Consider the following 55,840-nt stretch of genomic DNA (forward strand, 5'->3'; position numbering starts at 1 on the left):
GGTGGGCTCCGCTCCGGGATTGGATTCGGTGTGGCGAGCGCAGCATTGGGCTGCCTTTTCGTTGTGGGTTTTTTCTTTTTTCTTTTTTCTTTTATAAATAGGCTGTTGAGGAATCTGGGGAGGAGGAGCGGGGCTGAACCCCCCCCCCCCCCCCCCCCCCGGAGGGGGGGGCAGGAAGGTGGGGGGTTTGGTGTTGGGGGGGCACCGGGCTGCCCAGCGCTGAGCCGGGGGCCGGTGTGTGTGTGTGTGACGGGGGGAGGGGGGCGGCGGCTCCGGCCTTCCAAAGCCTCGAAAACGGCGTTTTTTTTGCCCCAAAGCAGGTGTGCGGGGCTCGGGCGGTGCCGTGCCCCCTCCTGTGTTCCCCCCGGGCGTTGCAGGGGGTGCGGCGTGGGGAGGTTGGGGGGGAATCTGTCCGCCCTGTAACGTGGGCACCGCGGGGAAACCGAGTCCCAACCCCTCCCCGGCTGCGCCCGTGGTTTCGGGACGCGAACAATGCGCGTGGCTTCGCTCCCTCAATGGAGAGCGGCGAAGGAACCTGAAAAGATCTTCCAGCGCTCGGCGCGGTCACTAATGAGCCGTCGATGTTTTGGGACTGATTGTATCGGGATGTTTTTGGTAGCCCTCTCGCTGGGCTTTATCTTGTAAATCGCGGACTGTTTGTTTATCTTCCCCCTTCTCCGCTTTGAGGGAAGAAATAATCTGGTTTTTATCTCGGTTCCCCCCCCTCGCCGCCTTCCATATTTCTCAAAAGAGAAAATCCGTCGCGTTCTCGAGGTTTGCAGGGATCTGAGCCCACGTGAAGCCCTTCCCGGTCGGACATTCGCTTCTACCCGAACGTTTGTGTTGTGTCCCGAAGGGGCTGCGGGGAGCGCCGTGCAAAGTCTTGAATTCTAATTCAGCGTGTTGGAAAAGCTGGAGGAGGTCTCTGGAGGCTGTAGGAACTCCAATAAGTTAATTCTCTTATTTGTTTTGGTTTTTTTCCTCCCCTTCCTTTTGAAGATCCGTCTGTTAGCTCGGAGCAAAAAGGGGAACTTTTCCCCTTAGGAACTGATCTTTGGTGTTTCTAAGTCTGCTCAGTCAGCACGGAGGGGTGGGAGGGTGAGGAAAAAGCAAATTGGTTCCAGAAACCGCCACCACCTGATACGAAAAAGGGGCTCCGTTGGAGTTGGGGGGGTTTGCCGGGCAGGGCGGGGCGGTGCGGGTGGGCCGGGGGGGTTCAGCGCTCCGTGCGGGGCTTTTGGCGATGTCCGCAGCCGTGGCCGAGCCCGGGCCGCGCCGAGCCGTGCGGTGGAGCTCGGGGCCGCGCAGCTGAGCTGCGGGATGGAGCGAACCCGGAGGGAGCGGTGCGGGTCCGGCAGCAGCGGGGGCTGAGCGCCGGGCGGTGCCGCACACGCGAAGGGCCGCCGTGCCGCGGCTGCACGCTGCCGTCTGTGGGTTTGTGTCCATCGCTGTGCGCGTCCCCAGCCCTGTGTGCGGGGATCCATCCTGCTGTTCTCGGGGCCGGCTGCGTCCCTTCCCTGTGCGTATGGATTTGGGGGCACGGCTCACTGCTGTCACAGCCGCGCCGTGCGGTGATGCTGCAGGAGGAGGTGCTGGAAAGGCAGCGCCGAGCCCGGAGTGGTGTGGGCTCACACTGCGTGGCTTCCCACCTCGCCACCCCTCCAGCTTCTCTTTCGCTTCTTTTCTTCTTTTTCTTCCCTTTTTTTTAACGCCTTTGTGCTCCACCTCAGCTGGTGTGGATTTGGGCACAGCCCCTCACGGCCGCTCCTGCCAGCCTGGTGAACGGCGCGTTTCCAAGGAAGGCCTCGCGCAGTGAAAAGCCCCAAAGTGCCCCAATCCTGTGTGCCTTGGGTCTGCTGCCATCCCTGGGGCCACCGAACCACGTGGGTGCTGGGCTCCCATTTCCGATCCCAGGGCTCCTTTGGCTCTGAATGCAGCGCAGTGAGCTCTCGTGTTTATTTCTAGAGGAAAGAAAGCAGAAACCTTAAAGAAATAACATAATGAAGCGGAACTTTCCAGCAGATAGGAGCAAAACGTGTCGTGCGTCGGACCCTTGGCTTTGGTGTGGCTCTGTGACTGATGGAAATATCCTCCTGCCCTCTGTTATTGCTGGGCAGCCCACGGTGTGCATGGGCATGGTGCACGGGTGGCTCTCATCTGAGAAACATTGTCATCAGAGGGGCGCCGATAACATGGCTGATAGCAGGATGATTTCCTCACCTTCCTACACGGGTTGGGACCAGCTCAGTCCTCAGCTGGGGAAGCTCCCGGTGCGAGCTCTGAGCTCCTGACTTGTTGCTATAATTGCACCGTGAAGAATTCCGTGTCCTTAAAGGAAGGAAAAAGGCAGGCGTGCAGTGGCTGTGCTGGGTTGAAGGGCTGCCGTTTGGCCACGCTGTGCTTGGGACGAGTTTGGGCTCCACGTGGTGCCTCTCGTGGATGTGAGCAGAGCCCCTTTAAGGGGTCTTGGCGAACCGATCTGGTTTTAATTTTATCCCGTCGTGTCTGATGGGACTCTGTGCAAAGCGTTCCCTGCGTTTATGGGAGGGGGAGCTGGAGTGTGGTTCCAGGGATGGAATCGGCCCTTTCGCTACTTAGCAGTTGGTGCTTGGGGTTTGCTGCTATTGTTAAGCAGCCCGGAATGGCACGAGGAATTCTGGCGAAATGCGCTCTGCGATCCCTGGGCTGTAATTCAGGAGAAATATTGACCCTGGTGGGCTCCTGCGCCAAGCGTTAAAAGGAAGCGTTCCTAATAAAATATGGGTTGGAAAATTCATTTCGGCCTGGAATTCGGCTCTCCAGAAAGCATTTTAATAAGGAGGTGGGGGAAATGGGACACATCATCCGCACAGCTTTTAGGGATCTCTCGTTCCCGTGCAGCTTTTCTCTCTCCCTCCTATAAATCCTCCCCGATTTTGCTCTCGCTGTGGCTCTGCAGGGCCGCGAGCGACTTGCTAAAAACAAAACTGAGAGAAAGAAGTGGGGTGGGGAGGGAAGGACAGGCAGAGCGACCAGACGCAGCCCGGCGTCTGATCCTTGGTGGTATTTTTGTTCTGGCTTTGAAGGCTCGGTGGTGCCCTGTGGAGTTCTGTGAGCGTGGTGCTGGGGGCCCGGCGTTGTGCCTTTGTTTCTGTGCTGCTTACTGGGGGCGCTCAGGATGCCGTGCCATCGGGTCTTCATCCACGTAGCCACATCCTGAGCTCATGGCCATGCCTGGGGGCTTTGCCTGGCCTCCTGAGGCTGCTTTGGGTGAGGTGAGACCCAGCAGTCCGAGCCCAGCCCTAAGTTTCCCCTCAGAGCCTCTCGCAGTGGTTGGGGTGTTGGGATGGCTGAGTGCTTTGGGAGCAGGTCTGCTCCCTGCCTGCACTGTGCTGGGGGGACCTGGGGCTCTGTGCGTGTCTCCTGGGAATGACTTCATTAAGTTCCATAAAGAAAAACAACAGCCAGTGAGCGCCGAGCTGCGGCTCTTGCAGTAGCTGGGTAAATACCATGGATTCTATAAAATGGATTTAACTGCTTCCTTTAAAAGAGGGGGAAAAAGGGGGGGGGGGGGAAAAAAAAGCCCAACACAAAAAGCGCTGTGATGGGGTGGCTGATTGGTTGTAAAAGTGCTGGAGCTTTCTCCAGAGCAAAACGGCTGCCGGGTTCCTTGGGGCTGTGTTGGGACAGCACCGTTTGTGGGATGGTTTGTGGGGCTTTGCTGGTGGTGGGCTCCCCTGTGTGTGAGCACCCAGTGTGTGTGCGCAGCGTTGCACTGTGCGTCGTGGCAGGGCTCCTCCCAGGGCATGCAGGTTGTGCTGGAGCTGCACAGCCCTCTGCGTGGCACACGGCGAGGTGTCCCTGCGCTGCCGTTCCCTTCCCCATGCAGGTTCCTGCCATGCACCCTGCCTGTCCCCTGCACTCAGCAGCCAAAGAACGCTGAGCCCGGTGGGAAAACATCTTGTAGCGATCAGTAGCACATGCTACTTGGAGTCTGGCAGCCGAAACAGGGTGGGGAGAAACAAAGCTGAAATCCATTCTGTGTCTAATTAATGATGGCTTGTATCGGGAGCGCAGGAGGACCGCGGGCCCGGCACTATCGCGGCGTCACATCTGGGCAGGAATGCGGTGCTGGCGTGGGGCTTTGTTGTGCTCTCGGCTGCGGAGAGCAGGGTCCATGCTGCTGCCTTCTGCTGAGGTTTCTTTTCCATTTCCCTTCCCGTTCCCTGCTTTGCCAGAGGAGGGAACGACTCCCATCCAGCATCCCGGAAAGCGCTCTGTTCTGCTAAACCTGGGCAGCACCCGAGCATCCCTCGGGGAGGCTCCTCGTGCCGTGTGTGCGCTGCCTACAGGTTGGCACCGGAGCCATGACAGCGGCTGGGCTCAGGGCAGTGCTGTGCATGGTACCAGGGCAGCGTGGTGCCAGCAGCTGCAGGTGCCCAGTTCCAGCACCCTGCTGATGGGCCTTACTGTGCGGGATAAGTCCGGGCTGACGCTGCTGTGCTGGGCCGACTGTGTGTGGTGCAGGTCAGGGGCACTGCAGGCACTGGGGCCACACCCAAGGAGCGCTTTGGGGTTGTTTCCCCTTCTTTGAGCCTGCAGCAGCTGCTGTGTGAGCTCTCCCCACCGGTGCCCCACGTGGAATCTGGCATTGCTCAGTGCTGCCGTGGCGGAGCCGCTCCAGCCGTGTCATCTGGGTGCTTGTTTCCCAAATTTAAGCTGGTCCTCCTTGTTTTGCTCGGTTCTGAGATCCAACCTCAATGATCTCGTTTCCGTTGTGACCTTTGGGTGTAAGCAGCGGCCCTGAGGAGCGGGTCAGAAGTTGGATGTGTATCTCCATGGGTGTGCTGGTGCTGGGGAGAGGGCAGGGTGCTGTGCAATGTGCCGTCCAGGGCAGTGCTGCCTGGGGGATGCTGTGCCAGCTCTGTGCGTCCCATCTCCGGCTCTCAGCGTGCACCAGCATTGGGTGGCTGCTGCAAGAAGCCCACAGTATTCTTCTGCTGCTTGTTGGCTATGAATATGCTTACCGTGCTCACATCAATCATGGAATATTTGCGTGCATTCCCTCTCATTAAGGCTGAGCAATGGTTGCATGCTCCCCAGCCGAGGGCTCGGTGCTTTCCTCCTGCTGCTGCCACGCTGGTTTTGGACAGACGGACAGACGGAGCGGTGCGTGTTGGAGCACGGGGCCGGCACTCCTTTGTCTGTCCTCATGTAGTAATGCAGCCCAACACGAGGGGGAGGCTTGAGGGCCCCCCCAGATCTGGGCCCCTTCCCCACCTGGCTCCGAGGGGCAGCCCAGAGGGTTGTAGGCTGGGAAGGGGCGGCGCGTGCGGAGTGCTGTGCTGTGCGGGGCTGGACCAGGTGCCAGGGGGCTGTGTGTGCGTAAGGGGGGGGGGAGGCTGCAGCGCATGGGCAGCATATGGAAAGGATCTGGGTGTAATATCCCAGGCTGCAGAACAGCTTTGCTGAAGAGGCCACTTCAGCAGGGGACGCGGCGCGGTTAGTCCTCCGGCTGACACATCCCAGGCCTTCCTCCGACTTGAAAGAGCTCGAGCTCGCCTTTGAATCGGAGGATTTATGGCCCTTTTAGGCCTCTCCAATAAAAGCAGCTCTCCCTCCTCAGACAGAGCCCACCGTCTCCCTCCTCCGGGCTCATTATCCTGGGGATTTGTGCCGTTCGCTCCCGCTGCGCTCCTCAGATGTGCGGCCGAGGGCGCAGGAGCGCAGAAGTAGAGTGGGGGGGAGCGCAGGTCCTGCCCCCATCCTGGGATGCAGAACATCCTCAGATCCCAGCTGTGGGGTGCAGGAGAGCATCGTCCCGCGGCGCGTGGTCCTCGAGCATCCTTAGCCCCACAGATCATGTCTGTTTTATACAGGCACGTCAAGCCTCAAACTGTTTAAAGAGAGGCTTAGGAAAGAGTCCAGAGAAACGACATAATAATTATTGTATTACAAATTGTTTCCTTTAATGGGCCCTGTCGGATCGCTCAGTCTGTGAAACGCATTGCATGCCCTCCCCCAGCCCCCACCGCCCTGCGCTGCGCAGCCTTTTTCCACTCGCGCTGCGTTGCTTACAAACGGAGCCCCTATGGAAAATTCCTGCAGCTCTGGAGTGTGGGGCAGGGCTGGGGGCTGCCCTGCGGGGTGGAGGGAGTGGGGGTGAGGGGTCCCCTTCCTGCAGGGCTGGCAGTGTTCCCTGCCCCTCCTTCGAGTGGCTTTGGGTCCCTGCTGTGCTCGGGGGGGTGCTTTGTGCCAGGGGTGCTCCCTGGTTCCGTGCGGATGCTCCCATTGGGGATGCAGGAGGACCCAGCTGAGTTTTGGTACTGCAGCATGTAAGGAGAGGAGCACGGATTTTTTTCCTTGCCCCCAAAGAATCGATGTGCTGGAATTGAGCAGCAGGTTACATTTCTTCAGCGCGGAGCAGCAAATATGTTTTAAATTTGGCAGCCGGCAGCGGAGAGCGGGTGGGAGAAATTTTCCAGGTATTGCGTTACACTTTCCCCTAAAAGGGCTCTGCTTTGGTGCTGGGGATTGAGGGGAGGGGGAATGGTCCCTCGTGGGGACAGCTGAACGTGGGGCTGCGCTTTGGGCACCCCTGGCTGAGTTGTGCCTCGAGGCAGGGGAGTGCTGGGGGCCGGGATGAATGCTGGGCTTCCTCCCTCTGGGTGCGATGGGAAATTTCCACCTGGCACCGCCCGGTTTCTCTGGCTTGCCTGGTGTTGTGATTTATCCTAATCTCCTGCTCTGATGTATTTAATAAACGCTTCATGCAAGAGTGAGCCAGGAATTCACTGCGAGCACGGAACTGGGACTGGGCCAATTAGCCAATTATTTTTAGGATCTTTTCTTTTTTTTTTCTTTAAGAGAAAAACCTTATGAAAAAAAAAGCCATCTCCAGGTGGCAGGGATGTGCATTGCCTTCTGCTGCACCGAGCAGGAGCGGGGGCTGCCCACACTGCAGCCCTGAGCAATCAGTGAGGGGCACTGGTGGCTGTCCCCAGCATCCCTGTGCATCACAGTGGCACTCGCTGTCTGCTCTGCAGCTGGCAGCACTGCACTCCGTTGTTCTCAGATTCACACAGTATTGGATCTCCCCAGTCAGTAGGGATCCCTGCAGGTCACTGAGTCCAAGCCCTTTGCAGCAGGATGAGGAATGGAGATGTGGAGCTCGGTGCCCCGTTGCTGCACTGGCTGGGCAGAGCTGGGCCACTCAGGTTAGGGTTTCAGGAAGCCGTGTGGAGGTGCGAAGAGCCGAAGGCGGCTGGAATTTCCCCTTCAGCTGTGTTTGTTTTTCAATCCATGTTATTCTTACTTGGTGTAAACTCGGCAGGGATGCGTCCTTGGTGCGCCCGCCCCGCTGACGGCACAGGCTGCGGTGGCTGCGTTGGGTCTCGGGGACTTTTCCCCCCTGGATGAAGCAGGGGAGCAGCCTCAGCGCTGCTCCTTTGTGTTGTGAGACTTTGGTCCCACAAGGGTTGGGGAGGACGCCTGGTGGTGTGGGCAGGAGGTGCCCCTCACAGCTCGCTCAGGGCCAGTCCCAAGCGGTGGGGATGGCCCTGTGCTGCTCCCCATAGGGGCTGTGGGGCATGGCGGTGCCATGCGTGTCCCTTGCAGAGGAGCAGCTCCGGGTACTGGGGGCTTTAATGTAGGATGGTTCTTTTTGATCTCTGCCCTGACTTGGTGAGCGATGGAGCTGCTTCTCTAATTATCCCCTTACGCAGGGCTGCTGGGGCTGTTTGTGCTTATACCATCTCTCTCAGGAAAAAAAATAAAATTAATAAAAGCCCTCCTGCCAGGGCGTGTGCAGGGTGGGGAGCGCAGCGTGCTTTCCCATACAGCGCCGAAATCCTGGAGCACTGTTCATATAGCCCTGGGTGCTCCCACCCACGGCAGGCAGTTTCATGCTCCTTCCCCAGTTTCATAACATCATAACATCCAGGAGAGGCACGAAAGTTTTCCAGAACCTCCTCCCTTTGTGGTGTGTGAGCAGAGCTGGGAGCTGGGCGTCCATCTGAGCACTGCTCCCGCTGTGCCCTGCTCCTTGCTCTGTTCCTCCAGCACTCGGATGGTGCTGGTGCTCAGGGTGCTGCTGTGCACCGGGTTTGTTTGGTGCCAGTACAGGAGAAGCACTTGGCCTCTTTTTCAGCTCTCTTTTCGGGCACAGTTTGGGTTGGAGGTGCATGGGCTCTGCTGCAGAGTCCATAGCTGCGTGCACAGCAGCTGCTGGTTCATGGGATGTCAGGCTGGCACGTGGAACGTGAATGTACTGTGGCTTCATAGCACAGAGGAACTGCTGTTTTCCCATCTGAGGATGCGTCCTCCCAGCTCCCCCTGTGTCTCTGCACCCTGTGTTTGCAAAGCAGCCGTTCTGCAGGGAGCAGCAGGAGCATCTCCTCCTTCCTGCTTTATTACAGATAAGGAGCTTTGTGGGTAGAACGAATGGTTTCCTTGCACCGGGATGGAGAAGGGGTGACAGGCGGCGAGGCGGTGGGCTGATTGCTTCCAGGAGCTCTCCCTGCGATGCTGTGGGTGTTCCCAGTGCTGGGCTCAGGGTATCACTGCGTCTTTGGGCACTGGTGGGGCTGGGAGCCCAGTGTGGGGCTGGGGGAGCTGCGGGGCGCCGGGGGCTGTGTTCTGCCCACCCCCCATCTGCTCCTGCGCCGTCCGCGCTGCGTTTCTTGGCCTCCGCGCCTTTGTGCAGAGAGCAGCATCGCCAGCAACGGTATTAATGATTATTTATTGGTTCTTAATGCCAAGTAATGTAAACATCTGGCTAATGCAGCGCAAATGTGCGGTGTGGTGGGACGTGGGCTTATCTCCAGTGCTCAGCTGGGCTGGAAGCACTTCATGAATTAGGCCGGGAAGGGAGCGCTGCCGAACAAATGGGGTTGTTTGGATAAACTTTCCTCAAGGTAGAGATTCCCAGACTCCTCCGCCGCTGCCCTCCTCGTTAATTACTGCTTTGCAGCTCCAGCAGTATCACAGGGGCAGGAACACCGCTGTTCCCCACTGCGCTCAGCTGGCTGCTGGGAGAACTCCTGCTTGTGTGTGATGGAGCTCTGCTGTGCTGCTGCTCCCCACGCTCAGCTTCAGGGCTGCGACTCTGGCCCTGCTTTGCTGCCTATTGATGTGGGGTGTTTTTTATTTATTTATTTATTTATGTTTTGATTTTTTTTCAGTGCAGCGGGGATAAATGCAGCCTGTTGGTAAGGGTGCTGGGGGAGGAACGGGAGCAGAATGGCTCGGCTCGTGTTGCAGGCTGATGGACAATTTCCCCTGCTTTCAGCCCCGGACAAAGCTCGGTAGGAAGGAGAAAGGAAAGTGTGAGCGGAGAGAAATTTACTACTCCTGTGCTTTCTGTAGTGCTTGTGAAGGTGAGAGTGGAGTCACTTTGCCTTGTACAAGCTCAGCAATTCCAGATCATCCCCGGAGAGCTTCTGAAGCCGTGCAGGGAGGAATAATGCTCGGGGTTAAAAATAGGCACTTGACAATAGGAAGGAAGGACTGAAAAAGCTCCGTGCTATGGGAAGTGGACAGGAGCTGGGCGAGAGGCTGCTGGATTACACTGCGCTGCTGGAGCTGGGCTTTAATGGCTGCAGACCGGAATTAAAGCTCATTTGTGCTCGTCATAACCTGGAGCGGGTTGTACTCAGGTTTGGGTGTCAGTCAGCCTGGGAATAGTGCCTCATTTAATGCAGGTCTCCCAAAAGTTTCTTTTCCCACTGCTTGGAGGCAGCGCCTTGGGACGTGCGGCCTGCAGGGACCTGGGCTGGAAGGAGGTAATTTGTTAAACCCCATTGGAAATGGCTTCTCCTCCCAAACAGCACAGAGGAACCCAGCGCCGGGAGGAAACGGCCCGTCTCCTCCACCGCACTCCTGGGGAGGAGAGGGAGGACCTGAATCCGTCACCCTGGGCGCTGCATTGGGTTTGGTGGCACCAGGTCACGGCGGCCCCCTGCGGGGTGTGGGACCACTCATCCCAAACCCATCGCTCTGGGGCTTTTGTTAAAGCTCATTAAAACCATCTGTGGTTACCGGAGCCTGACCAGAAAGCCAGAGAGAGCCGGGACCCGTGGCTGGGGCCGTGGCCAGCGCCGTGCCCCGGGGCGGCCGCCAAGCAGCGGGCTGCCTCCTGCCTGCCCCGCGCGGATGCTGGAGCGCGACCAGCAGCGATTCCGGCTTCTTGCTTAGTTGAAAGCTCCATTCTTCCTGTCCTGTTTCTTTAACTTTGGCAGCTTTCTTGCAGCGCGAGGTGCCGCGAATGCCTCGCCGACAATGGGGCCGCGAGGTGGGGTGGGAGGGTGGAAGGAGATGAAAGGGGAAAAGTAAAATCGAAGCATGTCTGGAAGTGCATTTTGATGTAAATGGGACTTTTTGATGGACTTTGAGAGACACCAGCAGAAAGGGCACCGGCCTCCTTCAGTGCGCAGAGCTCCGGGCTCTTTATGCGATCAGGAAAGGGCACTTTTTGATCACTGTGACGCTTTGTTGGGTGCACCTACAATTAGCTGGAGCACCTACAATCAGCCAGTGTTCCCACTGACCCCGTCGCTGCCCGTGTCCCTGTGAGGGGCAGCACCACGTGCCCGGCGGGTGGGCAGCAATGTGATGGGGATGGTCACGTTTCACAGGGACAAACCATGGCCGTCTTCATCCTCCTCTGCTTCTGGGAACAGAGCAGGATTTAGGACTTGGTTTGAGGAAGAGTTTTGTAAGAGAGGGGCTGGGTGCTGGGTGCAGCATCTTCCCCCACTGCTTCTCAGAGGGAGCAGAGAGCTGGCGAGTCTCATTCCAGAGGAAACCAGCTGCTGCTGCCCTGGGGAAGGCTGCATGCAGCGGGGGGCATGGCTGAGTCCTGGGTGCTCTGAGCGGTCCTCCAGCCCTTCCCTGCTCCCAGGGCTGTCTCCAGCTCTGTCCTTTTGATCCTGCCTCGTCCCAGCCCTTGTCCTTGGCACCATCTCAGTACCTCTCAGTGCTGGTGGAGATGCAGCGTTGTCTGTCGTGAGTCATCTGACATCCTTTCTGTTGCTTTTTTTCTTGTCGTTCTTTTCCTTCTCTATTAAATGGGAGCATCAGTTCATCAATGAGCCTCACGCCATAGAAGCCCATGGTGTCGGCTGCATGAGAAGCACCTCCGTTTCTCCTGACTCACTGCAGCTGCTGGTGATGGGCTGTCCCCTCCTGTCACCTCTCCATGTGCACCTGTTTGGCACAGCCGACCTTGTGAAGGTGAGATGAGGAGAAACGAGGACAGGGCTGCTCCTGGGGAGGAGGGAAGGGGCAGGCAGGGAGAGACACAGGAAGGTCGGGCAGCTCTGGTGGCTGCATTCGTGCTGTGAAAGCGAGCTCGAAGGGAGGGGAATGTGCATCACATCTCTGCTGTGCTGGTGGAGCCGAGCACCATGGATTTTGGCCACGTGTGGTGCTGTCCCTTGTTGTGATGCTTTGCCACCCCATGGCTTCAACAAGACCGAGTGCCGGGTTCTGCACTTTGGTCGCAGAAAACCTGTGCATTGCTGCAGGCTTGGGGCAGAGTGGCTGGAAAGCTGTTCAGAGGAAAAGGGCCAGTGATAGGATGAGGCGTGATTGCCTCAAGCTGTGGCAGTGAAGGGTCACTTTGAGTATTAAGAACAGTCTTTTCTGCAAAAGAGCAGTGGTGCACAGCACAGCTGCCCAGGGAGCAGTGGGGTCACCATCCCTGGAGGTGTTCCTGAACTGTGGGCATGTGGCACTGAGGTGGTGGGCATGGTGGGGTGGGCTGGGGTTGGGTTGGGGATCTGTGAGGGCTCTTCCAACCCCAGTGATTGCACGATTCTGTGTCATAGAAGGGCTCGGAGCTGGGCTCCTTCCCGTGCCTGCTGTGTCCCCGCACATGTCGTCATTGTGCACGGAGCTGTCGGCAGCCTGGAGACGTACTGCTGGTGTAAAACCATCAGAAATGACCTACCTACCTGTTGGTAACAGAACAGCAGGCCAACTGCAGGCGAGCTTGTTTCTTCTTCTGACAAGCTTCTGAGGCAGTCCTTTAATCTCTAATCTAGGTTTACGGTCATTTTTATTGAAATGCCGGGCTCTGTGAAAAGTTGACATGTATGACCATCATAAAACGGGAGTTATGGGAGCCCAGAATTGCCTTGATGGTCCAAGTGTCTGCAGGAAGCGTTTTTAAAATCTGTAATCAGGATTTATTGGCCTTCGTGGCTGAAACTGTCAGTAGAAAATAAAATAATCAGCCCGGGAGGTTTCTTCCCCTCTCCCTTTGCTGCGTGGCCGTGCTCTGCTGTGCGCGGTGCTGCGGGCTGGGGCTGATGTGGATGAGCTGCAGGGCCAGGCAGGATCTGTGCCACCCAGGGCAGCTGGTTTCAGCAGCACAGGGATGGTGCCTGAGGCCAGCGGTGCATTCTTGCTAAAAGACAAGTGATTTGTGTCAGAGCTCTGGGGTGGGAGCACACCGCCGTGCTTCGCTGTGCTCCCTGCTGATGTGGGCTGCTAATGGCACGAGTGCCTGCTGCTGGTGCACTGCTGTGCTGTGAGGGGAGGCTGCAGTGCCCTGATGGTTCTTCATGGGAAGGAATTTGGTGCTGGGGGATTTCAGAATTTGGGGGGTAAGCCAAGCTGGCCCGTGTATTTTGTCATCCTTGGTCAGTGCTGTTCCTCGAGGGCAGTGTTGCTCTGCGCAGTGCCCGGTGCTGCCCTTGCTCATGCATGCATGCTGGGTGCAGGATCTGTCCCACGCTCTGGCATCCAGAGGCGTTGCTCTGAGCACCTCCTGGCTCCTGCTTCTCTCCCTGTGAGCCGTGCCAGCCTTCCTCCGCTCCTGCACTGGGGAGGAGTGATGCTCTGCTCACCTCCAGGCCATACAAACCATGGTGCAGTCAGGATTGGCCGCGGTGCTGTGCCCCATCGGTGCCCCATCGGTGCCCCATTGGTGCCCCATGCCCGCACTCTGCTCAGGACCCATTGGGTTGGGTTGGTGCTGCGTCGCAGTCGGTGCTTCCACGCAGTTGCCTCTATCAGCAAAACATGTAATTTCCTCTCAGGATGATGTCAGGTTTGTCAAACAGAGCTATTCTTTGTGAAGAGGTGTGGGCTGCCACTAATTGGCGCGCGTACAAACCTATGTTAACAGGTTTAGTCGAGACTGAAGCGTGCTTATAAACGTGTCCCATGTAATGCTTGCAGAGGGAGCTGAGGATTCTGACGGCCGTCCCCTGGCTCTGCCCTGCAGCTGGGGTTCAGCACAGTGGGGCCGGGGGCTCCGTGCCCATGTAACAAATGTCTCCTGTAATGGAAGAGCTTTCTTTTCTTTTTAACTTTCTCTTATTATCGTCGCCCTTCATCATGTGGGGCGACTTCTGAGAGTAGTTTCCTAAATGCCAATTTTTACCCAGGTTTTAAAATTGAAATTCCTTTTTTTTTTTTTTTTTTTATCCGAAGGCAGGATATAAATGACTCTACTAAAATTAGATTAATCCTAATAAGAATGTCAGTTATCATTTCTGAATACATTAATTTTTTTTTTTTTAAATCTTACATGCCTCTTTAGCTATAATTGCTGGTGTAATTTCTTACATAGACATAGGCTGTCCTCACGGTTGACAGCAGTGCTTAATGCAATGTCGACACCGCAGTAAGTCCTAAATTAGTGCATCCCAGTCCTTGCAGACGTTTTGAACTTTCTCCTTAATAAGTGTGGAAAAAATAAAAAAGGACCTCAAGTGCAAAACAAAATGAAAATGCAGTTGGGTAGCAGGATGAAATGAGGCGGCAGTGGGATGCTGCAGCAGGGAGCAGCGCTGTGTGCCCAGCAGGGCTGGGCTGGCGGCAGCTGAAGCCTTGGTGTGAGGTGGGTGGGCTCCTCAGGGCCGGATCTGCTCTGATTGGGGATGCACGTGATGGCTTCTTGGTGGAAATCGAGGGATCTATGGGGGGACTTTTGTGGGGCCTGGCAGGGCAGAGTTCTGGTAACATCCACACTGTCTTTGTGGCTTAAAGCGTGGTGACCACAGCCCCTTTCCTGCTGGGTGTCCAGAATGCTGCCCTTATGCAGGCAGCCAAGTGCATTGCAGTAACACCCTGCAGGACAGCAGGACAGAGCAGCTCTGCTCTGCATTCAGCTGGCAGGGAGCACTGTGTATGGGGAATGGCTGCAGCAGCACTGTGGGGACACGTCCCCGTCCTGGTGGGGAGAGCACTGTGGCCAGCTAGTGGGATGCTGGGGTACGGCCCTGGGAATGGCATCTGGCAGCAGAACTGCGCGGGGAGGAAGTGGTTGGGGGAACTTTGGTCTCCTGCGGCATCTCGTCAGCTTTCTTCCATGCGTGTGGGTGGCAAGCTGGAGGTTTTTTGTCTCTGGGGTGGGGATTGTGAATGGTCCCCATCCGTGGGTTCTGCCGGCAATTGGAAACGGCTGCTGTGGGAGCAGCACGAGGGTGGCCCGGGGAGTGGGGATGGACGGGGTGCTGCTTCTACCCTGCTCCTCTTCCTCCTCCTCTGTGCTGGTTTATTTCCAGGCTTTAAAGCAGAGTGAACATGCCAGCCTCAGGGGCTGCTCCTGCTCGCCATCCCTGCGATCCTCACGTGGGCTAATTGTGAAGGCTGGTGGCATGTGGTCCCATGGTCCCTGCTGGGACCCCGGTGGGGCTTTCCCAAGGGCTCTGCTTGGCTTTGCTTGCCCCGCTGCCATCTGTGTTCTTGCCAGGTGCCAGCACATCCCTTCCCCAGGCTGTCTGGGGTCCTGGGTTTGGGGATATCTCCGGGGTAACTTCAGTGCTGGCCGGCGGTTCCCAGGGAAGTGGTGGGGAACGCAGGCGGGCTGGGGCCTTGAGAAAAGCTGTCCAGGAGAAAGGCAATTTCTCTCTTTCTGCCCTATCACCTTAAAGCAAATAGCAGAAGGCTCGGCCAGAGAGAGCTGCTGTCTTTTAGCTCCTTTGCTATTTGCCTAGCGATGCAGAGGAAAGGCCAGCCAGCGGGGCGAGATTTATGGGCCCTCCCAGGGTGCCTGCAGTACCCTGCTGCAAAAGGGCAGCGGAAGATTAAAGCCCTCCATAGGCTGGGTTTGGGTGTGGGGTGATACAGGCCGGCCCCAGTGGGTGCCAGCCACAACGATTGCTGGGGTTTCATAGAAATCAGTGCTTGGGACTAGGGCTGAGACCAGTGAACTCATTTCCCTTTTGCAATCACAAATCCTGCCTTAAAGACAGACGGGCCGGTCTGCAGTGTGACGGATTGTTGGCGTAGGAGGAAGTCCACGGAGCTCCTAATGACATGTCTGGAGAGCTGATTTTTGTGGTGGTGGCCTCCCTAAAGAAAGGGTTGCTGCTGGGCTGGGGCGAGCTTTCTTTGGCGTGTTGTTAAAAGTCTCTTTTGATGGGACGCTGCTGTGCTGGTGGGGGAGGAGTTCTTGCAGCAGTGCAGGTCCAGGTACCCCTGCTGCTGCAAAGGGAGCAGCTTAAAGACTCACAGAATGGTTTGGGTTGGCAAGGACCTTAAACATCATGTAGTCCAACACATCTCCAGATCTCTAGGCTTGCCGCTGCTCTCCTCTGCGTGCTAGAGAGCTGGGCTCAGCTCTGTTTAAACTGCAGAACTTGGAGCTGTTGGTGCATTGCTTCCTGCCAGCTTGCACACTGTGTGTGCCTCAGCCCTGGGTGCAGAGAGCTCTGTGCCACCCGCTGGGTCTGCGCGATGTCCCCGGAGAAGGGCAGACCTTCAGCTCTGGCAGCTGCTCTGACACCGGAGAAAGTAATGGCCTTTCTTGTTCCTCTCTGGCTTCTCATATTCCCCAAAGGAGGTTGTACATTTTATTAAAGTTCAGCCGTACGTGTATCTAGCCTAAAAATAAAAGCGAGTACGAGCCAGATCTCTTTCAGCGAGGGGCGAGGCTTCAACCCGACACGGCTGCGTTGTGCTGGCTGTGCCGCCGTCCCTTTGCTGGGACATGGGGGGGCGCGGGGGCTCCCGGCCCCTTCCTCGCTAAACCCCCAGGGCTGGGGCTTTATCCTGTAGCTGTTGTGGAAACGGCGGCTTCTGCATCTCGACGGGACCTCCCATGGTCTGAGGAGGGGCTTTAAGGAGAAAGGGGCCATTTTCTGCCCTGCCAAGTGACTTTCAGGAACGCAGCCTGAGGTGGAGGCTGGGTGTATGCTTTCTTGTGGAACAGGCTCACCAGTCCTCAGTGAATCTCTTACTTTTTGTGTGCATGAGGACAAGGGGGGAGGAGGGGTGAAAAGAAAACGTCTTTTGAGCTCTGGTGACTCATCTTTAGCTTTTTTGTCGTAGACCCATCCAAAACAGCCTGTGGTGTTGGGTTGAAAGTCCTGTACGGCCAAGTATAGCGTGAAGATTACAGGGCTGACTCAGAGGGCAGGAATATCGTGTGACCTGGTTACTGGGGCAGTTATTACATGGCTGGAGCGGACAGTCGTTATGGTTATTGTATGCATGCATTTCGTTATAATGGAGTGGTTAAGAAAGCCTGAATAAGTTCTAACGCAGGCTGTAGTCCAGCCAGTTCCCAGTAATGACACGAGGGCTCGGAGAGATGTGCAGATGCCTGGGAAGATGGCGCTTCCAGACTTAGCCCAAATTACAAAACCCGTTTCGCCACCCTGGGAGTCAGCAGATCAAAAGCAGCGGTGTTAGTCACGGGGATGGAGCCCCGGCCCTGTCCTGCCCGCGGGGCTGCTGGAGCCGGCACGACCCGTTGGTGCTGGGCTGAGCATCCCGTCGCACTGTGCTAACTGCTCCTGGGCTTCTCTCCTCTTCGTGCCCGGTTTCTGATGTCAGGATGAATCCTTCAAGCTGCAGCGGCGCTTAGCCGAAGCACGCTGAGCCGCAGGGCCCAGGATTGGCACGTGGGGTGCAAAGAGCTCAGTCACTTGGGGAGCCCCCTCCGTGCCCCTGAGGATGCAGCGGCCCTTGGTGGTGGCCTGTCCCCACTCTCTACAGGCCCCTATGGGACCCTGGTGCCATTGTGATCTGGTTTTCTTTTGGATTCCCATGTCTGGGACTGGTTGGGTTTTGCGCACAGCATTTGCTCAGGCGCTGGGGCACAGCATGCTGCAAACAGAGGTGATTGCTTCCCCGTGCTGTGCTGCTAACTGCAGCCTGTAACTTCATCCCTTCCCCTGTTTGCTTTCATTTCTTGATTTTTGAGGCCAAGCTTGTGGAGGGAAGGATCCTCCAGAAGGTGCCAGGGCTGGAGCCAGACCTTGGACTGGGAGAGCAGCGCTGACCCCTGGCTGAGCCCCTGCACAGGGCAGGGGGCTGCAATGCTCTGCTCTGGGGCTGCATCTGCATCACAAAGCGGGGCCTGGCGGGGAGGTCTCGCTCTGCTCTCGGGTTCCTCAGGCACGTGAGTGCCGCTGCCTTCCCTTCCAAGTGGGCGCGCAGCCGCCGTTGTGTGCCATGCCAATGTAATTCTTTGCTTTGGAACTGGGAGGCGAAATCTCCTCCATCTTATTGCTGAGGGGTCAGGGAAGAAGTGGGAACCCCGCTGGTCAGACCTTGTTCCCTTTTAACCCGTCTCTCCCTCTCCCCTTAGCCTCCAAATGAATGGAGGAGCGGGGCTGCAGCCAGAGCACGGGCACGGGCGTTCCTGGGCCTCCCCCAAACCAAAGCAAAATAGAAAAACAAACGGAGCTGAGCGGGGAACCCGATCCTCTTCCATCGGATCATTTTGTGTCTGCAGCGTCCAGGCTTTGGGTTTTGGGTCTGTGCCGCTTCGGAGCAATTCTAGCTTTTGAAATTCCTGGTGGTGAGCAGGGCTTGGCTGCGGGACGTTGTTCCTGGCTGGCCTTCTGCAAGAGGAGCTTGGGCTCCTTGGGGGGCTGGAAGGCGCTGGCTGGCCTGGTGGTCCCACTTGGTTCCCTGTGCTGCCCCTCTGTGCATTCCTCTTCCCTTGGCACCTTTAGGTTTCGTGCTTGGTGGGGCCTGGGGTGTGCAGCTCTGGGCGTGGTGGGCTGGTGAGATACTGTAGGATGGTCAATAAGGAAACTATGACTCAAGTTGGAGTGTTAGAAAGCAGGCATTTTTTAGTAGATAGCTGGATGCATGGGGGTAATCCTGCACTCAAGCATGACTGTGTATATCACCTGTGTTACTTATGCAGAAGTTTTCCAGGAGGTGTATTACATGCTTAGGGACCGATTCCAAGCTGGACCTTCTATTTCCTTGGTGCAAAAACTGGGCAGAACTTCCTTATCTCCTTGGTTCAGAGGTGCGTCGTTTTCTGTTGTCTAAACAAGTGGCATCAGCAAACTTAATACTACATTGCAACTTGTCCAGGGGGGCTGCGAGCTCAGCAGAAGGGGAACACTCGCTCCCCTGCACCTCGGCAGGCTGGGGCCCCGCGACCAGGGCTGCGCCTCATTGTCTCACTTTTCTCCCCATTCCTACGCCAATTAAAGAGCCGTGTTGCCATTCATGGCCCTTATGGTTTTGTTCAGTTGTCTGTCAGCTCTTGTCAAGTCCCTGTTCCCTTCCCCTCCCCCATTTTAAAAAACAAAACCTCTTACAAACCCCGCTTTGAATCGCATCTTACCTCATGCGCAGCGTGGGGCCCCATTGATGGCGCGGCGCGGGGCTGCCGGCCGTGGCTGCGGGCTGAGCGCTCCCCACGCCGCCTTTGTGGCCGCCGCCGCCGCCCTGCGCCGCAGCCTGACAGCATTAATTAGATAGCACGGCTTGTCTTTATTTCTGCGAGGGGAGGTGCGGGCTGATAGGGTCTGGGGGAGGAAATGGAGGCTTTCTCATTTTTTTTTTTAATTGTTGGCTGTTATTTTGGCCAGCTGCTCGGTTCTGTTGCTGGTGGAGCAGCGTATCGTGCCGGGACAGCAGCGAGTGTGCAGAGTGCCTACGGGCAGATGTGGCACCCAGGATGCATCCCTTGTCCTGCCCCAACAGCATCTGCCCTCAGAGAGCAGGGACCGGGGCCCTGGTCCCCCCGGAGCTGCTGTCACTGCTTGCAGAAAGCGCTGCAGGTGGCAGCAGCAGCCTGCGCCAGTGGTCTGGCCCCAATTAAATCTCCTCCAAATGGCCTCAATTACCGGCTTGTTTTTAATTTTCCTCGCAGGGTTGGGATAAATAGTATTTGTTTGTACGGTTTGGGTGCAGCGCCTGCATGCATGAGGGGTGCTCACATCGGTGCCTGGCTCCTGTAAGAGCCCCTTGCCTTCCTCCTCTTCCTCCTTGGGCAGGGAGGATACACCCATCCCATGGGGGTGGGTAGGCATGGGAGCACTCTGCTCTTGTGCTCTTGCCATACAGAAGAGCTTTCACCTGGCAGGAGACATGCACTCTGTGTGCTGCGTTAGCTTTGGCCAGGCTCTTCTGGTCATGTACTCATTTGGAAACAGAGCTTATCTCATTATGGAATCATATGCCTTCTTGTGGGTGCTTTTATTCTGTCACTCAGCTTGGGAACCCCCCCGTGCCCATGCATGGACTCAGCATGCCCACCTCCGGCTCTCCTGCAGCTCAGGGGCCACATGCAGCTTGCTGGCTGTCCCCTGGCTGGGGATGTCACTGGCAGCACGGCATAGCGGCGTGCAGCTATAAATAAGCTGTTTCAGACAAATGCCTTTGTGCAGGCCAGAGCTGGGAAGAGGCTGTAATGCATGATGGCAGCTTTGCGATGCCTCGGTGCAGTGCGCACACGGTCAGCGCTTCTCCGGCTGTATCCGACCCATTCTGTTCCTTCACTGGAAATCCAGCAGGTTCACCAAATGAACACTGGTCTTGCATTGAAGGAGCAAGTGTGTCCTGATGATTAAAGCCCAAAGTTACCCCAGAGACCCCTAGCTCCAGCAAGACAGAAAGCTGAGAACAAGCACGGGCAATGCAGCTGCAATGGTTTCTGCTTTGGCAATCAGAAACTGTTTTCCTGCTGGCCTGGCACCTGTGGCATCCCTGGTGAGAGGACCGCTGGAGTCCTCAGTTGGTGCTGCTGGTGGCAAGCATGATGTGATCTGGAACGTGGAGTGCTTGCAGACTGAGAGAGTCGAAGCAGGTAGCTGAGCATGGGCAGAAAAACCTGCTTGGGGGCTGTGGGAATCGCCCTTTTTTCCCAGTGTGCTCTGATAGTTGGTCCTGAGCTGGACTTCCTCTGCCACGTCGTTTGGTGCAGTGATAATGAAAGAGGATGTGCTCTGATGGCGGAGGGACTGTGCTGTCCCATGTTGGCTGCTCTGGAGGAGGAGCACCTCCTGCGATGGAAGCATGCCTGGTGATGGAGGCGGGGAAGGTTTGGTCCACCTCTAGCCTGTTGTGTTGGATTCCTTTTCTCCTGGGAGAGAGAGTTTGTGTGTGCAGAGCAGCCCCCGTGCACCTCCTGAGCAAAGCTCCCATCAGTGTTTGTTGTGAGGCTGCTCCCTCATCCACTTGCTGAGGTGTGAGCAATGCCTGCTGTGCTCCAGGCAGACCGGCAGCTTATTTGGCCAGCTTGTGCTTGACACTTGCAGTCGACGTTTCCCAATGGCAGTGGCTGAGCAAAGCCTCGCTTAGGGATGGGCTGCTGGTTCCTTGGGATGTGGTGGTTCCGGATCACAGCTGATAGGTATTGGCACTGCGCGATGGGATCTGCGCTGCTTGTAGGAAGGAGCTCAGGTGTGAGGTGTGGAGCAGGAGCTTCCAGTGCTGGAGCCCTAAGGGAGGTGTGGGGTGGTCCTCCAGCAGCACTGCAGCCATTGTCGCCCCGCAGGGACACTCGGGGGAGCTGAGGGCAGAGCTTCCCCAGCTCCGCCATTGCAGCCTCCTGCTGGGAGCTGAGGTGTTCCCGGTTTATTTTTCCCCCCGCAGCCGGTGTTTACTTGCCTTCTGCTTACATTTTAACTACGGTTTGATAATAAACCCCAATCAGTCATCAGTGCAAAACTTGCAAGGGATTACATATGCTGGAGAAACATTTACTTAAGCAGATTTCAGTTCATCTAAGAAGGGGCCTCCTCCTCGGGGGGCCTGGAGGTCTCCATGGCTGTGGGCTGTGGCTGTTGTGGCCCTGGCAGGTGGCCGGGGCGGCTCTGGAACAGTGGGATCCTGTTCTGGGGTTCCCACATCGTGTTCTGGGGGGGCACTCAGAGCAGGGACCCCAGAGGTGGGGGGGGGGGGGGGGGCCCCCAGGGGCTGTGCATCTCCATTCTCCAGTGCATTCAGCGTGCATCGCCTTTATGGCTGATTTCATTTCCCCCCGTTCTTCCCGTGCTCCCCCTGTGGAAGCAGTGGGGGTTTGGGGTGCGGCGCGGGGACAAAATGGCAGCCATGTGTGGGGAGGGGGGAAGGGGGGGCGGCTGGGCCTCGTTGCCATGGCGACCCGTTTCTGCCTCACTGATGCGTCGTGTAAATCCGTTTAGAAACGAGAAGGGCCTTTTGTCTTTGGGAGGGTTGAATGGGCCTCATTAAACCTGAAATGTGGAAAAAAAAGAAAAAAAAAAAAGGGCCTTAAAGTGCGTCCGGGAGAGGAACGGGGTCGAGTGGGGAGCGGGGGGCTCTGTGGGGTGGTTTGCAGAGAAGGCAGAGCTGCAGGCTGTGCAGGCAGCCGCTGTGTGCTGGAGGGAAGAACGGGGATCTGTTTGCATGGCCCCTTTTTTGGGGGGGTCGTGGGTGCTGACAGCAGTACTAAAATGCTCCATGCCTGCCCCCCCCGCTGAAGGAGGCTGAGGGGCCGCGAGTGGGGTGGACGGAGGGGGGGCATCGGGAGGGGTCATTCCCAGCACCGCTAACGAGGCAGATCCGTCGTTAATTCGGCTGCTGCGTCGGGGGGCGGGCAGGGAGCCAGCGTAGTGTTTATCATTAAAGGTATTAGGAATGATCCCAGAGAATTACAGACCAGGGGTGCATTGCGATGGAGCTGGTTAAATGCCTGGAGGAAACGGGCCGGGCTGGTTAGCCTCGTGCCATGGTGGGAACCACCTGCCATTGGCGTTGGTGGAGGATGTGAGCCGGTGGGCTGAGATGGCTTCTAGCTTCTTTGCTAAGACTCGGGCTGTGGGGAGTGTTGCCCAAGAACTTGCTGGTGTGAGGGTTAAGGATGGAGGCTGCTCCTGGGGCTCCATGGCTGAAGGATGGATGGAGAGCAGGTGGTGGAAGGAAGCACAGAGGTGGGATGGCGTGAAGGACCAACGAGAAGCACTGACTTTCTGTGGTCGTGCTTGGAGCCAAGGCCAAAGGAGCGACCACCCCACGAGGCTGCTTTGAGGCTTACCTGAGTCACTGTGCTGTGTTCTCGTCGCCCCATCGCAGAGCGGATACTGCAGAAATAGAAGAGGTCTGCAGAAGGGCAGTGGAAATAATTATACAGAGATTAGCAGGAAAAAAGAGATCGAAGGCTGCACTTAGCGGAGACTAAGAATAGAAGAGCACATGAAAGAAGTGGGATCTGAAAGTGTGAGGATGGGGAATCACGTGCTCCTATTTACCCTTCCTTGCAGTGATGAAGAACTCGACAAATGGGAAGGTGACAGACACGGATGGGAGGTGGAGGAGAGCAGGGAACCGCTTTGCTCAAGTTGTAATGAATGTCCTTCCGTGGGATATCTCTGTTCCAAGAAATTAGCGAGAGTCAAAAAGAAGAAATTGGATTGCATTAGCACTATAGATTGAAAAAATGAGGTTGTATGGACCTGGACCCTCCTGCTTCTACCATGGCCTGGTAGCTGGATAGGAACCTGGATGTATTGGTGTTCCAGCACCGTGCTGCTGCTCCTGCACCTCTCTGGGATGGATGTGGACTGCTGGAGGCTGCCTGTATGGGCAGGAGGGCTCTTCTTGGGCAGAGAGCTCCTCGGCTGTGACGTGGTGGTGGTGGTGGGCTCCTGGAAAGCAAGTGGGAACAAGGCAGGCAGCAGAGGGCTTCTGCTTCTGGCTGTGGTTGGACACCAATGAAGCCCTCATGTGTTTTGTACGCTGCATGAATGCTTTTCGGGACTTTTTCCATGGAGTCTCCAGCTCTTTTCCTCAACCACTTCATCTTACAGAACTGCTGGCTGCTTCCTGGAGCACATGTCTGAGCCCCGGGGACCTACGGGAGCCCTGGGGATGGTGTAGCCCCCAAATAACCTCCAGAGCAAGCCCATGTGCTGTGTTAGGAGGGTGGGTTCTCCTGACGTGGTCCTCAGCTCCTGAAGGTCTAGCAGGACCCGTAGCTCTTGCACAGCAGTAAATGCCACATCTAAATGGCTGTTTGCTGCTCTCTGCTCGCAGCATGTCACTGTGCCAGGCCTTCCTGCAGCCCTGGCTGCTAAGAGTACATGTCCTCCTTGCAAGATGGTTATTTCTGGGTTTCTTTGAAGAAAACAGCATTCAGCATGTGTCACCTTGTATGTATGTCAGAATTCATGCTTCGGAGTATCTTATCCAAGGAGGGGGTAGCTGTTCCGTGTTGTTCTGTTTTCTGCAAAGCCTGAAATACAGTAAGAGCTACGTTTTGTTCTTCAGACACAGGGAAATGTGATGCCTGCCCCAGAGGTTTTGTAGTTCTCATGGCACAATAAGTACCTGGGCTGGGAGATAGGTTGTTTGAAAGCATGTTAACCCGTTCTTTAAATTATGTGCATATTTACCAGTTTCCCGTGTGCTGACACAGACTGGTGGAGCTGTGATGCTTCAGTGTGGAACCAGGGTGAGGAGCAGCAGGCACTGCAGGATGTGTCTTCCTTTGCTTGAGGAGCATTCTGGGGTACAGAGGGTACAGAGTCCTGTAAACTGACTTGAGTGCAGCGTGGCGCAACAAAGGCCGCAGAAATCCCCCCGAGTAACCCAGCGGCATATTTTGAGGGATTATCCCTTATCACTCTGGTCCTTTTCCTCTCCAATTAAATCCCCTTTGCGATGCCAGTGCAGCCGTGCCTGACACCAGACGCTGTGCAAGCTGGGGAGCACGGAACCTGTGTCACTGCGCTGGTCCCACTTGTTGCACCCTTGTCGCTTTGTTGGCTCCCGCTGGCTGGGGGCTCAGGGGTTGTCCCTTTGGTTCCATCCACACTGGGGTATGGGGCTCCCCCAGCGACCCTGAGTCCCTGGCTGGGTGGGGGACTGCCCCCCGCTTGGGTTTCTCAGCTCAGGCATCTCCGGCTTGCAGGGGCTGGCTGCCAACAGAGCTCCCCTTGTTTACCCAACTCGGAGGAATCGGTTTACAAGGCTCACAAATACCCTTTTCACCTTTCCCATCAGAAAACACCTCCCGAAACAATGAGGAAATTGGACGCTGCCACCTGATAGCTCCCTAGGAACCTGCAGGGCCAGGAATTTGTGGGGCTGTGGGGCCGGCCGGTGCGCGGGGCTGCACACCCGGGATGCAGCACTGGGAGCCCGACTGGGTCTGTGGGTGGCAATGCCAGTGCCACCAGCATCACCCTGATGTGGTGAGCCCGCTGGGAATGAAAGTGACTCAAGTAGCTGCAGTTAATCTTTCCCACCGCGTCTGACGCCGGAAGAAAGGATGTGGAGATGTTTTCCATGAGCTGTTAACTCGCGGTGGTTACAAATACTCCATGAATCGAAGCAGAAATGTCCTCCTTGTCCCAAAGGGGGGCACGTGGGGAGGCTGTGCGCCCCGTGAGAAGCGCTGGGTTGCAGGGACGGATGGAGCTGAGCTCGAGCCAACCGTGTGGCCGTCAGCCTGCCTGCAGCAGCGCTGCGCTCGGGGGTGACAAAGCCCTTCAGCTGTCTCCTGCGGCTGCGAGGCTCGATCTCATGAAGCACTTGAGATTTCCAGATAAAAAGGAGGCCCAGCTGAGCTGAGCAGAGCACGCTTCCCGATTTGCATCGGCTTTAAGTGCCTGCCGCTGGTTTCGTAGCGACTTGAACGGCTCCAGCCTTTAGACTTGGGAGGTCCTTGGGGAAGAAGCATCCCAGCGCGTGCAGCAGCCCGTGCTTCTCCAGCCCAGCAGCGGCTTTGCTTTCTTTCTTGCGTGTTTGACCCCAGCAAATGCAGCGTGTGCAGGATGGGCACCTCGCATGCTTGTGCTGGAGCCAGTGCAAGATGCGAGAGCGTTCCTGTGGGGTGCTGGGAGAGCAGAGGGGGGCAGAGGGTGACAAGGCTGCCTGGTTCTGCTGCCCTTGAAACCATCATGCTGTGATTTGCACAGAAGAGCAGGGCTGGCTGGAGGTTTTGGGTGGCAAAGGTGCTGGGGAAGGTGCTGCAGGCTGTGTGCTGCCCGCTCCATTCCCATCCCATCCCTGCCGCGGGGTCCTCATCCCCAGTGCTGGCTGTAGCTGTCTGAGGCTGGGACATAAGTAGGTTATTGCTTTGAGCAACAGCCATCCTCCTTCTCAGTGCTTCACCAGTCTGCCGTATCCTAATTTAAGTTGTCTAATACACTGCATGTCTCGAGCCGCATCCCCGAGTGCTTTATTATGCAGATGTCAGTCACAGTTTCATCCTTAAGGTTGAATTGAATTTCATTCCACTCCCCCCCCGTAAAGCAGGGAAATCATTCTCTGTATGGATGAGGAATACAGCAGATCCTCCCCAAAACTACAGTATGTGCTCTCAGGGCTCACTGAGTTTCCCTTTTAATTTAAAAGTAATTTGTTCATTCTTTCCAGTTAACATCAATTTGGAGATGTGTCCTTGTAAGGATGAGTCACCTCGTGCCAGGAGTTTGAGCCTTATTTTGCCTTCAGAGACCCTTTTAAAGTAAAATTTCTCATGTGCAGAACTTGCTCTAATAATGTCCAAGGGTGACCTCTCCAAAGGCTTGGTGCTTTTCTCTTGGCTGTTCTTGTGAGGAATGGTGCTCTTCACCTTTTTTGCCCAATGGGAGGATAGCTGCCACAAGCCAGTGCTTGCAAAACACCTCCAAATGTGAGGGGGAAAGCCGTGATGTGTCATTAAGGGTTCAGAGAAACGAGGAGCTGTTTTGAAGGTACTTTCAGGGCTTTCCTATCACTGCTGAGGCTGAAGAGCCTTTTCACTTGGAGGCAGCCCTGCTTTTAGAGAAGAGGAGCACGCCAAGGGGGAAACGGAGGAGAAAACATCTGTGGGGCCGTGGGATGACAGTGACAGAGTGCTGCGTGCGGTGACGGTGAATGGTTCTTGGTGCTGGTGTAGAAAGCCTGGAAAATATTCCTGGGCTGATGCCCAGGCAGAAGCTGTGTGCTTCTGAAGTTGAGATGGAGCGTTCGTGTTAAGAAAATTGGTTGTGATTTTGTCCTTGAAAACAAATGCAACGGTCGTTTCTGAGCTTTGTGAGATTAGGGTATGCCAACAGGGAGCTGCGCTTGGATGTTCTCAGCGGCGTTCCTTTATCGTCTCCCTCCCTCCCCACGTTTTCCCGTCCTGCTGCGCTCAGAAATTGGCGTGACCCGACCCGGAGCCGCGGGGATGGCATGCGGGCTGTGCTGGCACTGCTGGGAGGTGGATGGGAGCCCTCTGCCCTGGCTCCGGAGTCGCGAGACATCTGCTCGACTTGTTTGCGGCTTCCTGTTTGGCATCTTTTGGGCAGAAGGGAGCTGGCAGAGGCTGAAGGAGGGAATTTGAGTCACTCGGGAGCCCTTTGCCAGAAAGCGTCTGACTCAGCCCAACTGCGGAGAAATGAATGTGGGATCCAGCTGCCTCGCAGGGTGGGAACCTGTGAGTGAGCATGCAAGTGTTTACTTGTGTTGCATGTCTGTGGCCTCGAATGGGGTGGGGTTGGTGAGCAAGGGGAGGGAGGGGCAGGGGCTTCTTTGCATCTTTGACTGAACATCTCCTGGGATTGCATCAGGGCACAGGCGATGGGTGGGGGAAGCCTTTATCGCGTGTAATGCTCTGGCTGGGGTCCAGCTGACCTACTTGGTGGCTCACCTGGAGCGCCGGCTGCCTTCCTTCCACCTTCCTGCGGCAGCCTGGCTGCGGAGGGGTGAAACTTCCTGCTCTGTTCTGGGGCTACTGGAGAGCCTTGTCCTGGAGGTTGTGGCTTCTAGGAGTCAGAGCTGCTTCTACGCAGCTGGTCAACTGGGGATGGTCAAGATTGCCCCCATTCCTCGTGACCTGCTTGCACTGTTTGGGTTACTGTGTTCTGCTGTCCTTGGAGGGATGTGAGGGGCAGACGGCATGGTGCGGCCAGCATACCAAATCCAGCTCCACAACTGAGGCAACATGGATGGAGGGCAGTCATAGCTGCTATCTCCGGTTGGCCTCGTGGTGTTGCCCCATGGGCTGATGGTGAGGTGCAGGCAATGCCTGCTGCTTCTTTCCCTCCCAATCCCGCAGCCGAAACCCGACTCAGGAGCCCTTGCCGAGGGCATGGGGTGTGTGTGGGCTTGGGCTCCGCCTGCCTTCCCTGGCGTGTAAATCTCGTGTAGTGAGAGGCCCACAGCCTGGGCTGCTGCAGCTCTGGTTTCAGCTCCGCGGCTTCTTGCTAAGACTTGCACAGGAGCCACAGAGCAGGTTGGTCCTGTATGTTTGATGCTGTTTCCTTGGTGCCTGGAACTTCAGCCCGCGCCGCTGATGCTGGGAGGAGGCAGCAGCCCCGTTGCCGTGCCATGGGGCAGGGGCTGCAGGGAGGAGGGGAGCTGTGGATGTGTGCAGCCCGGCGGAGCTGTGCTCTGGTTTGCACAGATTACGTGAGGGAGTTGCAGCAGAGAGCTTTGCAGGAACATCCATTCCCATGTTATCTTCCATCAGAACGCATTAAGTTGCCTACATCAAAGTAGATGCTCTGCTGCTTCCCTCCTCGTTGCCCTAATCCTCTACTTCAGAGTATGGCTCTGCAATAATGAAATCTGAATGTTAATTATCAGCACATTGCCTTCCTTCCCTCCGCATTGCCCTGCCTTCCAGCCCCAAATAGCTTTCCTCCCTCCTCGCTCCTCTCCATCCGGTCCTCCCACGCTCCTGGGCATGCTGCTGAGCTGCGGCAGCGGCCGGGTGGGTAGGAGCTGCCCTGCGAGATGCTTCCCTCCCTGCCATGTAAGGACAGGAATTCCTCCGCGAGCGGGGTGGGGAGGGATCCCTCCCCACTGCTCCCTAATTACAGCCGGCCCTGCAGGAAGCTGGCTGCCTTGCCTTGGGGCACACCGCATGGGCAGAGCCCAGCCCGGCTCTGTGGGATGGCAGCAGCGGTGGGAAGGTTCTGGCCTTGCTGCTGGGAACGGGAGAGCTTCGTGTTGGTGTCAAACAACAAAAAAAGCACTTTGTGGAGGGAGAGCGGAGGAATTTATGTCCTAAATAAATTGTAGGCTGTGCACGGGGTGGAATGCCTGGGTGTGAGCGTTGCTAACATCTCACCTTCTCCTCTTCTTTCAGATTCATGAGTGGGAAAGGGTTGGTCATCTACCCGGAGATTGGGGACAAACTGGACATTATCTGCCCCAAGGCGGAGCCGTCCAAGCCTTACGAGTACTACAAGCTGTACCTGGTGAAAAAGGATCAGGCAGATGCCTGCAGCACTGTCATGGACCCCAACGTGCTGGTGACATGCAACCGGCCCGAGCAGGAGATCCGCTTCACCATCAAGTTTCAGGAGTTCAGCCCCAACTACATGGGCCTGGAGTTCAAGCGGCAGCAGGATTACTTCATCACATGTGAGTCGCCCTCCTCTTCCTCGCTGGGGCTGCAGGGGCCTGCGGAGTGTCACCAGGCGCTGTTTGGGACTTGGCTGCTGCTCAGTGCTGACACGCACGGAAAATATTTCCCACTGCATGGGAGAAGGGAGGAATGTGCCGGCCGAGGGGTCCTGGGCCTTTATCTGGCAGCGCCAGGAGCCGGGACGGCCCCTCCAGCAGGGTGAGACCTGCCTGCAGCCGGAGTGGTTTCTGTGTCTGGAGAGGTTTCGTGGCTGGAGCTTGTTTGTGGAGCCGGGCTGTGAGGCTGGAGTGCTGCAGGGTCGTCCTGTAGGGCGCTGGGATGCTGACGATGTGCAAAGTGTCTCGGCCATCCTTGCTGCCTGCCATAGGAAGCAGCCTGGGGAGTTGCTCCTGGAGCTTGTCATGATCTAAGAGGCTGTAAAATCCTACACGTTGGCCTGTAGTTGTTGTTTCCATCTGTAACATGGCTTTGTAGAAGGAAGGAGGCTGAGTTTCGTCTGAGCACACAGATGATGTGCACAGGGTGCACCTGTGGGTACCAACCAGCGCATCTCCAGCACCCATGGTGGCTGTGAGCTCGTTGCTGGGGCTGCATTTACCCCTCCCTCCCGGTGCTGGGCAATGCCTGCCTCCTCACTCACCCTCTGCCCCTTGCCCTGGGATTTCTGCTTGGCTGCTCACATCGCGTGCGAGCCCACAGTGCAGCAGGAAAGGGCACGGCAGCCCTGCTGCCCCCTGCACTCACTGTCATGTGCTGCAGGCTCCACGACAAGCAGCCTGGCACAGGGGTCAGCTGAGACTGCAGGCTGGGGCACTGGAATCGGTCAGAGACGTATTTTTAGCCTGAGCTCTCTGCTGTCAGAGTGGTTGGCCAGGATCCTACAGGCATCCTCCAACTTGAGGCTGTGGGGCAGGAGGTGCTGCGGTGATGCTGCCAGCCTGAGAGCTCCCTGCTGCCCTATCTGGTGTTGGAAATTGCTTTATTTTCACTGCAGCGTAATTTCACTAAGCCTGGGACTGAGGAAACAGCCAAATGGGCTCCTGCAGGTCAGATTTCAGCCCACCCTTGGATCCTTAGCATACATTTGCTCAGCTTTCTATAATGCTTGGCATGAGCACAGGATGCTGCAAAAGGGATTGCAGCAGTTTCTCACCAGAATGGCCCTTCTGCTCACCTGCTCCCAGTCCCAAGGAGCTGCAGCTGGGTGAGGACCTGGTGCAGCAATGAGCTCCTCCTGCTGCATGCACCCCTGCTCACTGTGTGTGCCCAGGGCTGGCTGCAGCATGGTGGCTGTGGGATAGGGCAGGTCAGCCTCCCCTGCAGGTCTGCGGCTGAAGTAGGTCTGAATTCAGCTGTGAAATTTCTGTGCAGCAGGCAGAAAGTGGGGAGAGGGGCTGAAAGCACTGCCGCAGGTTTTCCTTTTGTTTGGGGCAAACACCAGGAAGTGCTTGGGCAGCTTCTGCTCTGCGTGTGGGGCTGCTCTGAGTCCTGCATTGCACCTCGAGCTGCACCCCTGGCAGCTCTCTTGCAGCAGCAGCGAGCCCACCACCCTCTGCAGCTGGAAATACCTTTCCAGGACATACGCATTCACCAGAACAAACTTGGAGCCTACAGAAGCCCCAGGGAGAATAAATGCATGGGTTGCAAACCCTGTGCACCTGGGCTGCCAGCACACCTGTCCCCACCGTGCCACCTCCTCAGCTGCTTGTGTTTGTGTTGTCTGGCTGCTGGTGTGAAAGCAGTCTCTCTTTTTTTAATTATTATTTCTCGCCGTGGTTTTCCTCTCTCATTGTAGAGTTAGAAGACTGCAGCTGCATCTTTAATCCGCTACCAGAACACCGAACCTTGTCCTACATGCGGCAGTTTTCGCTGTGTTTGCACTGAAATCTGGTTTCCATCCGAGCGCTGGGGGAATCTGGAGGCTGTCACACTCCCACTGCCCGCCCCAGGAGCGGCGCTGGTGCTGCGGTGCCCCCCCCCCCCGGTGCCCCCTGCCCGCGCGGCTCCGACCATTTCTGACTTTAATTTCTCTTGACTGCTCCGTGCTTTGATGCGAGCCCTGGCTGTGCGGGGGCCGGGCGGCCGCTGTGCGCTGCTCTTTGGCCCCTGGGTGGGCTGGGGATGCTCCTGTGATCTGCCCATAGCCTCTGCCCAGCAGCCCCAGGAACTCCTTCTGCCAAGAAACAAAATAGCCAAAAAAACAAAGTCAAAAGTCTCCTGAGCAGACCACCCACGTGTTGTCTTTTTTTTTCTTTTTTTTTTTTGTATTCTCCTTTCCCCCAGCCTGCCCGGACACACAAAAGGATTTTTCTTCCTTTTCTCCTGCCCTCCCTAAGCCGGGGATGCAGCACACGGGCGGCTGCAGGACCGTGCCGTCCCAGCCCCGCTGCGAGCGCCCGCTGCCCCATCCCCGCCATTCAGGGCCGCCCCCCTTTTCCCCCGCGTCACGTTGGATATGCCAAGCCTCGTTTAGGGCCACTTTTATCACCGACGGACACTCAGCCCTCGGCTTAGGCTGCTTTAGCGATGAAAAAGGCTTTTGAAAGCAAACGTAACCTCTCCCCATCCTCTCTGAGTCCTCGCGCAGAGCCCCTCAGTGCCAGCCGGAGGCTTTCATTAAAAGCATCTTTTCTCCCGCGGCTGGACAGGGGAAGGTGATTCCTCTCCCTAAGCCTTTTCATAAAGAAAAAGATGCAGGAGCTCCTGGCTGTGCGGCGGGGCCGTGCACAAAGGCTCGGCAGGGCTGCAGGATGGGGCACGGTTTGCGTATTTGGTGCTTTGCTTCCATTATTGCTCCTTGGCAGATGTGGGCTCAGGGCAGCCCCTGGGTTCTTGTGTGTTTGGTGCCCTGCTTTTGGGGTCTGGTCGGCACCTGGTGATGGGAAGGGGAGAGGTGCTCTGCGGTGCAATCCCTGCTTTGCTCTATGGGGAGGTGAGTCCAGCAAAAGCAGATTTTCGCTTCCTTTCCACTGGGGCTTCCTCTCCCAAGCACAAAGCCCAGCCTGGGCAGGCTGCTGGGCAGTCAGTGGAGGGGTTGGGGTGGGTTTTCCCTTCAGACCCATGTATGGATGTGGGTGCTGCTGCCTTTCCCAGGGTCAGCAGTGAGGCTGCATTGTGTGTAGGGGGGGATTGAGGTCGTGCAGGTGAGGAAGCGGTCACTTGTACATAGCTGTACTGGGAGGGAGGATGGCTCTGAGCGCTTACAAACAAACCAGCAGATGCTCTGTGGGCTTACAGGAGCAAAACGCTATAGGAGGCGAGAACTGCAGAGTTGTGCTGTCGCAGAGGTGTTGGTGGGTCCCGGAGATGTCTGTTGCAGGGTCTCAGTCCTGGCCGTACCTCGTTTCAGCCTTATCTGCTCCAGTTCCCTGTGATTTGTTCCGCTTCTGTGCGTGTCCTCATCCCCTGCCCAGAAGCATCTCTCTGGTTTTTGGGTGCGCCTCCTTCGTGTCCCCCTGTGAGCACCCTGGGCAGACTAACGCCTGACCTGTCCCCCCCCAGGGCGAGCAGTGGGAAGGCAGCTGCTGGATGCCCGTCCTCTGCAGGGTCATTAGCTGGAAGTGCTGAAGTAAAGGGAGGCCGCAGAAGATGTGTGCTTCACAAACCAAACGCGTTTGCTGTTGATTGTTGGTCTTTAAGCCCTTCAATCCATTTTTGATGTAATAATGTTTGTAATCCAATCTAACATTTTTTGGCAGCAGAATTCAGCAAAACCAGATACATTACACCGGCTGTTCCCTTAAACCCCTTGTCTTGCATTTCTGTTTTTAGATGCAATTAGACCCAACCTGGCAAGAGCTATTGTTGTCAGCCATTGCTGCCTCTGCGATGTGGGTCTCATCCCTGGGCCTTTCTTCCTCAGCACTTTTCTATTTCTATTCTAGATTGAATTTTAATGTGGAGACGAGGGTCACCTGTGTACTGCCAAATGCCAGAATCCTCCTTTTCTTATTCTTTTTTTTTTTTTTTTTTGTAACTTTTTTGGGACACACTGCTGTACTTCCTTGTCCCCTGTGCGCACAGCTGCAGTGCTGCTGGGGGGCCGTGCTGGGTGCCCGCCAGCCACGCGCTCTGCTGCGTTCCTGCTGGTCCCATTTGAATGTGGCTGCTTTCATATGCTCCTCATCTCCTGTCCCACAACTCGATGGGTGAAATCAAGTTGAAAGCAAAAGTGCCGTTTGATGCTGTGATGAGAGCTGTGAACTTCAGCTGATAAAACCCCAATTAACCGACTTCCTCATGCTTCACCCAAATGGGCTGCAGCTGCGCAACCTCCTTGCCCTTGCGACATGGCTGCAGGGACGCGCTGTGGGAACTGAGCTGTGCGCATGGGCTCCTCCTCCCTGGCTGGTGGGTCTAGGGGGTCTGGAGCTGGCCCCCAGTTTGGGGGTCCCGGAGCTGGTCCAACTTGAATCTGGAGGTCCTGGAGCTGAGGTTAGGCGTAGGGGTCCTGGAGGTCTGTGGGCGATGGGGTAATGGGGGATGCCCCGCTTTTGGGATCCCTGCGGGAGGTGGCAGTGGTGTGGGGGACGAGCAGGCTCTCGCCGTGCCTGACTCAGAACTTCAAAGCCCCTGCTCTGGACATGTCAAACCCAAATAATGGCCCTTAGACAACACGCGGTTCCTTGTCTCGGAGGCTTGTCTGAAGACCGTGACCACGGTAAATGCGATTTTGTTGAGCCCTGTCCCTTAAGCCTCTGCCTCTTTTCTCTTCTCCTCCTCCCTCCTGACCTTTTCGGCTCAGCGCTGTCCCCGCGCAGCCCCTGGCAGCTGATCTCATGGCTCAGCCTTTCACGGCGCTAATAGGGATGAAAAGCCCCATCAGAAAGGGCCGCGTCCCCGCGCCCGGCCGGGAGGGCAGTGCCCAGCACTTTGATCTGCTGCTGCCCGCTGTGCCCTGTTGGAGAGCCCAGCTCTCTGCCAGCAGCACGGGGGGGTCCTTGGCGTGAAGCGCAGTATTGCCAGGAGGGACCCTGTCCTCAGCAGCGATTCCTCCATAGCATGGGGAAAACCGAAGCGCGGCTGCTTTGGGAGTGAGTTTTTACCAAGGCACTTGAAAGGCTGCAGGAGCCTTCAGCTTGAGGATGGTTTGTAACAAGCTCCCAGCATGTGGGCAGGCCTGGCGGTGTGCGGCAGATAAGCGCAGGCAGCCGATGCGCCACGCTTTGTTTTAAATCCCTGCTGCTCCCCGAGCCCCTCGTGCTGCTTTTCCTTTTGCTGCCTGCGCACCCACAGTGCTTTCATGGAATCACAGAGTACCCAGAGATGGAAGGGACTGTGAGGACCATTGAATCCAACTCCTGGCTGCACAGAGGACCTCCCAGCAATGCTTTCTTGTCCTTGGGGAGCTCAGCTCCCGCAGGAGCTGTCTGCGCTTTTTGCATTGCTGTTGCCAGCGCCCTTAGCTCTGACCTGTCCTCACGTGGAATGTGTCGTGTGTCACTTCTGCTGTGCTTCTGTAAGCCGAGCCTGTGCTGTGGGCTCTGGGAAGCGCTGCACCACCTGCTCCATGGGACGTGCAGCCCTGCAAGCGAGCTGGGCTCTGGCATGAATGAATTGCGATCCGTAGCTCCTTTCCGTCTTCTTTTAATTTCTAATGGTCTGTGTTTTGAAATCCTCTCAGCCGGCCTGTCTGTGCTGGCGAAGGGCTGCCCAGCTGCATGCTCACCTCCTGGAGCTTGCCTTGCTGGGGAGGACGAGCTTGTGTTGCTGTTTGAAGTCGCTTTGCCCTAGGAGTGATGGTTTTGCTGCTGTGTGATGACGCCGTGCTTTGATCCCGGCTTGCCGCGTTGCACAGGGCTGTGGGGCCCATCCTCCATAGTGCTGTGACCACCGAGCAGGTGTGTGCTGGGGAACAGCCTTGTGCTGGGCACCTTCTGGAAGCACCCATCTCCCACGGCTCAGAGAAGCAGCAGCCCCACGTCCCAAAGTGGGGCTGGGAGCAGGAGGGTGGTTGGACCTGCGCCCCCTCCCAGCTGCAGGGGCTGTTTGTACCCCTGTAACCCTCTCTGCTGCCAGCAGATTCCTGGTCTGCATGCACAGCGTGCTTTCCTCTTGGCTGTCCCGCAGTGCGCCCCAAACCCTCTCCATCCCTGCTGCTTCCCACCTTCTGCATCTCCCAGCCGCAGGCGAGCCCAGCAGATCCTGCCTCCAACACATGTAAATCAGCCTCTCTGCTCCTGGTAACTTTGGCTTTGCTCTGAGCCACCTCCAGCTCTGCATCCAGGCAGTGCTGACGCAGCCCTGCTGAGCCCGCTGCAGCCGTGCATCTCCGTCCGTCTGTCCTTCGGGGCCCCGCGACAGATTGCTTGGTCGGAGTCACAGATGTTTTGCTACCTAACCAAGGAGATTTACACCCTGTTAAAACTCAATAAGTGCTTTCCTCCTGCCCGGGTCCCAGCGGGGCCCACAAATGACTCTGGCAGAGCATCAGGTGGAGAATTACATGGCACTTTTTTTCCTGTGACGTGCAGCTCGCTGCTCAGAGCTGCCCCTGAGCCTCTGCAATAGTCTCTCTCCTCCTGACGCTGCCTTTTTTTGGAAGGGGGTGGATAGATGTAGGACAAAGGCTTCATTCTGTGACCTGATCCCACATGGACTCTCAGTGTGTTGGATGCAGGAGAGCGTGCAGCCGAGCGGTGCTGCTGCACTGAGCAGTACTTTCTGGCCCTGACAAGGTTACCTGCCGCGTGGCTGTGACTCTTAATTACAGTGCTAATTAGAGCTGATTATAATTTTTCCATCAAAAAGCTGCTTTTCTAGGAAATTACTTTCTCGATGTCATCACTTGTGTTCAAGCATCTTCCTCTGTGTGGCATCTCGGTTCTTGCCCAGGGGCAGCAGCAGAGCTCCTGGGAGGTGGGCAGGTGTTCATGCAGCCAGGATGCTGAAAAGCAAATCTTTTGTTGTATGATTCCTTGTGCCACATCTCCTGGTTTGTGGGTTGCATGTGGAAGGGTGAGGGAAAGTGAGAGCCCAGCAGCGTGTGTCTGCTCTGCAGGCTGATGCTGTTCCCATGTTCCATTCTGCCTGTTGGCATGCATTCTCACCTACCCCTGCTGGAGCTGTGCGCTGTGGTACAGCTGCCTTTCTGTAAGGGATGAGGTTAACAAAGTGTTTTATTGGTCCTGGTGTTGACTTGGCCCTGGCCAGCAGAAAGCTTCCCTCGCCCCAGACAGACCCAGTGCAACCACTTACTGTTTTCCAAGGCGCGTCTGGTGCTATTCACCAGCAGTGTGCTAGCAGTGCTGGAGCAAAGAAAATGCAGTCTGGAAGGTGTGAGCTCTGCAGGCATCCAGCAATGGGTGCAGCACAGGGTCTGTCTGCACGGCGGCTCCGGCTGCTGCGCTTGCACAGGGCTGGGGCACCACCAGCCCCCAGTGCTCCTGCTGCAGGGAGGATGTCTGCTTTGTTCAATGTTTTGTTTACTTACAGCTACGTTTGTTTATTTATGTATTTATACTATATATTTATGTATGTATATTTAATTTCCAACGTGCATTTGTTTATTTATTTATCCAGCCTGTATTTATGCAGCCAGGTACACCCAGGGCTGCCCGCTTGCTGCTGGTGGGTGGCAGCACTCTGCACATCCTCCTGCGTGCACCGCTGCAGTCAGTGGTGCTTCGTGCCATCCTCTCCCTCCCAGGGGACAGCTGGAGCTGTGTGTCACCACCACGTGCCACCAGCCAGGTCCCTGCAGCACGGCTGTGCCAGTGGAGCTGTGTTGGCAGCACGCTGCTCTGCACGGGGCTGTGCCTGTGCCTTAAGAGCAAAGCCACAAAAGCTGTCTTTGCTGGTGGTTCAAAGCTGTTGTTGGGGTTGGTGCTGGAGGAGCCGTGATGTGCGTGGGTTGTGGCAGTGGGGGCAGCAAACAGTGCTGGGAAGTGAGAAGGGTTTGCACCCCGCTGCTCTTGCAGTCCCAGCTCGTGCGCTCCTGGGATGGTGCGTCCTGTGGCAAACATCCACGTTTTTCAAGCACTCTTTGTGGGACCCGGAGAAGCAAAGAGGAGGAGGCAGGGAATGAACAGGGAGCGTTAACTGTAAGCTGCGTTCCACGAGCAGGACGGTGCTGGGGGCTGCAGCAGGTCCTCGAGCTCTGGGGTGCAGGGTGGGAGCAAACCCCAGCGCTGCCGTCAGCATGAGCTCTGCTGTGAGTGGAGCTGGGCTCACCGGCTGCTGGCCGGCCGTGTGAAACCCAAGCCCTGTGCCTCCTGCAGCAGCCCAGGGCCGGCCTGGATGCGTGCGCATTGCTGGGGCTGCGGGGCCCCTTCCCGGCGCAGCTGCTGTTGGGATCGGAGGCGGCTCCCAGCCCTGCTGGCAGCCCGACAGCTCCGTCCCCGGTGTGTGGGGAGGGTGCGGGGGGCTGCGTGCGGGGCTCAACTCCCCCCAGCATCAGTGGGGAGGGGTAAAGTAATGGGGGTCATAACAGGAATGTGTGCTGGTGCCTCGTGGCTTGCAAGGAGGCACATGTGACCGAGCACACGGTGTCCCTGCTGGGGGGGAGCTGGCAGTGTCCCTGCGCTCCTGCAATGTCCCTGTGCTCTCCTGCCCCAGTGGGGAGGAGGGAGCAAGATGCTCCAGAGTGGGGCTGAGCAGCACTGCAGCACACGCACCAATGCCTTCCATGCAGTGTGGTGTGTGAGGGTGCAGAAAACAACTGGAAAGACAAGAGGGCAGGGAGGGTGGCACGGGCTGTTTTTGTTGCGAAGCTTCCTGGAGTGCGTTTGTGGATCTGCACCCAGGGGTGCGAGAGGTGTGTGCAATCCGAGTGCAGGGCTTGGGGCTCAGCGAAAGGAAGGGAAATCCGCTGTGAGCACCGCTGCAGGCTGTGAGATAGAGTGTGGAAACCTGAATCTTTGACACTTCTGGGGGTGAGGGAGGGCTGCAGGCCAGCGGCCGCGCCGTATCCATGCGGTACTTGGCTGGGTCTGGAGCGGGGCTGTTGTACACAGATGGAAGAGTAATTAAGAATAATAAAAGGAAAGAGACTTGGATTCGCTACAGTCTCAGCACATTAATTGTGCTTTGGGGCCCAAATCATAACGGAGTCCTGCTAGAGGGAATCCAGAAGAGAAACCAAACGTCTCGCTCTGTCCAAGGCTGACCGTTTAAGAGACCCTTGCCTTTATCTGCTGCCAGGTATTACTTCCAGAGGTTCCAACTTGCCAAAACCGAGCTCTTGTCTGAAATATTTTTAGTGGAGGAAACAAAGCGATGGTGCAGCTCTATGTGGAGTGGTAGGAAGGCGAAGAGGATGCACTGGGAGTGCAGTGGGATGGGAGTGGGAGTGCTGCTGGAGGTCCCTCCCATCCCCATGGCAGGTCCTGCCCATCCATTGAGGTGTGCCATGGGCTGCTGCTGGGTGGGTCCTGTGCCCGAGGAGCGGGGTGAGCAGTGTCAGCCCGCTGAGATCCTGCTTGTGCTCCACGCAGGCTGAGCATCTCTTCTAAATTGACAAGCAATTACATGGTTAATAGTATCAATGTTAAATCCTCATCGCTCAGCAGCCTGAGGCTTAATGCTTCATTAAGGCAAAGGCATCTAATAGCTCTCCGGGCTGGGAGCTGTGCTGTCTTTAAGCCCGAGTAGAAGTGATTTGTCTGGAGGCTGCTTTTGTTCTCCTGGTCCTACAGGAGCTGTGAATCCCCTTGGATCTGCAGGGACGTGGGAAGGTGGCACTGGGCACTGCTGTACCCGGCCCTGTCTCTGCCTGCACTGCTGGGCTGTGAGATCTGCCTGTTCCCATCCCTGCATCTCCCCAGCTGCGTGCGTTGCTTTGGGGGTCTGCCCTGCGAGTCACCTGAGGCCTTAGGGCTGCTTCCATCCTACAGCAGCCTCATGGTACCGCAGGATGCAGGGATGTGGTGCACAGGGGGGCAGTGGGTCTGACCCTGCCTGGTGGCTGGTGTGTGGCTCTGCCTCGCTTCTGTGGTTGCTGTTACTGGCTGTCTCCAGCATGCCACCCAAGCGATAATCTCCTCACTGAACCTGCTGTGCAGTATATATATGTTTATCCTTTCTCTCCCATGCGTTGCTTTGTGTTTGGTGATGCCATTTAAAATCTGTGCTGCGCATTGCTGCCACAGCTCCACACCTGTCTTAGCAGCTCTTACCAGCCATACCTGGACATCAGCTGTGAGCTTTCCTGTCATTGCCAGGAAGGTGCTCCCCAGGCTGCACGCTGCTCCTGAGCCACTCCTGTGGCTGCTGATACATCCTCAGTGAGAAGCAAGGCGTGCACAGCGCCTGCTGGTGCACCTGTGAGCTGCCCTTCTCTCTTTGTTCCAGCTGGATTTTAGGTGCGTTGGACAAAAGGACTTTTTCACGTGAAATGTCCTTATTTCCTTGCTTGCGCTACTCCAGCAGCCCTGCTAACCTGCATGGGGGCTGCTCACAGCGCACTGCATCCTGTGCCCACAGCCCTGCAGCAGCCCCTGGGTCTCCCTTCGCTGCTCACATACAGCCTGTCAGAAGCTGTGCTGCCATGTCACTGGGATGTGGCTGTGCTGCCCATGCTGCCAGCTGTGCTTTGGCTGTGGCCTATTTTGGTCCAGCCGGAGCTGAGGGCGCACGTCCTCATTTCAGGCCTGATTCAAGAGGCTGCACTGCAGACGACAGCCATGGTTTTTGGGAGCGTTTTGCCCTCTTTGCTGCCCCTTTCATGTTCTCTCAAGTAGCTGCTGCTTTTTTTTTTTCTTTTTTTTTTTTTTTTTGTGGCTCCCCTTTCAAAGCTACTTTTTCTACTCGTAATTATTGTGATCGGGATAAGAAGAGGCTCCTTCAACAAAGTCTTACATGCTGCTTGGGAGAAAGGACGCTCAGCTGTGTCCTCTTCAGCCCATCCATGTGATTCTCCATCTGGCACTCTTTTATATCATTTGAACATTTGATATTTTGGTCTGAAAGCCATGTCTGTGGAGTTATTTTGGAGAAATCGACGTCTCCTGCTGTCGCCACGTGCTCTAGCTTTGCAAGATCTCCAGCACTGCAGCCATGCTTTCTTTTGGTCATTTTGCTATCATCAGTTATCACCTCCTAAATAAGACCTCGTGGTCTGCGGAAGTGGTTGCAGTGCTGTTTCACAGCCCCACTGGCTGTGCAGGAGCTCTGTGGAGCTGGGTGCTGTGATGCTCCAGGCAATGAGACGTGTGGGCAGGCTGCAGTTTGGGCTGGAAGCAGGTGGAAATGAGTTTGTCCCCAGGAGGTGCCGCCCGGCTCCTGGCTGTGGGATGGTGTTGCCCCGTTCCAAGATGCAGGACTGGGGTCTGTTGGAGATGGAGCAGCCCCAGGTGTGTGTGGAGCAGCCCGTGTCCCCTTTTGGTGCAGTGTGATGCTGGGCAGGGTTCATGGAACATCTTGGTTTATTTCAGCCCAAAAGCAGTGCCTCTGGCCTTGGAGTGCAGAGCTGCTGTCTGTCCTGCAGGAATGTGCTCCCTCAGATGTCTTTATGGGCTGTTGGAGCTTGGGCCTGAACTCTGCTCAAGTTGGGAAGAACTCATGCAAGCACTGGGGGACATTTCTCTGCTTTCCCCATACCTTTGCATTGACATTTATGCTGCTGGTGCTCCTATCAAACTGACCTGTGGGCATCCAGCTCCATCCATGGGCTGCTGGCTGCTCAAGAAGCTCTAATGAGCAAAACGCTCGCTGAGGTTGGATTGCAGGATGGTTTTGGACCAAACAGAGGGCTTGCAGCCCCAGCTCTGGCATGGTCCAAGCTCACGTTGCAAGCTCAGCTGTGTTCCTGAGGGCTCCAACCCCACAGGGAGACAGCATCAGAGCTCCCACGGCTCTCAGACCTGCCCTGGCCCTGCTGCAAAGCATTACCCATTCCTCATCCTGGTGCTGCACCGTGGCCCAACATGCTCCAGAATGGTGCAGATGTAGCATGGAGAGACACGGTCGGTGGGCATGGTGGGATGGGTTGGAGTTTGGTGACCCGAGAGGTCTTTTCCAACCTGAATGAGACTGTGATTCTAAGGCTGCCTGGTGGATGCTTGACCTGGCTGCTTTGGTGGTTTCCCCTCCCATGCCCCATCCTGCTGTGGGTACCAGGGGATGCAGCTCACTGTGTTCCCACAGGAGGGAGGCTTAAAAAATCTGTGCCGGCTAAAGAAAAAAGTTAATGTGAATTTAACTGACTTCTGCCCTGCAATTAAAGCCATTCGAGCCCATTGGGGCTCTGAGTTTACATTCTTTACTGAGGCACAGTGTGTAATTATATATGTATAATTTAAACTGTGCATATGCATGTGTTCCTATTATACACCGAGGAGCAAAGGAAATTAGCCAGGAATTAAAGGGGGAGGAGGGTGCAGGCACTGAGAATGGCTCACTTGTGTGGATGTGGTGGCAGGGGGAAGCTGGAGGGCTCACATCCTCGCCGCTGCAAGCATCTCTGGGCCAGGCCTGCCCAGTGCTGGCCACTGGCAGCCATGAGTGAGGAATAACCCTTCATGTTCTTGTGCTGCACCTGGTGGGCACTGTGCTGCAACCAGAGGAACCTGGAGCTGCAGAGAGTGCTCTGCGTGGCTCCTGATGGGTGAATATGTGGGCAGCGTTCATGCTGCTTTACAGAAACCACCCTGAGATGGTTCTGTAGGGCAGGGGATGTGCAGAGAGGTGGACATGTCTTTTTCTCTGCTCCTTGGCATTGTTCTAAGCTGGCCCAAGGGGACGAGGCACAGACAGGAGATAGCTAAATAAAGCCGGCTTGTCAGCACTCTGTGTTCCTTACAACTCTGTTACCCCTGCCTTTCACCCTTACAGCCACCTCTAATGGGACACTGGATGGCCTGGAGAACCGGGAAGGAGGGGTCTGCCAGACGCGCTCCATGAAGATCGTCATGAAAGTGGGGCAGGGTGAGTGCTGGTCTGTGGGCACCAAGTGCCTGGTGCAGGAGAAGGGCTTCCTTTGGCTGCGTTTAGTCTGAGCGAGGCAAGCTGGGGGAGCTGAGGGGTGAGGAGCTGCTTTGTTCCTTGCTAAGGCTGTCAGGTTGAATTGGTTCTGTTTCCATGCAAATAAGTTGCAGCTTGCAGCAGGCTGCCATTCCTGGGGTGCTCATCATCCCTCCACACCCACAGAGGAGCTGAAAACCCTTCCCATTTCCCTTTCTGCCCAGCCGCCATCGTAGGCCTTCAAGTTGTCCTCAAATGGCTTTGCTTCCTGATGGAGCTTCCCCCAGCTGTGTTATGGCAGCCTGTCTTTTTGGTTGGGAAGCTGAACCAGGGCCCTGGACCCAGCATGAGGTTGTTTCTGCATTCTGGGGACGATGAGGCCGGGCCAGTTGCCGTTGAGAGCATGGACAACTTTCAGAGTTGATTCAATGGGCTTCAGGGTCTCTGCCCTGGAGCCTCCCTTCCTGCGCTGCCGAGCGCCTCCAGTTCCATCCATGCCGCAGGCCTGTGTTGGCCCCACCGTGGATGCAGAGCTCCTGCTGCCTGCTTCCCATTATTTTGTTTTCACGTTGGGGCCAATATTTATAGCAAACAAAAGAAGCAGTGCTGCAGCCCTGGCAGCCTCCCTTCCTTCGTGGTCTTCCTGCTGCCCTGCAAGGAGCACGATGCAGCCCACGCACAGGGGGTTGGAAAGCATGAAAAGATGTCGGGTGTGGGACAGGGATGGGAAGCACCTTCTCCCAAACTCTGCATCCCCATGCCTCTTCCAGGAGGAGCCCATCTGCACAGATGTTCCCTGGCCGCATCCTTGTGTCACGGTTCTCTTACCGTTGGGCTTGCCACTCTTGTGTGTTTAAGCCACAGCAGAGTGGCTGTGTTGGGGTGGCCAGCTGTGGTAAGGTTGTCTTGAGATTTCTTATCCATCACTTCTCCTCCCCTCAGATCCAAACGCGGTGATCCCGGAGCAGCTGACGACGAGTCGGCCCAGCAAGGAGGCAGACAACACCGTGAAAATCGTGACACAGAGCCCACGCCACAAAGTCCCCACGGTGGAGGAGCCTGGGAAGCCAGGTAACTTCTGCAGGAATGTGCTGTGCAGGCTGGAGCTGTGCGGCCTGCGGGGTGGCAGCGTGGCTCCGTGCTGAGTTTGGCGTGCATGCTGCAGGATGCTGGGCACTGCATCCCTGCACCTGCTGCATCCCTGCATCCCCAGCATCTCGCGGCCCCGCTCTGCACCGGTGGCCCAGTGAGGTGCTGCTGAGCAGAGCTCTCAGGCTGTTTTCCTGGCTCCGGGCTGCGCTGGCAGCAGTGCAGCAGAGAAGTGCTGTTTCAGCACACTCCTCCTCCTCCTCCCTCTGCTGCCCATCTGTTCCTCCACGTACATCTGAGAGGTTTTGGAGGAGTTGAGGTCCTTGGGTTTTTGAGCCGAGCCAGTGTGAAAGCCCTTTGAAGGTGGTTTCCTGAGTTCCTGACCCTGCTGAGAGAAAAGTGAAATCAGATGAAGTAGGGAAAAGTTGCTCTTTTCTTCTCCCGCGGCGCAGCCAGCCAAGCGACCGCCCCTCGGGGGCCAGGGTCAGCAGGAGGTGGGGGTCAGTCATCGGATATTGCAGGGCTCTGGGCACCAGACCCCGAGATCCTTACTGTGTGCAGAGCTCCCAGGGTGCAGCCCGGTCACGGCCCAGCGCTGAGCCGTGTGCTGGGTCTGGCGGGGGTGGGGGGTTGTGAGATGTCCCATGTGGGGCTGGGTGGGAGGGCAGGGAGCCCAGCTGCTACACTGACGCCCATCTCCCTTCCTTGCAGGCTCCGTCAACCAGAACGGCCAGGAGACCCAAGGTCCCAGCGACGGGTTCTTGAGCTCCAAGGTCGCCGTTTTTGCCGCCATCGGCGCAGGCTGCGTCATCTTCATCCTCATCATCATCTTCCTCGTCGTCCTCCTGATCAAGATCCGCAAGCGGCACCGGAAGCACACGCAGCAGCGGGCCGCAGCCTTGTCCCTCAGCACCTTGGCCAGCCCCAAATGCAGCGGGAACGCCGGCTCAGAGCCCAGCGACATCATCATCCCCTTACGGACTACAGAGAACAACTACTGCCCGCACTACGAGAAGGTGAGCGGGGACTACGGGCACCCCGTCTACATCGTGCAGGAGATGCCCCCTCAGAGCCCAGCCAACATTTACTACAAGGTGTGAGGAGCAGCCTGGGCATGCCATGCAGGAGCGCCCGATGGGGCCGGCGGCGGGAGGCAGCGTGGTGCCCGGCCGCGGCACGGCGCGGGAGCGCAGGGGTCTGGCGCCTGGCAGCGCCGTGCTCACCCGTGCGCTGCCTCTCCCTCTTTGTATTTAGTTTTGTAGTTCTCAGCTTTTGTAATCCCAAGACTTTGAGGGTGAGTCGCCAGCATCCTCCTCTCCTGCTCGGACTGTGGCTGCAGCGCGCGCTCTGCCTTCCCGCGCCCGCCTGCGCGCCTCCGGCACCCGCGGACTCCCACCTCCCCTTCTGCACTTTGGGATTTGCCCTCGTCGCCTCCACGCCAAGTGCCCGTGCGGGGGGCCTGGGAGCTGCGACGGACGCCGAGAGCAGCAGCGAGGAGCCCTGGGAGGAGGAGGATGCTTCGCCCAGGTGCCGAGATGCAGAGAACTGTGCAGGGAGGAAGCTGGCAAACCCGATTTACTACTACTACTATTATTATTATTATAATTATTTTAATTTTTTTGTAACATTTTTATTTTTGTGAATCGTGGCGGGACCCCCCCGCCCTGGGCACATGCCACAGCCTCCTTCCAGCACGCCGTCCTGCTGGCGCAGGCAGATCCGCCGCTGCCGTTTTAAACTTTTGTGTTCGTAGCTGTTGACTCTTGTTTTAGTCTCTTTATAAAAAGAAAGAAAGAAAGAAAAAAAAAAAAATAATCACATAAATGATGTCTCAAGCATTCAGCGCGTGGGGCTCCAAGCACTCCTTCTGCCTGTGGAGCAGCAGCAATCCTGGGCAACCCCAGGGCATCCTCCTGCCCAGGGCTCCGGGCAGTATGGGGCAGAGGAAGGCCCCTTGCAGGTTCCCGTCAGGCTGGGACTGCTGGAAGCAAAATGTGGAGCAGCTGGGGGTGCAGGGAGGGCAGGGCTGGCAGCACGTCCCTTGTCACCGCTCCCGTCCCAGAGCTGGGGCTGCAGGTGGCTGGCCCGGGGTGCAGCCCTGCAGCGCTTCTCCTTGGAAAGCAAAACTGGAAAACAATCATACAGGACATTGCCAGGAGCAAGCTGAAGTCTGGGTCACCATCCATCCATCCTTCCATCCATCTTTCCATTCATCCATCCAGGTAGGGCTGCTCACCCTCGGAGAGCTTCACCCCCCTCCTTGTCACCTCAGCCTCATCGTGCCCTGGCTCGTGTTTGCAGGGGAGGTATTGCGGTGCCGCAGCGCTCAGTGCTCCACGTGCAGCCATCCCGCAGCCTCTGATGCAGTTTCTCCAAGCCCAGCCCCCCTGGTTGCTCACCCAGCCCCCCCATCACACCGCGCTGTGCCGCTGCCTGGCCCATCTCATGCCCTGAAGTGGAAGGGCTGAGCTTTGGACTGTCCTGGTGGGACGCTCCCAGCTCTCTGCCACCCTGGATGCACGCTGGGGCCGGCGATAACAGCCCTGTGCCCTGCCCTTCTCAGCCCTCGCGTTCCTTTTTCCTTTCAGAAGTAGCTGCTTTTGCTCAGGGAGTGAGTGTGGGGCGAGGGGGGGCTGCTGCCTGCCATGTGCCCCTGGCCCCGCTTCTCGCCCTGCTCCGGGCACGTGCCTGCGGCTCCAAACTGGGCTGCAAAGTGCCCAAAGAGCGAGAGAGCTGCTCTGCCAAAGTGCCTTGATGAGGAGAGGGCCGGGGTGGCAGGAGGGGGCAGCCCCGCTGTGCCATCGGGGAGGGGTTGGGGCAGGAGTGCGGTCCTGAGCGGAGCGTTCCTTTGTGTTGCTTTGGTTGTGTTGTTTTGAGGTCGGGATGGAGCAGTGCGGGCGGCCCCAGCTCTGCTCTCCTCCTCTGTGTGGGCATCCCTCTCTCCTCACCCTCCCACAGAACGCCCTCCAGACCCCCTCAGCCCTTTGCCTTCCCCTACGGATGTCTATGCAGATGCTGTGCTGCGCCGGCGCTGCCCCAGGCTGTGGGCTCTGCTCTCCATCGCGGTAAATTGTGTCTTAAAAAAAAAATAATAATAATAATTTAAAGCAAAGTCCTGAAATTCCCCCCAAAATAACGGTATGGAAGTCCCCAGGGGCTGTGGCAGCAGGGAGGGAGGCGATGTATAGAGGGAAGGGCTGGGTGAGGAGCCCCATGCCAAAACCCGACGGCCGCGTCCTCACGGCGATCACCGAGCAGCCGCATCCCCTCTGCAGCTCCGTGGTGTGGGTGGAGATGGGCAGACCTTGTAAATAGGTGTGCAGGAGCGGGGAGTGGAGCTTTCTGGTCTGGCTGAGCCCTCAGTGCTGTGCCCTGGCACACGGCGTCCCTTTCTGCTGCTCGCTGTGAGCGCTGCGCTTGGTTTTGGGTTGTTGGTATTTTGGTTTTTGTTTCTGGTTTTTGTTTCCCCCCCCCCGTTGTTGTTTCCTTTTTGTTTCGTTTGGTTCGTGTAAATAGTAGTCTTTTTTGGAAGAAATAATGTAAAGATGTTTTGTATAAACTCTGAATTATTTTCTGGTTGCTTTTTCTTAGAAAAAAACAAACAAACAAACAAACAAAAAAAGAGAAGTAAAAAAAAAAAGGAAAAAAAAAAAGGAAAAAAAAAAAAAATTTAACCATGAGAACGGGTGTAAAAACATTTGTCATACTGCAATCCACCCCAGAGCCCCTGCGGGGGTCCCACGGTGCCCCTCGGGGGGGTGCTGGGTGCTGCTGTGCAGGGTGCTCCCCGTGCCCCACTGCAGGAGGGTGCTGAGCGCGGGCTGAGGGCTGGGCAGTGCAACATCAGCGAAAGGAGCGTCCCATTCGTCTCTCTTTATTTTAAAAAGACCCATCAAAGCAGATAGAAACCCCAAAACCTCCGTGCGGCATCCTGAGGTCCTGCTCTGCTGTTGCAGCCCTGCAGAGCTGCTGCTGTTGCAGGGCCCCTTTTTCCCTCTGCCAGGGGGCAGCCAGGGGACGGGGTGGCATCGCCCCCAGCGCAGGTGACAACCCTGGGCACCCTGAGTCCCGGCTGCCCCGGGAGCCCGAGCTTTAAAGCCACACAGGGAAACCAGCAGGCAGCCCCAACCCTGCCCCCTGCACAGCAGCACCCCGCGCCGCCCCTGCATTTCAGAGCTGTGCCCACGCGCCCCCTGCATAGCATCCCTCGTGGGGTCCCTGCAGGCACATGCAGGATGGGGGCTGATGCCGCTGCCCCGTGTGCCCCCCCCCCCCATGATGCAGGCTTTTGTTTCTTCTCGCCATGTCCCTTCTTTCTCTCCCTCTCGCCTTCTCCCGGCCCTCCCTAGCATATCATCGCCATCGGTAACCCGCTCTGTGGCAGCTGAGCGCCATGGAGCCGTGATGGAACCTGATATATTGTTAAATAAAAGGTTTTTTTCCTATGGAAACCTTGGCTGTCTCCCGTGTGCTTTTTTGCTGCCCCAAGGTTGTGCTCTTATCACTCAGCCTGGCTCCAAAGGGCTGGGACAGTGCAGCATGGCATTAGCCAGGTGCTGTTTGTGTGCGTGGTGAGTGCTAAAGCAGGGATTTTGGTGCCATTTTGGTGCCATTTTGGTGCCGTTTTGGTACCGTGTGTGCCGTTCCCGTGGAGCAGCTCTGCACCCAGGGATGGGGATGGGGTCAGGGTCTGCTCCCCGAGGAGGCTCATCCCTCATGGTGATGTATTTTATCCATTCCTCTTTGCAGCTTCATTTAATAAGTTACTAAAAAGTTCTTTTAGGACGCCAGTAAATCCTTAACAGGTGGTACTTTAACCGGCTCCAAAACGGGCTCCATCATGGCCGTAGCTCCAGCTCTTTACAAGCTGCTGTAAGGTGGCACTTGGGGTGCCGTGGAGCAGCGTGTGAGGGGTAACTGCTGTGGCTGTGGGATATGGGATGTCAGGTGGGGATGCAGTATGGAAGAAGCAAGGTGTGTGCTGGTGTCCATGAGCCGCCTGCATGGCAAACCCAGGGAGCTCAGGGCAGGAGCAGGGCTGGTGCTCCCCTGTTTGCCCAACGGCTGCTCTGAAAGCATACAGCAGAGCTGAGGCTGTGCCTATTGCAGAACTTGTGTGGGCTGCGGGTGCTGAGCTGCTCTGTGTGGTGCTGCTGTGACGGCCGAGGGGATGAGTTGGGTTTGTGGGGTCTTGGGGGAGAAAGGATTTTAGAGAATGGAGGAGGAACTTCCCCTTGGCAGATGTGCAGAGGGTGTTGGATGAGGTGGGACGGGGAGATCAAAGCGGCAGGTGGGTCTGCAGCGCTGTGCCAGCAGTGGGCAGGGGCTGCCTGAGCCTGGGGTCAGGGGGAAAGCGGGCCCTGGGGTGTGACATGTGGGCTCATATGTGGTTTGTTGCTCTGAAATCCCTCTCCTCCGCATGCTTTGATCCCGGTGTGAATTAAATAATGCTTTTAATTTTAAACAGCTTCGCGGGGCCCTTATGGCCAAAGGGGAAAACCACGAGCACCCAGCCTGCTGGGACCTGCCTATAGCCCTGCACCCAGCAGGGGGGCATTGCTGCAGGACTGGGGCGCACCGACAGCACCCAGAGAGCGGCACAGAGCTGCCAGCCCCTGGAGTCCCACCCTGCGTGGCCATGGGCACAGAGCAAGGACGGACCCAACGGTGCATCATCCCCTATTGCACAGGGCTGTGCTTCCATCTGCTCACAGCCCCGACCAATGCAAGCAGTGGCGATGGGAAGAGCTTTGCTCAGAGCATCCCTGCTCCCAGCTGCAGCACAGTGCAGGCTGTGCTCCCCAGGGCCAGCCGGTGCCGGGGGATTGGCAGCATCTCTCCGTGAGCCTGCAGATCTGGAGAACCCATTACAGCCGCTGATGCTTTTGGACATCCATCAGGCCTGGAGAAGTTATTTTAATTATAAAACGTAAAGGAGCTTTCTGTCAAGTTTATTAACTCACCCTTGGCCAGATCCCACCCGATTGGCCGCCAGCTCTGTGCAGCCAGCAGCGCCTGCACACCCTGAGCCGTGGGCAGGGGCCGGGCAGTGTGGGCACATCTGCAATGCCACCTGCATGCAGCACTTCCTGCTGTGGTGTGAGCCGGGTTCTGGGTGGCACAGCAGTGTGCTCAGGGAGCATCTCCTCTGCAGACCCCTCCTGTACAGCGCTGCGGAGCTGCAATCCCTCTTAATAAACCTTGGTCAGGCCAGCTGCCACAGCAAGGACGGGGAGGTTTATCCTTGTTTTCCCTGTAGTATATCTGAAATAACTAACAGGTTCCTCTGGTAAGGGCTATGGCTTTTCCCACACTGCAGCCTCGTGCCGCACATCAGCCCGCCTGCACCTGGCTTCTATGCTCACACCAGGAGGGTCCTGGAAGATCCATTAGGGCCGTGGTATGCAGCAGGTCCCACGGGCTCTGAAATGGGAGCAGTAACTGCAGGGCCCCGCGGGCTGCTTGGCACAGACCCACTGCAGAGCCCCCAGGACAGCAGTAGGGTGGTTCCCACAGGGCTGGGCTCAGTCTGTGTCTCAGGGCTGGGCGCTGCTGTTGGACTGTTCTGCACTGAGCTCTGCACAAAGCTCTGCACGAGGCAGGAGGAGTGCTTGTCCCATGGCAGGGCTGCTGCTGTCCCCAAATCCGTCCTCCCTGCTGCGTCTGTGTGTCCTGCTGTGGAACTGGGTGCGTGGTGCACGTGGGTGAGGAGCTCAGGTGCCGGCTGTGGTGCAGGAGAGGAGCAGCGGAAAGGGGAAACTGTCAGGCTGGAACAAGGGTGAGAGCCCAGAAAAGGAGCTGGGAAGTGGAGGAGGGGGAGAGATTCCTTCCAGCGGGGTGAGGCCCAGCAAAGCAGCGGCTGAGGGCAAATCCAGTAGTTCGTCACTGGTGCAAAGAAAGGAACGAGTGCGAGTATTATTCTGCAGCAAATGTAAATTAATTATGTGCAAGGTTTTAATGTTACTGAAACAAAACACTTTGAGGGGGTCTCCTGGCTGCTGGAGCAGAGCCTGAAGGAAACTGAGAGCTTTTCCTTTTCTCGTCCTGACTCAGAACGAGAGGTAAACGGGAGATGTCAGCGCTGTGAGCAGGGGGGGGATCCTGCCGGTGTGCTCTGTGTGGTGCAGCCACTTGTTGAGCACCAGGACACGTCCCCGGGGCACAGAGCGCTGCGGGGTGGACGTGCCCTGCGGGTTGTGACAGGGACTGCGCTCCCAGCGCTTCACCCAGCCCCGTGAGGATGCTGTGAGCCACTGCCGCTGTCCCCAGGGTCACCTCGGTCTGTTTGGGTTGGGAACGGCTGGGGCTTTGGTTTCAGCCGGGCTCTCCCCCTCCCAATTCCTGCAGCCTGGTGTAATCCCCCCCGAGCGAGCCCAGCGCCAGGTTCTGGCTGGAAATTGGCTCTGGTTGTGGCTCAGGGGTCATTGAAAAGCGGCTGAGCCAGAAGGAAAAGAGAGACGGCGGCTGCAGAGGAAGCGGCTCGGGACGGCTCTGCTCTCCGCTGTGCCACAGCCAACGGGAGCCGGGCAGGGCAAAGCCCCGTGCCGGGGGATGCTGGAGACAGCAGCCGGGAGGGTGGCAGAGGGCTGGGGCAGGGCGCGGGGAATCGGCCCCACGCGGGAGCTGCGGGACGGCGGGAGGGACGGCAGGAAAAGTCTGCAAGAAGAACAGGCGAGCGGCACGTCGGCCGCAGCCAGCGGCACAAAGGCAGCTGGCTGCGGGGTTTATTTTCCTTTGCATTAATGAGAGGAAGGAGCCGGGAGGCCCCGCGCTGCGGGCAGGTGCCTCACGGCCGCAGCCTGTGGCGAGATGGGAGCGAGGACGGCTGGGGCGACGCGGGTCCCTGCAGGACAGCGGTGCCGTTCCCTGCGCGCCCCGATTTGAGGGATGTGACCGAGGCAGTGCCCGCTCAGCTCGCTCCAGGCGGCGGCACCCAGCGCGACGCGCAGGTCAGCCGCATCCATCGCCGCTTCGCCTCTAAGTGCGAAAGCAGCCCGGCAGAGCGCCGCGTGGCGAGCTTCAGCTTCCTGCCGCACCACGCAACCGAGTGTCGGCCATTAATTATGCGCTTAACAAGCAAGCCCGGGGAGGAACCCTCGATCGAGGGACAGCAGAGCCGTGCTGTAAATGGAGCGGCACGTCTGTCCCGGTCGGATACGGCCGCGCACGGCACCGGGTGCCTCCCACCGCCGCCCCTCGCCCTGCCCGGCCCCCAGCAGCCCCCGCTGCCTGCTGGGCTGTGCTGTGCTGCTCTTGGAAGCGGCCGCGGGGCTGGAGCGCTCGGCGTAAGGTGATCCTGCGTCAACAAGGCAGCAGCGCCGAACAAAGCTCCTCTGTCTGCGCTGCGGCCGCGCTCCCGTCGGGCGCGCATCGCCCAGCGGGGTCAGCAGGAAATTAATCCCAGCCCGGGGTGAAAGGGTTAATGAATGCTGATTTTACAAACATCGGCGCTATCCTTCCCCAAACTAATAGAGGGGTAATTAGCTCTTAATAAAAGGGAGCCCTTGGCAGAGATGCTGAGCGGTGCGGAGGGACCACGGAGCCACGATGCGGCCGAGGGCTGGGGACCTTCCTGCACCTCAGTGCAATGGAACGGCTCCCCGGGAGCAGAGCCCAGGCTCCCTGGCCCCGAGCCCTTCTCTGCCTTGCTGGGGTGCTCCGGCCCTGCCCCAGCAACCTGGGGGCATGCGTGCAATGCCGGCTGTGTGCACAGCAAATCCCAGCGTGGTCGATGTGAATGGGAGAGAAAGGGCCTTTCAGGGAGTGCAGCCATGCACGCTGCTCCTCGGCAGAGAGCAGGGAGGAGGCTGCTGTGCCTCTGCACCATGGCTGCATGCACGGGGCGTCGCGTTAGCACAGGGGGTGCAAAAGCTGGGAGATGGAGGTCTGTGAATGGCAGACAGTGTGACCAGCAGGATGCCCTGCAGCACCCCGAGGGCTGGGAGGTGGCTGAGCAGCTGATGGGGCGCGTTCCTGTTCCCCAAAGAGCCGGAGGAGCATTTCTGATGGATGCTTCGCTCGGCAGAAGTATGCAGCTTTGGACCGGCCTGAACTATTCATACATTCTGGATTCGTGGCCAAGAGAGCGGATTTTCTAAACTACAGAAATGTCTCGCTTTGACATTTTTTAAATACAATATTTTGGCTTTGCCTTTGGAGACAAAGCGCGGAGATCAGGTTAAGCTGCGCAGAACGTTTTCTTAAAGATAACTCTCTTCCCTAAATAAACTTTTCCTTGGCTGCACGGCGCGCGTGTTTGTTTGTTTATCCTTCTGGAGACAAAGACATTCCCTTCTGCAACGTTCCTCCTTTGCTCCGGGCCTACTCAGATTGATTCCTTTTCTATATTACTATTATTATTTGGTTCTTGGATGGAAAATCAGTTATTTTCACGGTTATCATAGCCATCAGCTTTTCTCCCACCTTCCTGCCATGGTTCTCGCCAGAGGACCGCTTTGGGGTGTTGCTTCCCCCAAGCTGCTCCTTTCGGGCCAGTTTGCTGTGTTTTGGAGCTCCAACCCTCCCCATCTCCCTGCAGCTCCCCACGCTGGGTGCCCCCACCTCGGCACACACAGCCACTGCTCCCTAATGCGCATTGGCAGCTGCTGCCGCCGCTTCCCCGCGGCCGTGCGGGATGATGAGATGCGTCCTGACGGCCCGGCCATGTTATACAATGGGCAGGGGGGTGTGGGGAGAGGAAACCCCCCCGTGTGGACGGGTCACGCCTGGGCCGATGCTGCAGCAGAGTGGGACAGATACAGCCGGGCTGTATCTGCGAGGTTTCCCTGAGAGTGCTGCTGGGTGAGTGCAGAGGTGGAGGGGGCAGCTCTGCCCGTGCTCCATAGCCATAGGGGCACCTCTCAGAGCTCTGCAAGCAACACGGGCACGGGACACGGCTCCAGTGGCCCCTGGGAGAGGTTGGATGCGGCAGCCGGAGGTGTTCTATTTGCTGTTGCGGTAGGAGGGGGCTGCTCTGGAAGGCTCCTTGCTGGTGGCCGTGCCCTGCTCCCCGTTGCAGCAGCTTTGGGGCTCTCCCCAGCAGCGTCCCCAGCCTGGCTGTGCACCCCAGGACCGGCTCTGCGGGTGTGACAGGCGTGAAAGCCGCAGCGGCGACATGGCGACGTGCCCTCATTCTTCACAGTGGCCTCTGTGTGCAACTTTTAATTGCTTTTGTGCCGTGGGTGGTGAGCCCGGCTGCCCAGGATTCGCGGCGCCGGCACCAGCCAGCGCTTCCTCGCTATTGTCAGCGCCGGCGGCCGGGCCCCCGACCCCAGGCAGCGGCTAGGAGGGTTCCGAGGGGTCCAGAGGTGGGTGTGGGAGGCAGGGAGCAGCCCCTCGGGCTGGGGTGGCGGGATGTGGGTGCTCCTGAGCCATTCCAGGTGCAGGAGAGCAGTCCCAGCCCTGTCTGTGCCCGCTGTCCTCAGGCAATCTCCCCCTGTGTGCTGCAGGGAGGAGCTGAGAGAGGAGCACAGGGTTGGCGCAGTGGGCAAGACGCTGCTGGGCAGTTGAATGTCTCTCAGGTGCCTGCTTAAGGGTGGCTCCACTGTGGGTAGCTGGATGCTGACTGGGGATAGCAGTGCATCTCTGTGTCACTGCTTGTGGGACATCCTCAGGTGCTGAAGGATGGGGATGGCAGGGGGATGTGTAGGATGGCTCTGGGGTGGTGTGTGTGCGTCCCCTCCTTGTTTTCCTCTGCCCCAACCTCCAAATGCTCACAGCTGCTGTGACATTGTCTTCCTTCTGGGTGGAGCAGAAAAACCTGCAGCTCTCAGCATCCCCTTGCCTGGCAGCTCGCAGCTCACGGCAAGGAGCTGCTGGGGCCACCTGCCTTGGAGCAGGCTGCTCTGCTCACTCCTGCCTGTGCCCCAAGGAGGTTTGCTGCCAGGGTTGGGTGCTCCAGCACACAAACACCCCACCTTTGCCATAGGACTGAGCCCCTCCTCCTGCCCACATCCCTTGTGCTGGGCGCTGAGTGAATCCCTCTGGGCACACAGCTCACAGTGCAGCCCCAGCTGTGCTATGGGGCTGTCAGGCCTCCTGCCAGCATTCTGGCCCCCAGCTGAGCTGCCCATCCTGGCCCTTTCCCAGCAAATCTTCATGCTCAACAGGAACCTGGGGCAGCAAGCAGGGTGGGTCCCAGGGGAGGCCACGGCAGACGGCAACAGCTCCCAGCCCCACGCCGTTCCATGATTGGTATAATTACTATTATTGGGGATTTCAGCCCCTTCTCCTCTCCCCACTGCTCTGCAAAGCGTGTCTGGGCTCCACGATCCGCAGCCGATGGTTTCTGACTTGTACTTCCTTGTCAGGCTGAGACAAACAGGTTTGCTATTATTATTTATAGCATTGAGCCGTGGCCGGTCCCCAGCTCCCCCCGGCTCTGCCCGACGCTGCCAGGGGCTGCTGGCACTCTCTCGGAGAGGACGGTGGTGCAGCAGATGCTGGGACTCAGTGTGCCTTGGGGCCATCTGCCTCCGTGCCCATCCTCACCATGGCTCCCAGCTGTTCTGGCCCGGCCCTCGGCTGCCGTGTGAAGGAATGTTAATAAGTGCCGAAATGAGAGAATAAAAATATAATTGTTCCCCTCTCCAGCGCACGTCGGCTGCTGAGCTGATGTAAGGGTTCCTTTGTGCAGGGCCGGGAGCTCTGCTGTCCCCGTGCTCGGCAGTGCTGTGCCTGGTAATTGCAGGTGTGCCCCGCTCCGGAGATGGAAATTGGAAGCAGCCGTAGGGCTGGCGGGGTGCGCAGAGGTCCCAGAGCCCTCGAACCACCTCCATTGCTTCAGGCCTGGCTGTTCTCTTCCACAGGTGCCCGTGGGACACAGCTCTCCCCATGGAGCTCAGCGCAGCCCCGGCTCCCTCAGTGTCCCCTCAACAGCCAGCGCAGGGCTGTGATTTACTGCTGCCTTGTTGGCGCTTGCAGTGCTGCCCATGCCCCTTCCCTGCAGCCACTTTAATGACCTACTTCTAATCAGGGGACTGGGATAAATTAGAGACAGAAAGGGCCCAGGAGAGGTTTTGTTTGGCATTTCTGGTTTTTTTTCCTTTTATTTTTTTTCCTTTCTTCCCTCTATTCCAGCTTTGTGCAGTACATCTGGGAGCCCCCTCTGCTCTTGGGGACGCTTTAAACCCCACTCCTTGAAAGACTCCCCCAGAACAGCTCCTCTGCCACTCTCTTTATTGCGGTGATTAAACTTCTCTCCCCACCCTGTATCAAATCCAGCTGCAGAGCTGAAGAGATTCTTGGCAGGAGAATGAAGGCAGAAACAATGCTTCAAGTGGAGGAGGGGGGCCAGGGGCCAGAGCTCTTCCTAAAGCCCCAGAGAGCTGTGGGGCTTCATTAAAAGGATTTTTGCAGCCTGTGGTCAGAAAACCCTTCGACTTTGTTGCTGTAGAGTGCATTGCTGTCACCTGTTTTGCCTAAGCAAATGAACTGGAGCACTCGGTGCCCAGCACCTGGGCTCCGCTGGGCCTGGATGGGTGCAGTGCCCTCAGCTGTGCTGGGCAGAGCTCTGCTGCTGCCGCCAAGTGCTGGGGGTACAAGGAGGGGGGTTAAAAGCAGCCAACATCTTCATCTCCAGGCTCCTGCCTTTGCAGGATGCTGAGAGGTGCCCATCGTGGTGGGATGCTGCTGGGTATGGGTGGCAGAGCTGGGGATGTGCTGAGCCTTCCATGCAACTGAATGGCAGCCGGAGGACCGAGGAGCAGGAGGTGGGCAGGGAAAACAGCGCAGGGTGAAAGGCAGGGAGCCTGGTTAATTGCTGTGGTGTGAGCACTCCCAGGCTCTCCTGCACTGCTCTGTGGGTGCTGCTTCTGAAAGCTGATGCAGGCGGTGTGTGTGGTGGGGCAGTGAGGTGCCCTGGGAGCCCTTCTCGTGGCTCCTGCGTGTTTGTGCGGCATCCCACACTCCTTCCTGCAGCACTGAGGAGGAGGGGATGCAGGGAGGGAGGGTGTGAGGGCATCTGTAATGCTGGGGAGGTGAGGCTGCCTGGGGCGAGGGGTGAGAGCCGGCCCTGTGCAGGAATGGATGTGAGAAAAGCTCTGTGCTTTGGGTGGGGAATCACCGGGGGATTAAAGGTTTAATAAGATCAGAGGGACAAAGCAATAATTAGCCTAAATTATGCTGTAATTTAGGAAATTAAAAACAAAGCCTCTAATGCTGGAGTAATAACTCTGCCAGTGAACAGGGGATGGCCAAGGGGGGGTGCGGCCACTGCAGGGCCTCCTCCTCAGTGCTGCAGGAAGGAGTGGGGGGTGCCGCACGGAGAGGGTGGTGCGGGGGGGGGGGGTGGGGGGGCCGTGTGGGGCCCCCCCACACACACCGCCTGCATCAGCTTTCAGAAGCAGCTTTTTTTTTTTT

General features: G+C 57.2%; 1 protein-coding gene across 1 annotated transcript; it reads left to right on the plus strand.

Annotated features, from left to right (window-relative positions):
• Positions 1-25,322: 25,322 nt before the first annotated feature.
• EFNB1 (ephrin B1) lies at positions 25,323-45,573 on the plus strand. The gene is made up of 5 exons (XM_042892003.1): positions 25,323-26,554; positions 28,211-28,488; positions 41,264-41,356; positions 42,335-42,463; positions 43,193-45,573. Exons 1-5 carry the CDS (start codon positions 26,520-26,522, stop codon positions 43,579-43,581), a joined length of 924 nt encoding a protein of 307 aa, XP_042747937.1. The 5' UTR covers positions 25,323-26,519; the 3' UTR covers positions 43,582-45,573.
• Positions 45,574-55,840: the final 10,267 nt, after the last annotated feature.

This window comes from Lagopus leucura, unplaced genomic scaffold (assembly GCF_019238085.1).
Source record: "Lagopus leucura isolate 7727_CA_CO unplaced genomic scaffold, USGS_WTPT01 97-45_obj-0_obj, whole genome shotgun sequence".
In the NCBI taxonomy this organism is placed as follows: domain Eukaryota; kingdom Metazoa; phylum Chordata; class Aves; order Galliformes; family Phasianidae; genus Lagopus; species Lagopus leucura.

Bases quoted from the DNA above. Each gene is read 5' to 3' on its own strand.
- EFNB1 (XM_042892003.1), top strand. From the start codon at position 26,520: ATGTGGGATCCAGCTGCCTCGCAGGGTGGGAACCT. The intron at 28,489-41,263 runs GTGAGTCGCCCT...TCACCCTTACAG, and splicing joins GCAGGATTACTTCATCACAT to CCACCTCTAATGGGACACTG. The intron at 42,464-43,192 runs GTAACTTCTGCA...CCTTCCTTGCAG, and splicing joins GGAGGAGCCTGGGAAGCCAG to GCTCCGTCAACCAGAACGGC.